The sequence below is a fragment of the Carya illinoinensis genome, chromosome 4 (assembly GCF_018687715.1).
Source record: "Carya illinoinensis cultivar Pawnee chromosome 4, C.illinoinensisPawnee_v1, whole genome shotgun sequence".
NCBI classification, from domain to species: domain Eukaryota; kingdom Viridiplantae; phylum Streptophyta; class Magnoliopsida; order Fagales; family Juglandaceae; genus Carya; species Carya illinoinensis.
This window is the reverse complement of record NC_056755.1, coordinates 16963577-17035665: the sequence shown is the minus strand read 5'-3', so window position 1 is coordinate 17035665 and position 72089 is coordinate 16963577. Positions and strand designations below refer to the sequence as shown.

The 72089-nt window shown below is 37.4% G+C and overlaps 2 protein-coding genes and 1 pseudogene across 3 annotated transcripts; 1 reads left to right on the top strand and 2 right to left on the bottom strand.

The window, feature by feature from the left end:
• The first annotated feature begins 7980 nt into the window (after nt 1-7980).
• LOC122306986 lies at nt 7981-9550 on the top strand (annotated as a pseudogene).
• Nucleotides 9551-51752: 42202 nt separating this feature from the next.
• LOC122307792 (G-type lectin S-receptor-like serine/threonine-protein kinase At2g19130) lies at nt 51753-54484 on the bottom strand. The gene has a single exon (XM_043120887.1). The coding sequence runs from the start codon at nt 54349-54351 to the stop codon at nt 51868-51870; it is 2484 nt and encodes an 827-aa protein (XP_042976821.1). The 5' UTR covers nt 54352-54484; the 3' UTR covers nt 51753-51867.
• Nucleotides 54485-56126: 1642 nt separating this feature from the next.
• Nucleotides 56127-59821, bottom strand: LOC122306817 (5' exonuclease Apollo). 2 transcript variants are annotated; one of them, XM_043119335.1, is made up of 5 exons: nt 59383-59821; nt 58619-58827; nt 58247-58354; nt 57142-57876; nt 56127-56577 (listed from the first exon to the last, which is right to left on the bottom strand). In XM_043119335.1, the coding sequence occupies exons 1-4, from the start codon at nt 59672-59674 to the stop codon at nt 57166-57168; spliced, it is 1320 nt and encodes a 439-aa protein (XP_042975269.1). In that variant the 5' UTR covers nt 59675-59821; the 3' UTR covers nt 56127-56577; nt 57142-57165. The 2 variants fall into 2 exon arrangements, with proteins under 2 accessions (XP_042975269.1, XP_042975268.1); XM_043119334.1 differs by lacking the exon at nt 56127-56577 and having other exon boundaries at nt 56871-57876.
• Nucleotides 59822-72089: the final 12268 nt, after the last annotated feature.

Here is a 72089-nt window from a genome sequence, read left to right as displayed (position 1 = left end):
CAATTCATTTCCTCAAATCCAAATACATCATACAAGCCAATTAAGCATACTCATACAATCCACCAAACCAACATATGCTATACCCCTTTATTACCTAAGATCAATATATAGTCCATTTAAGTATCCATAATACCATCTATACATAATACCCTCAATGTACGTCCTCTCCCAAATGCATACCATCCTTTCCCTTGCTATCCAAACCAGTACACCCAATACATGAAATCCACCTATACCATTTATACATCTACACCACGCATTTATAAATCTCTATGAGTCTCCTTGGTGGTTCACAGTGGTGGCTGGCACAACTGTGCATGATGGAGAAAGGAGAGGGGCTAAAAGCTTTGGTGGAGGGGGAAAATAGGGGCTATTCATGGTGGCTAGTTGCGGCTTGAGGAAGGGGGTGGAGCATGGGGGTGACCTTGATGTGGTGCTCGGTGGTGGCACACTATGGAGGCACACAGATCTACCCAGATCTGAGAGGGAGAGAGACCCATTGGAAGGAAGGGGATTGCCGCCATACATATGTGGTCAGTGTGGGAAACGGTGGTGTTGAGGTCGACGAAGCTGGGCCCAGTGGGCGGCACATGACGACGATATAAGTTTCTAATGAAAGCACACAGAGAGAGAGAGAGAGAGAGAGAGAGAGAGAGAGAGAGAGAGAGAGAGAGAGAGAGAGAGAGAGAGAGAGAGAGAGAGAAGGACCTATAGTGGGGAAGTCACCGGTGACGACTTGCTCGTAGTACTGGTGAGAGTAGTACATAAGTTTACACCAATAAATGTATATTATTACATTCCAGGTTATAGTCCAACAAATGAAGAAGCATATATATATATATAGAATCAAACATCAATTTATTTGTTGATCTCAACTAATACGATATGGTTTCATTACGTAAAGAAGATATTGAACTAGAAGTAATTGAAGGCGGCTTGTCAAAAGAACATGAGTCAACTAAAGTTTCTAGTGAGGATGAGTGCGACTAGTCAAGCAAAATTGATAGTGAATAATAGTTGTTTGTATATAAATATCGTTGTTATAAAAATAAGAATATTTTTGTGAATAATAATTTATTACAGTTTTAAACAACTATGCCTCCCAAGTGTGAAGCAATTTGTTTGCCATATCTATCCATTATTGACTCTCCCAATTGGTTTGCTTGCCACGAATGGTGGGCTAACATCACCCAAACTAGAACAAGATATGTTATATAGAAACTTGAGTTTATGTGATGATTTAAGTAATAGTGTTCTAAAAATAAAATAATTTTTTATATTTTATTCTTTAATTACAATATGCTTGTTGTAAGCCATCGCTAAGGTTGAGGTGAACCCTAGAGGTTTCTGCATAGAGAAAATGCAGAAAGCAGAGAAACTTAAAGTTGATATGCTTAATGATCACACCAATGGCTCTAAGGATTTGACAGCTTGGCTTGCTTCTTATGTTGGTACCCTTACTTAGACATATGCACTCATGGCTATATCGTTCTAGGCTAAGGTTCTCCATGATGTGAAAAATCATATCAAAACTTGTTGCTTGCTTATAAGTTAGTTAAAAAATAATTTTATTCAATTATTGCTTAATTTATAGTTAGTTTATTTTTGGACTAATTGTTCCTAATTCTTTCAAGGATGAGTTTGAACTTAATTTTGGCTGGTGAGACAATCAAGTAATGGTTGATGAGCTGATGAACAATGCATTTTAGAGGTACAAAGGTAGATGCCATGCACACTATCAAAAGTTTAATAGTACAACAGAGGTGCGTTAGAACCAATTCCAAAACACGCTCCCAAATGAATGAGAGAAGTTTTGTGATATGTTTGAAGATCCAACATATCAAGTAATTTCATTACTATATTTCTTTATGCTATATGTTTGATGCATTAAACAAATATAGAAATAATATTGTTTCTTTTCTTGTAGCAACGGAGTATTGTCAATAAAGCAAACAGAGCAAGTAGAGCAAATTTAGCGATACACTATCATGCAGGTTTTAAAAATTTTTATCGACTGTAAAAAAAAAATTAATAACGTTATACTAGTCCCTATTAAATATTAACATATCAACATTTGTAATTGAAGTTGTAATATAGATTTATATTTTGCAGGAATAAGATAGTCCTACTAACTATAATCTGACCCAATTGTATGTTAAATCGTATACAAATCGTGATAATGTTTGGACCAGTCTCAGAGCATAAACAAATTATATAAATTTAATTTTTTATTTGTATTGCCTAATAATATTTATGTTATTTATACTATCTCTAATGGTTTTTCTTTTCTTTTCTTTTCTTTTTTCTTTTTGTAAAAGAATATGGTTTCATTCAGGAAAATACTATTGTTGCATCTAATGAATCCTCTATTAACGATGTTGAGATCTTTTCTCAAGTTCTTGAACTCCGTTCTGGATATCTGAGAGGTTTAGGATGTTGCGTGAAGTCTTATTTAACCTCATCCTTTCTCAAAGCAAATAAAATAACAACGCTCGGGACATAGAGAAAACAAGGTTCGAGATCGAACAGTTGAGATCTCTAGCAACGAGATTAGGCTCAATTACATTAAGTAGTGGATATGGAGGCACGATTACAACAAAACATGTAGAGAGAGATGGAAATTCAATCTAAAAAAAATGTTCGAACATATGCAGTTAATGATGTCCTAGAACTTTATGCCACGACTAATTTAGAACTTATTTTCTTACTTTATGTCTTTTGACTTAATGAAACATTTGAATAATTGTGATGTTTTAATTATAATATTTAAATGCAGTTTTCTTATTTAAAATTTTTATTTTACTGTATCCATGATTACCATTCAAACGGAACATATTCAGTTCAAATAGTAATTACTAATTATTATCATTCGAACATATTTTTCGCAGCCATTCAAACAAGCAATCCAAAACCATTTGAATGAAATTGTAAATTGTCACTCCGATTCGAATGGATTAATAATATGTTTGAACACTCTGCATCTTTGATCATTCAAACATGTAGTATTATGTTCGAACCAATTTATCATCATTATAGAATGAACAACAAACCATTTGAACAAAGATTGTCGGACTAAATGTTCGAATAGATTTTTTAAGTTGAATGGTTTTTTAGGGTCATTCAATTGGATTCATTATGTTTGAACACTAACCAAAATGTTCGAACACTTGCTTCATTCAAACAAAATCAAATAAATTTATGTCGTTTGAATTAAGTTTTCATAATGTCCGAACAATTATCTGATAGTTCGAACTAGATTAATTCTGTTCAAACACTATTTTGGTACAAAACCATTTTGTCCCCTAAAAAGGCTTCGTTCAATTGGTCGGCCATATTTCATCCCTAAAAATATTTTTTTGGGACGAAAAAAAATTTTGTCTCCAAAAAATTTTCAAGACGGATTTTTTGAGACAAAATAAAGACGAAAAGTTTGCAATTTCTTGTGTGTCACTTAACCATGTAATAGTGTTGTCAAAATAATCGTTTTACACATTTTATCATGCCTTTGATCCTCACAAAATCTTGCAAGTCACATGCATTGTTTTAGCGAATCGATATTCATTTGTTGTTGCTGTTCGTGGCCTGCATTAGAGCCTCCACATTGGCTTCATCAAAGCCATCTTTAAATTTTGATGAAAAGTACAAGTTTTCCATAATTCTAAAATCTTCCTATCCATAATCCCACATTGGATTAGCCATTAGATTCATCAAAATAATAATATAATATTATTTTTTAATAATATTTTTTTTTTCATATTTTGCAATTAAACCTACTATATGTACATTAATAATTTAATTTGATATTTAAATTATTGATTTCCATTTAATTTGAAGGCAGTATATATTGTGCCTTTTATTAACTTATATGGACCTACACACACACACACACATATATATATATATGTGTGTGTGTCAATATTGAAGGCAGAGACAATTGTGCCTTTTATTAACTTATATGGATATATTTATATTGAATGCAATATCACAAATAATTACATGGAGCTAAATATCGTATACAGCTGCAACATCTTCTTAAAAGCAAGACAAATTCAGCTTCTTAAAAGCTACACATCCCTACAAATTCAGCTTCTTAAAAGCTACATATCTCTACAAACTATACTATTAAGTTAAAAAATACAGCTGCAACATTTGGAGCTAATAAAACCTACACAAATTCAGCTTCTTAAGTTAAAAAATACAGCCTCAAAACAGAAAAATTCGGCCACATAATAGCGTACAAAATCAGCCTTACTAAATGACATCCATAAACAACTTGCATTATCATTTTAATGTCCACTTTACAGATCCAAAAGACAAGTTTAAAAATACAACTTCCATTCACCAAATACTTCCAGCAAGTTGCATGGCTGGTAAAATGTCTTAAATGTAATGGTAACACTACTATTGAAAATAATTATTAAGGCAGACCACCACCCAGACCCCCAGCCCTATAGGTTAAAAAAATTAACACTAAATTTAACTGCTCCAACCCAGGCAAGACTAATTGTTTATTCATATCCATCACCTCTCTCTCTCTCTCTCTCTCTCTCTCTCTCTCTCTCTCTCATTCATAAAACCTTTTCTTGGATACTAAGCTTCTGAAGATGAAAAACTATACATCTAAACCAAACTAAAATTTGGTTTCAATAGGAACTAGGATAATAGTTATGGTGTTGGTGGTTATTCAACTATGTTAATTTTTGTATCAGATATTAAAATCTTCTGTATGGACAACTTTTTGTTGGGCTAACATTGTAATTATGATCGAGGAAGCATATTTTATCTATTCAATAAGGTTAAACTAAAAAACAAACAGATAGGAGAATGGTAGATACACACAACCCCACTAGATTTCATTGACAATTTCATCCTACATACTCTTTGGAGATGTACATGGTACATGTAAGTTATCATGGATGCAATTTTACAATACAATTCAAATGGACTATAAATCCAACCAAGGGGTGAATAAACACAAACTGCCAATGATCAGAAAGAGGCCAATTAGTTGATTATGTAGATATAACAAAACTAGCGGGAAAAATATCAGAGTGAAACCAGGAATTATATAACAATAATACAGATCATAATGTTAATGAATCAATAAAGTTAACAATCCCAATGGCCCAGATCAAGAAGTCAAATCATAAGGGTTAACAATGCAACGTAACCCCCAGATGCACTACTTTATTGCACTACTTATCCATCCTCATAAAATACATTAACCTTTACCTGATGTGGATGGCAAGAGATCCAAGACAAACATCACAAATTTTAAAAAATTCAGAGATCCTCGAATAGAGAGCAAAAGCCCCAATCGGGGCTCACCGTAAATCAGTAAGATGAAACCAACTAGGGTTGCATGAAAAACAAATCCAACGAACCTGAAGATGAACTTCAACGCACGAATCTGTCCGGTCCTTGCGCTATACAAAACCCAAGATGAACCTGTTCCAAGAATTGAAGGAACGAAGAAGGATAAATAGCTTGAAAATGAGAGAAAGAGAGAAAGGGGAAGAGAAAACTTACGGCCAGCCTTGGAGAAGAAGCTCGTCTAAAAATTGGTCCAGATCAGAGTGATTCTTGTGAAGAATCCAAGTGCTGTTTCGGTGGATTGAAGAATCCGAGTGCTGTTTCATGGTAGAAATGAAAAAGAGAGAGGGGGAGAGAAAACGCAGGGAGGAAAATGAAGAGGGAAAGGAAAAAGCTGTTCGGTAATGAGAATTAAAACCGAGTAAAATAATAAGAAGATGAGTGTGCAGTAGCCCTTCATATTTGAAGGAAACTATAAATTCACTGTAGGTCAAAACTTGCCATTTACTGGTTTGACTAATCCAATGCAGTGACTTTTTACACATATTCATCATTTTATGCATTTGCATTGGCTTTTGATGAAGCCAATGCCAATGCTCTTAGAGGGCCACTCATTCCATGTTCTTTTAGAGTTTGGAAACATCTACAGGTGAATTATTACTAAATTTGCAATAACTTACTTTTTACACATGAATATTCAAAATTGCCAGTCACACAGGTATATTGAAAATGAATATTAAAAGTATAATACAAAAAGTATATGAACTATAAATTCTACGTTAGGATATACTAAGTTGATTACATGCAATGTTTGCACCCCCAATTTAATCTAATGAGTAATGCTAGATGTAAGTTTAAGATATTCATATCTCGTGTAAACATTTAAAAAAAGTAAGGCAATGTACTATAAAAATAAAATAAAATTTTTAAATAGATCACATTTTTTCAAAAGACTTACACGCCCATATCTTGGATTTGTGCCGATCTTTTTTCTAAATTAATAAGCTTTTTAATATAGGGGGTAAATAGAAAGTCTCGTATGTGGGCTAGGATATAAAATGAGATTAGAATTATATAAGGAAAATGTAGTTTGCCTTACAGGTGGGCAGTGGGGGCCCACCCCCCGCTACCCCGCCCCTGTCCGTCCCGCCTCAGCATGGGTGGACGGGGTACCCTGCACCGCACATGCCGAGGCGGGGTCCCCTGCCCTGCATGAAACACACTAAGCAGGGGCGGGGGGCAGGCAGGGCTCAACCCCGCCCCTTTTTTCCCCCGGCCCGCACTTTCTTTTATATTTATAAACATATATATTTTACAAATTGTATATATATAAATATATTACAAATTGTATATATATATATATATATATATATTACAATTTGTTAGACTTGTTCACAAGAGTCACAAGAGAGTGAGACTTGTTCACAAGATTGTAAATGGCATAGGCACCCTAGGCCACCTTATATAGAACTCCAAGACTATACACGAGTCTTATTAGTTTTTAAATTATTATTATATATATACATTTTAATTTACGATTTAATTATATAATAATTTTGGTCTAAAAAAATATTTTTAGACCCAAAATTTTGTTTTAAGTGAAGTGGGCGGGGGGCGGGGCGGATGGGGTGTTCGCCCCGCCCCCGCCTCTCTGGGGCGGGGTGCGGGATGAAATTCCATCCCCCCGCATATGCGGGGGCGGGGTGCGGGGAAGGGGTGCCCCTGCCCCCGCATATGAGGGTAGCACCCCTAGTTTGCCTTCTGGATTTAACCGCGAGTGTATTTTATTTTATTTCTCTCTCTCTCTCTCTCTCTCTCTCTCGCTCTCTCTCTTTTATTTTTTAATATTTAAGAAAGTGATTACTAATAAATTTGTGTGTATATATATTAAAATTTTTAAAGATATTTAAAAAATATTTTTAAAAAAGTAATGCTGGATGGGTTGTGCAAGCTCCATACATTCTTTTTAAAAAAGAGTAAAGTCTATTATTAAAAAATTAATTTTTTTTAATATGGATCTCATATTTTTTTATTTTTTCTAAAGAAGTGCAATGTTTGCACACTTTATAACTACACATATAATTTCTTTTGTACAAATTTATTATTCATGCAAATTTTTCATATTGAAAAAAGAAACAATGAAAATATGATTCAATTTCACGTCGGGCAAGTTTGGCAAGTAGAATGAGACACAAAATTCTCATATCATTTTATCATTATAATTTTTCATATTTTTACACAAAATATAATAAATAATTCAACTTTTTCAAATCTCAATTTAATTTTTTCAAATCTTAAAATAATAATAATATTAAAAAATAATTTTTTAAACTTTTATTTAAAATTAAAAAGTTCTCCTCTCACTATCCAAACCTACTCTAAATTATTGATTCTAAAAGCTAGCTCATGGTACACAAAAACTATTTATTTCCAACTCATTATTTTAAACGAAATGATTATTTTTAATTAAAATAAATTTATTTTCGTCGTAAATTATAAAAATAAAAATTATTTATATATACTCATTTCTTTTTTGTAATAACAATTTTATACGGGTGTTTCACTTCCTTTTTTTTTTTTTTTCAACCAAAAATAGGTTTAGAAAACACTTGACTGGATACTCCTAAAATTTAATGGACAGCCATCCAAACCGTTGTCAAATCACAGTTATAAGCCCTACGGACCCAACTAAGCAATTACACCGATCACACCCTTTTCACCTACAAAACCAAGACCGAGTTATACCTCCTCCTACCTGTCCCTCCCTCACCTGAACCTTCCAAACCACCTGAAGCCCTGCCCATTCCTGATTCCTCAACTTCAAAGCTCAAATATAGCCCCAAAATCTATCACTTTTGTCGATAACAGGCAAACCGTGACAGACATAAAATCCAACAAGTCCTTGCCTTTCTTTTCTTCCAAAAACATCCAAACAAAACGAATCTCGTTTCCTTTCTTGCTCTTCAATCGCCGGTTTAAACCGAACCATATCCTTATTTAATACCATCTCTGTAACGCTTCGAAACCCTCCTTAATTTTATCCACGGTCTACAGATCGAACACAATGAACAGCGTTTCAAGAAACAGGTTCTTGCTTTGTTTTCGACCCGTTGTCGACATGGAAGTCGTCCTAGAATCCAAAGGTATCGTCGACCGGTCGGCTTGTAAGGAGAAGACCATCAAGGAAATGTTGACTCCAAAGAGAACCTTTTCTCGAGTGCTTCAATCCGTTATTTGTGAAGCAATATTGGTTAGTCTCTGAAATCATCAATTCCAATATAGGGTATACAGTAGAGATTTTTTTATGGTTTTTTAGGTCCATTCTTTACATGACCTTCAATATCATGATCTCTTTACTTACAGGCTAAGAGAGCTCGTGACAGGAAAGTTCGTCGTCAAGATTCCTGTCAATCGATCCACCATAGTCTTAAGTCAAGGAACTCCGAAAGTTGTCACAATTTTAGGTACGAAAATTCAGGGAATCGTGTATCCGTGGATGATGGTATTGATCAAGAAGTTAGAACCAACTCTGGGTTGTCACACTCAAGATCTTCGTGTGGCTCAATTACATCCTGTTCAGGTTCCACTTCAGAAGAAGATAAATCACCCAGAGCTTTGCCTGGCATAACAAAACAAGTTGATTGCAGCAATGATCAAGACATTGTAGAGAAGCCAAAGGAGGAGGTTGATAACATGGGTACTCGTTGTAGTTTCGAATCTGGCATATGCTTGCTTGTCATTAGCCTTATGATCACAATCTTGTGGGGAAGGCTTTTCGCTATTTTTTTCATGTTAATTTGGCTGTACTTTATGCCTGGTCGGCACGTGGGTTATGGCAGAAAAGAAAATGTGATCAAATTAGCAGAAACTGAGTCCAGTGATCGAGTACCGAAAAAAGGTCATAATCGAAGGGCTGCTTGAAAGGAAACACCACCACAGAAGGCATTAACCATTGTGGGGGTGAAAATTCTCTTTCGTACGTGCTTTGACGTGTCTTTTCCGGTGGCTCTCTGGTTACCAAATTAAAGCATCTCAGAAAGCAAGTCGCTAATACAGCTGTTTCTTCTGATGTGCTCTTATCACACTACTTTGGGAGATGAACAGACATCCTGTTCGTATACTTTCCTGCCGGTTTTTTTCTCTTTTGTTTTATTTTTCTTTGTTTTTCCTTTTATTGGGTTATTTTGTTTAATTATAAAATATGGTTATAAATGAAATATAAGAAACTTTCGACTTAGATTTATCAAATTTACCTAAGGGGAGGGGAAAGAGGAGAGGGGATAGAGGAAAAGATGTATGAGGGCATTTTCTAAGAGGAGAAAGAGAATCTATTTACCAAACCTTGGTTTAACACCATGAGTGTTGCTTCATTGCAGGTTGAATGTCCTTAATTCCTCTGGAGGAAGGATAAAGTTTGTTAAAGACTTAAATTAACATTGATCTAAAAGTTTTTAAGTCGGTTAGATATTAATTTGTTTAAGTTTTTAACTCTCCTATGATAATATTCTATTACGCTTTTGAATTTAACGCAATGGTCTACTCTAGTCATATGCTTTTTGGTGGCTTTAATATTAATGACTTAATATTATGTTCATATATAGTATCAAAGTATTTTAATCCAGTTTATAGGTTGTTCATTCTGTGGTTGTGATTTAAATTTGTAGAGTAGTTCTTACTTTGATATTAATTGTTAAAGATATTTAAAAGTTTTAAAATTGTTTAATACTAATTTAGTTAAACTTTTAGTTAAACTTTTAAACCTCGAATTATAGCCAAAAAAAAAAAATGTATATATTAAAAAAAATTAAAAAAATAAAAATAAAATAAATATCAGAAAAGAGGAGGGACCCTTGCCCTTGGTGGGTCTTTGTTTATGTTTCCTTTGTAAATGCCTTTTGATTTGGATAAGGTTAGGCACGTACACTGCCAAACCAAGTACCTTCCAATATTGTCTTTAATCGGTTTCCTATGAGAAGGGATTTTGTATTCTGCTTTACAATTCAGTTTTAAGTTTTGCTCTCTGCTTAATTCAAAGTTTGCCATGACCAGCAATGTTTGAACGAACCTGACATTGAACACTTTGGTTTCATTCACCACCAATCTGTGTTTATCTGTTGAGAAACACATTTGGCGTGCCAATTTGCCTAAAAATACGCCCTACTTTGGCACAAGCGCAAGATTTAAGACACGAGTTGGTTGTTCCCATCCGATTCATTCCTTCCCCTGAAAAATTACATTTAAAAACAGGATTTGATGCGACATTTGTAACACAAGTATATAATCTGAAGGCCGGCCATTGGCTTGTACTGATATCATCACAATATGGAAATGTGGGCTCTCACACTTGTTCATTTCTTGTTATTTTAGAATTATAAATAAAAGAAAGCCTTTTGATTTTCGAACTTTAGCCTTCGTGCGTGCTTTTCCAATGTTTATCCGATACATTCAGATTTCCTCATTTGGAAGGTAAACTATCATTTGAATTGCTATTCTGCAGCAATTGGGCACAGGAATATAATTGAAATAGGGCAACTTTATTTGTGTAAAGATACTCAATATAGTGGCACCTGCCCATCAAAAAGAGCATACGAAAATATCTATATAAAAAAAAAAAGTACATATAATATTATATAAAAAACAAAAAACGAGAAAAGATTGTATGAAAGATCTACCAATTTAAAAATCATGGAAGGTGGCAAAAAGCAATGGTTCAAACACAAAGTAAAAGATAGGTATTAAAGGGACCTGTCTGTTTTCAATCAATTAAATATGAGGGTATGTCAAATGGGATTGCGGGTAGTGAAAGCAAACGACCCTGCAAAGCTCTTTAATGCAAAGTGTAAATATGTTCACGTTTATGAGACAAGACAAGATCTTTACAAGTCCCCCCAGCGATTAGAGATAATTTCTCTAATTTCTAGGTAATAATAATGGGAAGCTCTTTTGATTTGATTTAATTTTTTTTATGTCAGTATTTTTGGGAGTATGAAAAAACTACATAATTAATAGGGTATATCTTATGAGTCGTGCTATAGAGCAGTCATTGTAGCAGTGTACACATTACACACACTATGTGACTACTTCTGCTGCTTTCTTTCTTTTTTTCAAGCAAAACGTGTTTTGCAATGCGGGTTTTACTTTCTTTACCCATTCGAATTTTGCATCCATCCCATCTTGAAACCTACCCTCTTCTCTTGCCAGGAACCCGCGTCTCTTCCCAACGCCACCCGTGACTCATGTACTAGCATGCAATCCAACTCTCTTAAAACAGAGATGCTTAGATTTTCTCAACTCGTGTCTATTTAGTTTTGTAACCAATAGATTAATAGTAGGTAATGAAGTTCATTGAAGTTGAAAGAGCATATAATTCAAAATTCTCATATGGAAATAATGACATTGATTGAACTTGATCTCCATGGTGAAACATAATTTGTGAGAATTCTGTCACTAATGACATCTACTCCACACATCAACCAGTAATAATAAATTTTCAACCCTCCAGCATATCTGCATCCCACCTCTCTACTAATGCTATACGATCACCAAATTCAAATTATAGCCAAAAACCCTAAATTATTATCAATTTGGGGCAAATTACAAAAATCAAGAAATCAGTAGGAAGAAATCACAGAGAAGTCGGGGATGGGGTGGGTTGGGGCAAATCACAAACAAAATCCCTAGATTATTATCAATTTGGGAAAAATTACAGAGATATTCAAAGAAAAAAAACCAAGAAATCATTGCGAGGGGGAGCTGCTAAAGAAGGGTTGTGGGATTGAGGGGGCAACCACGTCGTCATCGTGAGACTGAGGACGTTGAAGGCTTGAGCCGCCATCGTGAGACCAAGGGAGCAACCGCATCGCCATCGTGAGACTAAGGACGTTGAAGGCTCATGAGTGAAGGGAGAGGGAGCCGCAGAAAAAGAGTCGTGGGACTGAGGGGGCAACACGAGATTGAAGGGGTTGAAGGCTATGAAGAGAGGGGGAGCTGCAAAAAGGTTGCTGGATTGAGGAGTTTTGAAGGGATGGTGTCAGTTTAGGGTAGAGCCGGTTCACTTGATAGTGAACCCAGTTTATATGTAATGAGTGCAATAATTGATTCCAAATAGTGGCTGCTCTCAAGATTTCTTCATATCTTATATACATCAATCTTACCTGAATCTGAACCATTAAAAGGGCATTTGCTTATTAGTAATTGTTTTGTCTCGTGAATAACACAGCAACTTTAGTTTTTTTTTTTTTTTTTTTTTTTTTTTTTTTTTTTTTTATAACAAGAACTTTATTCAAATAAGCAAATATCAAAATATTACACAGCTAAATCTGCCCACATAGCTTGGGAGATACATTATAGAATTGAATCCCACCAAATAACTATATCATTAAGATTCCATGCATATCGGGTCAAAGAATGAGCCACTCCATTTGCTTCTCTCCCTTTATGTTGCACTTTCCATAATGGAAATCTATAAAGTATTGACTTGATATCTTGAACAAGAGTACCACACAAAGTTGAAGAGTAATCCTCTTTTTGCAGTTCCTGAACAATAAGCAAGGCATCTGTTTCAATTTGTAACTCTGATATGCCTAAAGGAATGCACAATTGCAAACCCCTTAACATAGCAATTAACTCAATTTCCATTGGATCATCAAGTGCATCTTCTGGTTTACTAGCTGCAAACAAGACCTATCCTCAATCATCTCTTAAAACCACTCCAATACCTAACCTGCATTGATCACTGAAGAGGGCTCCATCCACATTAAGTTTTAGCATGCCCGAAGGGTGTGGTTTCCATCTACATTTATACCTTAGTCCAACTTTCAACGCTTCTGCGGTTGCCTTATGCTCCTGATATAAAGATAATGCATGCTCTATGACTTGGTTTGGTGTCAAAAATTATTCTTCATAAATCCACTGATTATGCCTATACCAGAAACCCCATGCCATAAGAAAGAGCTTCTCCAACTCACCCTCAAATTTTCTTCTTATAATAGAAAGAACAAGTTGTGAAAAATCCTCTTTCTGAGTAGATGTTTTGAGAGATGGAAACAGTTGCAGCCAACAATCAATAATTAAAGGGCAGTAAACTAGTGCATGGTTAACATCTTCCATTTCTTCTTGACACCAAATGCAACTGTCATCAATTAACTTTCGACTTTTCAAATTTCTAAGAGTAGGAAGTATATTCTTGCACACCCTCCATACAAAAATTTTAATTCTGTGAGGTACATGAAGTTTCCTAATGTTCTTCCATATCAATTTCTGATCTGCAGCTGTTGAACTCTCAGCATCCTGTCTGTTTTGCTCCAATTTAGTGAAAAAAGTGTATGCACTTTTGACACTATATATTCCACTCTTCTCATGTTCCCACACAAGTGTGTCTGCCACATGTTCAGAAGGGATTCTGATACTAAGCACCTCAGTAGCCTCTTGAATTGGTAGCAGACTTCTGACCTTGTCAATGTCCCTGCTTCTTTGATCATCATGCATAAGGTAAGCCACTAGATAATCACTTAGATGTCCTAAGTCAGATAGAGCAAGTATGAGCTTATGATTTGGCAGCCAATAATCAGACCAAATTTTTATTGACAAGCCATTTCCAACACGCCACCTGCATCCATGAAGTAAACTGTTCTTTGCTTCCCAAATACCTCTCCAAACATAGGAAGGAGCACTCCCTAAAGAAGAGTTTTGAAAACTAGATGAAGGGAAATATCTTGCCTTAAAAACCTTATGGAGGAGTGAGTTTTCATTTGACAAAATCCTCCACCCCTGTTTTGCAAGGAGAGTTTTGTTGAAAATATGTAGATTTCAAAAACCCATCCCACCTTCAAGTTTTGGACTGCACATTTTGTGTTAACTCACCCAACACAGCTTCCTTTTTTCTTTCCTTTGTCCCCACAAAAAATTTTCCATCATACCCTTTAACTCAGAACATAGGGACTTAGGTAGTTTAAAGCAGCTCATTGTGTAGGTAGGAATTGAAAGGGCCATTGCCTTCAACATAATTTCTTTCCCTCTTTGAGATAGTAGTTTTTCTTTCCATCCTTGCAACTTAGACCAAACTCTGTGCTTCAAAGCTAAGAAAGCTTGATATTTCCCTCTTCCAACCATAGGAGGAAGGCCTAAGTACTTTTCATATTGTTGGTAATGTTGAACACCCCAAAACTGCATAATTTCCTCCCTTTGAGAAGATGGTATATTGTGACTGAACACCATAGAGGTTTTTTCTCGGTTGATCTTTTGACCTGAAACTTGCTCATATATGGCCAACCTATGTTGAAGTGTTAAACAAGTTTGCAAGTTTGCTTTAGAGAATATCACACTATCATCTGCAAATAACAGATGGTTCAACTTAGGGTCCCCTTTACATACCGGAATACCTTCAATTTGTTGATAAGTATTTGCCTGATCTAACAAAGAAATAAGGCCTTCTGTGCATAGCAGGAAAAAATAGGGTGAAATAGGATCCCATTGCCTCAATCCACGAGAAGGAACAATGTGACCTTTTGGCTCTCCATTCACTAAAATTGAAAATGATACAGACTTTACACAAAGCATGATCAGTTTCATCCATTTCTCACTAAAGCCCATCTTCTTCATCACTTCTTCAAGAAAAGACCATTCAATTTTGTCATAAGTCTTACTCTTATCCAACTTCAAAGACATAAACCCATCTCTTCCACTTCTTTTCCTTCTTAGAAAATGTACCACCTCATAAGCAACTAACACATTGTCAGTTATTAATCTTCTAGGAACAAAAGCTGTTTGAGAGGGAGAAATGATAGAGGGCAGTATATTTAGATAATCACTAACAAGAGATTCATGAAAAGGCTTGTTTACTGTGTGCATTTGAACGGTAGGGCTTGGGAAGAAAGATTTGAATATGAAATTTTATATTTTGAATTTATTGTTTATATTAAAATTTAGATTTGGATTTATGCCGAAACTAAAAAGATTTTAAATTTTTCAAAATCTTAGATTTGAAATCATGGTTGATTTGATATCAGATTTAAATAGAAACTCTTCAATTTATATTCTACCTTGGGTTATTATAATGCTAGATACAAGCTTCGTGCTTGTAAGTTTTGCATAAATATTTTGAAAAAAAGTTAAACCCATTAAAAAAATAAAGTAAATATTTTAGTGAGTTTTTCTTGTTTTGCAAGACTGCACATAAATAATAGATTTGCGAATATTATTTTCGTTTTAATTAAAGTATTTTATCTTAAACAATTTAAGTTCTATCCATTAAGTTCTGGAAAAAGTTATAGTTATAGCTGGAGTGCTTTGTTGTTACTGTCAAAGGAGGAGAAAGCGACGAGCAAATCGCACTTTGAAAACTTCAGATTTTTGCAAGCTGCACTAATTCTAGTGGGCTTTAGGTGGCAGTGCAGCTGCCCAAAACCATTCTAGTGGGCTTTAGGAGGACAAACACAGCAAACGAGGATGATTACTCCCAGAGACGCTCGTTCCCTCTGTTAAGAAATAGAAACTGAAGAAAAGATAAAAGGAAATTGGAGGAAATCGACTTTCTCCACTTTGAATAACAAACTTGGCTATTACATAAATAGCCTTACAGGGCAAACTGAAATAAGTAAACTGAAACAAACGGAAAAACAGCCCATGTATAACAATTCCTACAATGTGGTAAGAAGACCAAATCATCAGACACTACAAGAAATATGTTATTTAGCCACGATTTTCCTTCCAATGACAACCGCTAGTGGGAAATAGATGGCTTATGCCACAAAAAGGCAACAACGAAATAAATAATGTTTATTGTCACGAGATTCCGTGCGGCGACTCATAAACCGTGCCTATAAGTGGCCTTTAACGACGACATTTTTGTCATGTTAAAAGTTGACCGGGAATTAATTAGAGCAGTGGCCATTAATCAAAAGTCCTTCACACGGTCAGTGTATTGCTTGTTGGGAAACCATATACGAGCCAAGCCCCAACATGTGATTTCGCCTCACCTTCGACTACTCTCAGACAAACTTGATCATCGACGGTTGTTTCCTTGCGTCGGCTCCCTTCGACGTCCACTCGCTAGCTACAGTTGCCGCCCTGTTTGACCTCACTGCCGCTAGTTGGTGCCACTCACGAGTAGGGCGTTGATTTCTCTTCTCAAGATCGAGCATCTCTCCCTCTCCCACTTGGTAAATCTCTTGTCTATTGGTGCCTCGTAAGAAATGTGTGTATCTCTGGTGATTGAGCCCGGTTTCATTCTCTGGAAAATTTTCATTGTATTTGTTTAGCTACGAATATATGTTCAAAGGGGTGAGGTTTGATGCAAAATCCAAAATTAGATTTCCTGTCTTGGAGGTAGACCTATGCGCATGCTAGAAACTTTGAAATACAAGTCTAATTTTACACGTAATTAATTAGGTAAATTAATGGTTATTCCTTGGTTATGCACTCCATGTAAACACCTGCTGCCGATTGCCTTCTTGAGGTCTTCACTCTGCGAAGGCCAGTTTTTTTTTTTTTTTTTTTTTCCAAATTACCATTAATTCCGTGATACAGAATAGGTAAACTTCATTAATTAGGAAATTAATGAATGAAAGGGGGCTAGCATCATGTATAGATATAAAGATTTCCCTGAGCAGTTGAGACTGATGCAAGTCCAGGATGATCAAGAGGATTTCTCCTTGTCTTTTTCATTAGATCTGTAGTATGTTGATCCAAATTAACAAACATGTTTAGAGTAAGTGCATTAACATGAAGTTATTACATATACATACATATATGCCTATATATGTATATGTAATAACTGTACCAAGTTTGGTACAGTTAAGGACTACTGGCATAGTTTTTGTGCCGTAGTGCCTCAGCTCAGGATTCCACTGCATGTTTTTTTCATGGCCAAGAAAAAAAATCATTTCAATAAATGTCGACCGAGATCTTAATTAAGAACTTGAATCATAAAGCATGAAATTCAAAAATTGGTCCATGAAAAATTTTGCATTTTGGATTTTAAATGGGAAACCTTCTTAGATATTATGGCTTATCTGGCTTTTTCTTATGAGTGAGAATGCCAGCAAGAAAACAGGGTAGACCCTGTTTGTAACTCAAAGTTAACATGTGGTTATAATGCTCCTGCCTTGTGTTCACCCAACTATGTATTTAATTAAAATGTTTTGTCAATCGCATAAAATTTTGTGGTCCTATGAAAAATTGTAATTGTACAATTACATAGTACTAATTACCAGCAATTTCCCATAGTCAATATTTATACTGTGCTGCCAGCAACCTGAACATGCTCACTAATGTTTAAAGAGTGGGAGGCACATAATCCTATAAGAATTTATGTGTTAGAAAACATCATCTGAAATGATGATGAGACCACAATATTGTTTAATTTATGATTTTAGTTGAAAGCTGGTTGTGTAAATTTAGACAGTATCAAGTGTTATGAAACATAACACTTTCATGCTGTGGGAGGTGTATTTCCATGCTATAAGGTTTCAGCATGCATGTCTTTCCAATAGCTCCATCACCAATTGTGACACACTTGATGAATCTTGCCATATTGCATATGAAAAGCCCCTCTTGGCACACTTTTAATCAAAAGGAAGCTGAATAACCAAATGGTTATCCCAGCTGTGCTTCCTGATCTTTGCTGATCTTTACCTCTACATGCATGAGTTAAATACCCAATATATATTTCTTATCTTACTCTCTCTCTCTCTCTCTCTCTCTCTCTCTCAAGAGCCAAAAATAAACAACATAATAGAAAATCTGAGAAATGGAAAGAAAGCAGGAAGGAGGGTATTCATAAGTGGAGGTGTTGTTCGAATATAATTTGTATAGAAAAGGTGGGGGGAGGTGTGGTGATATCATAAAATATGTTTATAGCCTAGCACCCAATTAGGTGTGGTGATATCATAAAACATGCTTCTTCTAACTAATAAAGATACCATTAGATTTTTGTAAAACTTCAAGACCAAGGAAATACCTCATCTTACCAAGATCTGTCATATCAAACTCATGTTTCATAGAATGTTTAAACTCTGCAAACATTAATTCATCATTTCCAGTAACAATTAGATCATCAACATACAAACTTACGATCAATACTTCACCTTCCTTGTTAGTCTTGATGAACAAAGTATGTTCATAGTCACACTTTTCAAAAACTTCTCATGAATAGGCTTCTATACGACTATACCAAGAATGGGGTGCTTGTTTAAGCCCATAAAGTGCATTCTTTAACTTATAGAGCTTTTGCTCATTTCCCTTTTGCACACAACCACAAGGCTGCTCCACAAAAACCTTTTCATTCAACTCACCATATAAGAATGCAGATTTCACATCTAACTAATAAATAGACCATCCTCTTTAAGCGACAAGTGCGACTACCAACAAGATTGTCTCCATGCGTGCCACAGGTGCAAAAACTTCTGTATAGTCTACCCCATACCGCTGTGTGTAAGCCTTCACTACAAGCTGAGCTTTGTGATTGTCTACTTCTCCTTTTTTATTAAACTTAGTCTTATAAACCCACTTCACTCCAATTGTCTTTCCTCCCTTAGGTAATTCTATCAATTCCTATGTGCCATTCTTCCTTGTTGCTTCAATTTCAACATCCATGGTTGTCCTCCATTTCTCACTTTTCATAGCTTCTTCAAAAGAAATAGGACCAGCAGTTGCAAACATGGCAAGCTGGGCTTCATTTTCTTCCTTTGAAACTCCTTTCCCTGTTCATAATTTCTTATCTAGGCAAGTGGTCTCCTATTTCTTGCTGCATTTGGATTAGGAAAGTTGTATTGAATTGAAGAATCAGTTTTTGTAGCTTCTACACTTCATTTTCTTCTGCTTCTTCTTCTATATTAGCATCAAAATTTGATCCACTTCCTTCTTCACTCACAGTTGCTTCTTCCTCACAATCACCCCATTCCAAATCACACACAATGACTTCTTCAAACTTCTTATCCCAATCCCAATTCTTATCTTCTTCAAATACAATATCCCTACTTATTATGATCCTTTGGAAAATTAGATCATAAAGTTTGTAAGCCTTCGAGTCTTCTCTAACTCCCAACAGAACACAACTTAAGCTCTTATCATCAAGCTTGGTTCTTTTAATGTCAAGCACATGAACATGAGAAATGCATCCAAGAACTCTAAAATATTCAACTCAAGGCTTGATTTTAGCCCAAGCTTCTTTTGGAGTCTTATTTTGTACTACCAATGTTGGACTTCAATTCAAAGCATGCATCGTCCAATTTACTGCTTCAGGCCAGAAAGTTTTGGGAATTTTCTTTGTTGAAAGCATACTATGAACCATATTCATAATAGTTCTATTCTTTCATTCCGCAACTCTCTTCTGTTGTGGTGTCTATGCAACTGTCAATTGTCATCGTATGCCATTTACATCATAAAAATTAACAAATTCCTGTGATGTAAAATCTCATCCTCGATCAATGCATAAACCTCTAATAAATGAGCTTGTTTCCTTCTCAACATGAATTTTAAAACTTTTGAAAACATCAAAGGCTTCTGATTTATCTACCAAAAAGGAAACCCATGTTTTTCTACTAAAACCATTAGTGGAAGTAAGCAAATACCTTTTCTTGCTATTAGAGATGGGCTTAATTGGTCAACAAATGTTAGAATGCACTAATTGAAGAATTTTTGCAGCCCTCCAAGTGCTCTTCTTTGGAATTGAGTCCCTTTGTTGTTATCCTACCAAACAATCCTTGCATAGCTTCGAGGGAGGCTTAAACTGTGGTAAGCCATTCACCATCTGTCTCTGTTGAAGAGTTTTTAAACCCTTAAAGCTCAAATATTCATATCTACAATGCCAAAGCTACACAATATCTTCTGTAATTTTGTTGAAACAAGTAGATGCTATAGACTGAGCTATAGCATGCAGTACAAAAATTCGATTTGAAGCCATTTTTGTATCCATGATCAAGCATTTCTTTGAATGAAACACCTTACACTTTCCATGTTGAAATAGAACAGTAAGCCATTTTTGTTGCAATTGTCCAATGCTTAGCAAATTATTCTTCAGCTCGGGCACATAAATACTCCTGTGATGATTTGTGCTATTCCATTCACTTGTAGCCTTACATTACCCTTTTCTAGTACGACCATGCTTGTGTTGTTGCCCAGCCTCACAGAATCTCTAAAAGTTCCATCAAAATTTGAGAAGTACTCCTTCTTTCCACATAGGTAGCTACTGCATCCCTAGTCAAGGAACCACGTATCTTCTCTACTGGCCTTGTTCATATCCACATATGCCATCAACAACATCTATTATTGATTCTCTACATAGTTTGCCTCTATCTCCTTGCTTGGGCATTCTCATGCAAAATTTCCTAGCTTGTGACAAATATAGCACTCCATTGTGGCCTTATTAAAGGATTTCCTACTGCACGCCCTTCCTCTTCCTCTATAGTTTCCACAACCCCTTCCTCTGGAGTGGTCTCCATGAGTAATCTTCAAAGCCTATTCTTCTTCAATATGAGAACACATACGCTGTTCATGCACAGGCAGACTACTTTGTAGCTCATTAATGGTTTAAGTGTCTATATCTTTAGACTCCTCAATGGAACACACAACATAATCAAACTTGGGAGTCATGGATCTCAAAATCTTTTCAACAACAGCAGTACTTACCTTGTCTTCACCATTGGCTTTCATCTTGTTGGTTATGGTAAGAGTTTGAGCAAAATATTCATTCACAGATTCTCCTATTTTCATGTGAAGAATTTCAAACTCCTTCCAAAGAGCTTGCAAGTTTCCATGCTTCATTGGTGTTGTAGCTTGATATTTCTGCTTCATAGAATCCCAGATATCCTTTGCAGTGTTCTCATTGAGGATTGTCTCCAGGATTGATCGATTTAATGCCTAAACGAGATAGTTCTTTGCTTTCAAATCTTTCAACTATTGATCTTCAATGTGCTTCCTCTATTCCTCTGTGAGAACAGCACCTACTGCTGCTGTAGGAACTCCATTCTCCACCAAGTCTCAATACTCCTTTGAATGCAAGAAGTTTTCCTTGAGCATTGCCCAATGATCATAGTACCCATCAAATTTTAGAACTGCTGGCTACACAAACGAACTCTCCATCGTCATAGTTCAAGTATAACACACATAGAAGACTGCTGCTTCTAATTAATCAAGCCCCTGTGATGGGGCTCTGATACCAAATGTTAGGAACTAGAAACTGAAGAAAATATAAAGGAAATTGGAGGAAATCCACTTTCTCTACTTTGAATAACAATCTTGGCTATTATATAGCCTTACAAAGTAAATTGAAATAAGTAAACTAAAACAAACAGAAAAACAACCCACGTATAACAACTCCTACAATGTGGTAAGAAGACCAAATCAACTAATAACAAACATCCCAAAATAAAAGGAACTTACTGATGTAGTGGTAACTAACCACTTAACCAGTAAGCTAAAACAAACCTAACACCCTCACCCACTAGGATACTAGCTCTCGAGGTTGCTTGCCAAGAGGATTGCTCATTTTTGAAAAGTACTCACTTTAGAGTATGCTAGCCAAGATGAGTGCCACTCCTGAGGATGCTCACCAAGAGGAGTGCTTTTCCACAAAGAAACCAAGCGTTAAGAGCCACCTTTTCCACTATAGAGGAGCAATTAATATTTTCTCTTATGTATCAAGAGTCAAGGGGATAATTACCTAAGTTTCATGCAACCGTTTGGAAGCTTATAAATACAACCCAAGCCCCCAAGGGGTTGGTTTGATGAGTTCTCATATGCTTTTTTATTTGCCTCTATGGTGATCAATAGAAGGACTAACTTAGGTGTTGTTTGGATAGTGAGTTGAGATGAAAGTTAAAAGTTGAATAAAATATCATTAGAATATTATTATTATTTTAGAGTTTGAATAAGTTGAATTTTTTATTATATTTTGTGTAGAAATTTGATAAAATTGTAATAATGAGATGGGAGGAGATGAAGTATTTTTACTATCCAAATTAGATATTAGCGTTAGGTCCCCTTGCTTGTCAAATTGTTGCTACAGCTTCGGGTGCTCCTTCTGTCTCGACTTGACCCATAGGTCATAAATGAGCAAGCGGCATAAGTCATGTTGGACGTGATAGGTGACGGGACGCATCAGGGGAGACGCCTATATAAGGCCCTTTATCTATTGGATTCTCCATCCTTTCCTTCTTTCTTCACCTAGGGTCCAGCTCCCCATTCCTCTCTCGGATGAGTTTGCTCGACCTAACTAGATTTCCCCCTTTTGATTTCCTTCTAGGCTGTTACGATTCGAGCTGCGTAGCATCTCCATTTGAGAGGCTTTTCTATCTCAGCACCTGCCTCACGGTGCCTGTTTTCTCATGAAATTTCAATGCAGTAGGTGTAATGGGTTGCATTCAGCTCGTAGACTCGCCCTTGTTTCGGATGGGAGTTGTCATGACAGAGGGTTTGCTTGGTCTTCTTCACGCTTGTGGCGAGAGTGATGACCCCACGCCAGGGGGCATGGTCTCCCAGGCTCTCCTACTATCCCAATCCTCATTTCTTGAAAGCACCTTGGCATACCCCTCAGATCGTGACTCTACCTATGGCTTTCTGTGATTTGTCCCTTCCCTGCAGGTTTTTTTCTGAGCAGGCTGTACTTTTTCAATTTGAGAACAGTTGATGAATAAAAATGTTCTTCCATTTACACTTTCCAGTTTTGTCCCTTTCTGTATTATTTGCTTGTACTTTGTGTATACTCCTTGTGGGAGACATTAGGTTGGCTATTCATTGAAGCTTCATTCTTTTCTTTTCGCCTTGATAAATTAACAATTTTTCAGGCTACACCCTACTGAGCATAATGGCTTCTTCTCTCTTGTCATCTTTGCGAGGACTGGATACTTGTCTGAGTTCCCTTGTATGACGTTTTGCTCAAGTGAGGCCTTTGCGGGAGTCTCTCAAATTCCCTGCGGAGGTCACATGGTATGTAAGATTGGGAGCATCCCATTGACCCTAGTGCATGGTGAGAGGGGGTGAGTGGCGTGTAAGCTTGCACTCGCCCAGATTCTTTATGGAGGTGGCGCTGTATGGAGGACCGAGCACACCTCATTGACCCTTGTGCATGGCAAGAGGGGGCGAGGGGCGCGTAAGCTTGCACTCGCCTAGATTCTTTGTGAAGGCCGCGTAGTATGCAGGATCAGGTGCACCTCGTTGACCCTTGCGCATGGCGAGAGGGTGCGTAAGCCTACACTTGCCCAGATTCTTTTTAGATGTGCTACAAAATCAAAGCCTAGATATACGTATTATTTTATTTGACAATTACCAACTTGCCTTGTTGGTTCTACGTGTTGATTTTTTGGGGTCTATGCTCATTTTTTGGTCATGCGACGTCTTCTGCGGTTGAGACATGTAGTCTTGGGGCTATCTCTCACTCCACCGGGGGAAGGGTAGAGGCGCCTCAGGTCACATCCTCCCTTTTTAGCCCCTCAGGGAGGTCGTCATTCCTTTGTCGCGATGGGATGGGGTCAATGTTTGCGAAGTCTCAGGGCTAGCCCCGCTCTCCTCTGTAAGGGAGGTCGGTCTAACCTAGGGTTAGTCTCCCTATTGACCCTTACGGGGAAGTAGTTTGTTCGGACAATTTGTGATTGTACTCGCTTTCATCAGTTGATGCCGCAGGAAATGGGAGTGAGGGCCAGGCTGGCACTGCGCCCACTCTTCACTGTGGCAAGATGGGGTATGTTCGGGCAACCTCAAGGCTGGACACGTTCTCCCCCGCGGAAGGATTGAGATGGCCTCTGGCTCATCCGACCCTTTGTCAGATCTGCCAGTCCACGATGAAGGTAATGTGTGTCAGCTACACCCGCTCTCCATCGTGGGAGAGATTAAGCAGCCCTTAGGTATTACACTCATCCCTTTTTGTGCTCCACAGGAAGGTAATAATCAGAGAGCCACGAGGCCGCCCGCTCTTCACTGTGATGAGGACAAGGTAAAATTTGAGTCGTCTTGGGGCTGGACCAGCTTTCCTCTGTGGGGAAGGTTGGGATAGCCCGGGGCTATTCCCACTAGCTGACCCACATGTGGAGGTAGTCTGTTCAGGTATTTTGTGACTGTACACACTCCCACCCATTGACATTGCAGGAAGGTAAGTAAGGACTGGGCTGGCACCATGTCCAATCTCGGTCATGTCAGAATGGGTATATTCGGGCAACCTCAAGGTTGGACCGGCTCTCCCCAGCGGGACGGTTGATGGCTTATCTCACCCTTTGGTATTCTGAGAGGAGATCGTCTGTTTGAGCAGTCCTTGACTGGACCCGCTCTTGTCTATCAACATCCACAACATAGGTAATGTGTGTTGGTATACGACTAGGACTAGCCCATTTCCCGCCGAGGGAGATGAGAGATAAAACAACCCTTAGGCATTACACTCCTCCATTTGGTGCCCTGCGGGGGGGTTGGTCATGGACAGCTGAGGGGCTGTCCACTTCTTCACTATAATGGGGATGGGGTCATGTTCGAGCAGCCTCAAGGTTGGACTCGCTCTCCTCCATAGGGAAGGTTGGGATAGCCCAAAGCCATTCCTACCTGCTATCTCACACGTGGAGGTAGTTTGTTTAGGCAGTTTGAGCCTGTACCCTCCCCCATTCATTGACATTGTGAGAAGGTATGTCGTGCAAGAATAGGGATCTCTTTCTTGAACGTGCCAATCCCTGAAATAGTCACTTTTTCTCATTAATAATAATTATACATGCAACTGCGGGGTTGATAACAACAACAATAATAATAATAACACATGTGTATCGCGGGGCTTTTATTGATAGAACATTCGTAAGTGTTAGGCATTCCACATATGTTGTAGTTTACTCCCCTAAGAGTCCCCCAACTAGTAAGTCCCGTGACTGTTGCTGGCTACTACCACATATAGGCCTTCCTACTGTGGCCTAAGCTTGCCCTCATCCCTTGTGGTGGTTCCCGTTTGCTTCAGCATGAGGTCCCCGACTTTGAATGATCTCGGACACACCCTTCGATTGAAGCAGTGCTCTACCCTCTTTCTATATGTTGCCATTGTTAGTTCTGCCTCTTCTCGGACTTCTCCTATCAGGTCGAGCTACTCTTCGATGTGTCGGTTGTTTGAACTGAAATATTACATATTTTATATATCTAAAACTAATGTATTTTAATTTCCTCATGAAATTATTATTGGTTTTAGATAGAAATATGGTTAATAGGCATGAATTTGAGTTGTGATTTAAATTGGTTAATATCATAGTTTATACTTTATTTTATAACCAATGTTTTAATTTTATAATAATTTTTCACATGCACAACACATTTTTAATATTCTAATCTTTCATTTTTTTTTTTAATTTTTTTAAGTGTGTTATTTCTTCTTCTTATTATTTTAAATAAAACTGATATATCTCTGATTTATGGGCATAGCACTTTCAATGGGAAGTACATCAAGGAAATGGATTATGCTTGAAATAAAGAAAAGAAAAATGGTCAATTTGGTTCATCCACTAAGAAGTTGAATATTCTTTTTATGGCAAGACCAACAAGAGCACATGACACTATCAAGATAAGTACCCGCTGGTTTATTTCACAAGGGACAAAGAAACATGGGACCACCAATCCATGAAGATCAAGAAAAATGAAAAATGACAAGAGAAATGGAAAAGGACGACAACTTCTTATTTTTACATATATAAATAAATATATATATACTAGTAGAATTAAAACGTCCAAGGGACGTTTGCCTAGTGGAGGCAAAATATAAATGTAAAACTTTCCCATGAAAGTAAATAATAGTAATCAGCAACACGTTCAGCAATCAGCAACACCGCTATGCACCGCTCAACAGCAGGTAAGAGAGGGGTGAAATGCCTTAAAATAAAGAATAGAAGAAATAAGTACATTTCATTCAGTATACTGAAGCAACTGAGGTTATTCATGTGAATCAACCTGTTTAGAAGGAGACCAGCAGCACTGTCATGATTGTTGATATCTTGATCCCGTGGAATTTTTCCAAATAACAAGCAAAGATTTTACAAGTGAACTGTAACTAACAAAATTTGTAAAATGAGAAGCTTCAGTTGGGATTTAGAGAACATTCATGGAGAAGATGAATAAAATTATTAGATCTAAAATACCATCTCTTAAATACAATTAGTATTTCAGATTCATATTACGGTTTTGTAAGAAATTGTGTATTATTAAAGGAGAAATAAAATGGAACACATAGAAGATCTAACAGAAAATAGAAACATAAATATGAATATTTGTGAAGTATTATTTTATTATCACAAAGCAAAATTACAGAAATTTGAGGCTCTTTGCCTCAATCTTTAAACACTCTTTCTCTTCAAAAATCTGCATGCCTTTCCTATCTAAAGGAGTAGCCACTCGAAAAGAAGAGTTAAGCAAAGATTTTAAAACTCTGTTCTCTCGCTTTAGTGCTTCTATCTTCATGTTGGACTCCATAAGATAAAAATATTCTCGTGGAGTTTGTCAACCCCACCATATATTATAGTCGCTGAGAATATGCGACAAGGGTTGATGAGTATCGGGTACCGAGACTTACAAACTCGTAGATAATTTCATTATCTGACTTATTAGTCAGATCATTATTGGATTGCATTATAGCACCTACGGAAGAAGCAGAAACAATTGGTGAACGAGGTACAAAATACCTCATATATTGGTAATGAGAAGATTGCTAAGCCATTGCAAAGTGAGAAAGTAGAAAGAGATTATAGAGTAAGAATGCAGACTAAATTTAGAAAAGTGAAGAAGATGAGATGTGAAAGAAGATGAGCTGAATAATTCTTTTATAGAGAAAATTATGACAAAGTATCACTCTATTGCTTCATAACATCTTTCGTGAAGCATCTCTCTACAAGAGACAAGAGATGTAGCATCATAGCTACGGCGCTTGATAGATATAGAAGAGCTATGTAGTATCATAGGTGCGGCGCTTGACAGTTACAGAAGAGCGATGTAGTATCATAGCTGCGGCGCTTGACAGCTACATAAGACCTATAAAAATCTTACGGATCAGAGTTGTCTGGTCTAAAACAGAGGGTCACCGTTTTTGTTGAAAAAGATAGAGAGAAAGAGGTTAACGGCTTAATTTTGATGAATTCTTTACTGAGTATGTTATTTAGAAGAACACTTAAAGTATATCATTTATGTTTTTCTAAAGCAATCGAGTGTTTACCACTGAAACCGAAGATGTTAGACATGGGTACAGCTGAAAAAATCCCGGGAGGTCGAATTCGCATCATTTTCCATCAGAAAACCCTCCAAACAGAGCAAAAAAGAGAAAACCAAAGAAGACAACGGCCAAAATCTCTTCTACAGAGCTTTATCAACAAAAACGGAAACCCACATGCAAATTCTATGAGATAGGGCAAAAAAAAGTAGAGAAAATAAGTGAGAGGAAAGAGAAGGTGAGGAGCGAAATGATAGGAGTCGGGGTGCGTCAATGGAGAACAGTTTTTTCGTGAAGGGAATGTGGGAGGTTTGTGTACGTGATAATACACACAAGGGAACCCACATGCAATGTATTTGTGATGGAAAATAAAAAAAATGAGTAGTGGGGGCAATTATTGAATTATTTCAATCTCCAACCAGCACGTTTCCTAATCGAGTGAGGTCCACTCAATTATTCGAATCCCAAACACAGAGTCCAAATCCTATACTCTGAATTATATTTTATTGACCGAAAACGTGTTTGATTAAATCTAATTTTAATTTATATATTAGGCAATGATGTACCTAACACGTCGCACCTTTTGATTTATATTCCCTTTAATATAAATTGCTAATATATAAAATAGTTTATGGTGGAGTGCATATTAATTAATGATGTATCCCGCATGATGTCAGCTAATAATTCCATTAAAAAAATAAATTAATAATTTAAAATAATGAATTTGAGATTATTTTATTGAATAAAAAGAAAAAAATCGAACACAAAAAACTGTTAATTTATTAAAAGGGCAATATATATATTTATATATTATATTGGCTAAGTCAGGTGTACTCATGGTTTGCTTTGAATTATTGCAATGGGCCTCTCAAACCTCAGGAGTCAAGAACCAAACGACGTGCGGAATTGTTGGCCAAGTTGATGCAAAAAAATGGTTTTATTGGTCTTGATCACCGTGATGCTGTTGTCACTGCAGCCATTGCTTAGACTGATCGATGAATCCAAGGGGGGCCAGGGGGCGGTGGGAGTGGGGATGATTAAGAGATTAGAGTAAGTGTAATCCCTGCATTTGTTCACGTATTTTTTTAAAAAACAGTATCCCCATGAATATATAATTAATTGAGGCAAAGACTAATTAGTCTTTCATGATAAAATAATACAATATTTAACTCTAAATGTTTAATGGGTAGATGCATGGTAGGAGCACTGACAAAGTGGAGGAGACCTCAAGTCAATATACACGTGGAAAGCTTATATAATTGGAGCTAGTAATAATGTATTCCTCAAAATATATATATATATATATATATATATATATATGGTCCTTAGCGGCTGATTAAGAACTTGAGGATCTGAGGTGACGTCGGCATCTTAGGGAAATTTCCTCAAAAAATATTTTAAGCATATAATTTTTTAATATAATTTTTATTTTAAAATTTGAAAAATTTTATATTATTTTTTTTTGTTTTGTTTGAAAGTTTAAAAAAATTATAATGATTAAGTAATAAATAGGTAAAAAATTGAAAATTTAAAATTAAATAGTACTTTTATATATGTGAACGATCCTTACAAATGAAATTATTATATCCTAAAAACCTTTTGATTGGGAAACCCCGAGATTAGTGTTAACGTTTAAATATTATGGTATTTAATCCTATTTTCCTATATGTCCAATTAAATCAAGATTCAAGACCAATCTGTAAGTAATGATGATGACGAGCTAGACGTTGCAAATAGAGATGATAACCATGACAATAGTGTTTGACAGCTAGCTATAGCTAATATGAATGAAGTAATAGTGTTTGTCATGTAGTAATAGCAGTGGAATCGAGGTTAACAACAACCAAGGCATCAACTCATTATAGTGATTAGGCAATTTTTAAATAACAAAAAAAAGTGTTGGTTCATTTTATTTATGAATGCAATTAATCAATTCACCCATATAATTGAATCCACCACTCTAGCGACTCTCACTCACTAACCCACTCAAAATCACTATCAATCAATCATTCAATTACAATATTAATTTTTTTTTTTAAAAGAGCATAGGGCACTTAATTCATGAGCTAGAGAAACCCTAGCTAGCCTTGAATCATGGGTCCACGCTGCATGGCGTAGAAAAATTTTGGTGAGAGTGAGAGGAGGTCTAATCAAATCATGAAAAAGAAACACAGCATGAGTTAAGTGATAAACATAATTTCCCATCAGATATATAACATGAACATGATGATGTATAATATTGAGGTGGTTTTATTTATTTGTGATATTTTTGCAATATTCGATGATCATCATTGGTGCCAAACAACATCATTTGACTGGTGTGCTTTTGTTAAATTCGATCACCTTACAATCTTGATTAATTTTATAAGATTCTTTCTTTCGGTTCTTTTTCATCAAACATGATTAATTAATGGACTCTCTTTTTGTGATGACCCGTTTTTGAGAGTATTTTCGCTGAAATAATTGTTTTTATTTTAATTAATATATTAGTTTATTATTTTAATTTATTTGCGTTTTAAAATTTGTTTTTAATTTACTTGATGTTGTGTTTTATTTCTTTTAGTTGTTTTGTGGTTTTTAATCTCTTTTCGGCGGTTTGTTTTGCCTTCCCGGAGTGAGGATTGGACCTCATTTCTTTTTACATCTCTTTTTCCTTTTTTCCTCTTTTTCCTTTTTCCTTTTTCTTTTTTTCTTTTTTCTTTTTTCTTCTTCTTTCTTTTTTTCTTTTTCTTTTTCTTTTTTCTTCTTCCTCTCCTCCCTCCCGCGTCGGACGCGATTCTCTCTCTCTCTACCCATTCTCCGTCCGTTTCTCTCTCCGCCCAGAACCACCGCCGCCGGCCACCGTGCGACACACCACCCCCACCAAAAGCTTCCCCTCCCTCCGGCGCAACCCCCCACCAAATCCCAGCCCCATCCGGCCAGCCGTTTGGCCGGAAAACACCCTTGAAGCACCCACGGTTTTCACCTCGATCCGCCGCCGTCGCTCCACCTCCGGCCACCATTTCTTCACCACTTCATCACCGGTCCCTTGCCGTCCTAACCCACCCATTTCCGGCCTCCAACGACCACCGGAACAGCTCCTACGAGCTTAGTTTCCGTTTTGGGTAATCCGGCCATTTCCGGCCATTCCGCCGCCACCCACGGCCGTCCGTCACTTTCTATAGCTTCACAACCACCTCTAGACCATACCCTATCAATCTCGTGTCCTAGTTTGTCCCCGTTCAAAAGTGGGTTTTTCGGACCCACGGCCACAGTGAATTTTCACTGTGACGTTGCTGTTTTTCCGCCGTTTGCAACGCCGTGAGCTTTCTAAAAATACCGTATAGCGCTGTAAGTATTTTCCAAACCCTATTTTCAGATTTTAATATATATTGCTCATTCAATTGATTTATTTATTTAATTATATATTTTATTTAATTGTTGTTGGTTGTTGATTCCGGACTGAGTCCGAGGAGTTTCGGGGGTCGGATGGATTGAGGACGGAGTGTTTGTTTGGTTGGTTGTGTTTGGTTGTTTGATTTTGTCGTGTGGCGTGCGTTGCATTTTATTTGTGTGCGTTGCATATCGCGTGCATGTGCATCATGTTTATCGGCGTTTTGGCGTTTGGGTGCGTGTTTCTCACGAGCCCAAGCCGTGATGGGTTATTATCACGGTGGAGCTCCTCTGGTCACTCGGGAGCGGTCAATACTGAGTGACATCCCCTGAGTAGTCGTCTGGGTGCTGACGAGTTCGGTACTAGAGGATGGGTCTGGCCCGGTACGTGCTGAGCACGAGTCCAGGCATCGCTCTATTCACCGATTCTGAGGCCCTGCGCGATGACGGAGTAGTATTAGAGGATGGGTCTGGCCCGGTACGTGCTGAGCACGAGTCCAGGCATCGCTCTACTCACTGACTCCGGGAGCGGAAATTAGAGGATGGGTCTGGCCCGGTACGTGCTGAGCACGAGTCCAGGCATCGCTCTATTCACCGATCCCGTGGCCCTTCGCTGGCGAGGGCTAGAGGATGGCCTGGCCCGGTACGTGCATGGCACGAGTCTGGGCATCGCTCGTTTAGGTGTCGCACGCATAGCCGTTCTCTACGGTGTGGCACTGAGCCAGGGTGTGCGGATGATCCCTAGGGGAGATCATGGTGCATACGGAGCGGGTTGTGGTATGGTTTTTCTGTTATGATCCATTTTCTGGGAAAATGGTGGTTTGGGCCATTATCTGGGATAATGGCGAGGTTTGGCTTTATGGAGGTTGGTGGGCCTTTTGGGTTTTGGCGTGCGTGTTAAAATATATGTGTAGCGGGGCATGTGTTTGTTTGATCTTGTTTTCTTGTTGTTTGGGTTGTATGTATTTTCATCTGGTAGTGTTTGGGTCATACTTACCTGCGGAACCTTTCTTGGTTCCGTAGCTTTTGGTGCAGAGTTCGAGGAAGAGGAGGAGGAGGCTGAGCCCGAGGATGCGGCTCCACCGGGTTGCTGATGCTGTGCTTTTATCTGTATTGGTGTTTTTGTAATATTTTATTTAAGTATGTTTTAAACAGTTTGTATTATATTAAGAAAAATTCTGGTACTTATTTATTGACTTGCTTCTCGCTGCTTTTGTCTTGTGCACTTTGTCGCTCTTGCACACACTTGGCACACGTCGTTAGGATGGTGGTCCGGGTTGTCACCATCCGGACGTCTCGATTTCCCCGTGTTCGGGCGTGGGGATTTTGGGGCGTCACAGGTGGTATCAGAGCGGTTTGGCTCTGGGTAAAACCACATGTCCCGTAGGTAGTACCAGAATGTTTTAAAGTTGTGTTTTAAAAAAATTATGTTAAGTATAGTTGTTTCCTTTGTTTTATTTGTTTGAGCTTGTTTGCCTGTTTTTATTTATTTGGTTATGTTTTTTTCTTGCATGCTGGTTTCTTTCGTTTCTTGCCATGTGGTTTTGTGTTTTGGTTTTATGTTGTTGGTTTTTATTTGTTTTTCTTCAAGGGGGTCAAAGGTTGTGTTGTGGCAGGATGGCGGTATAATCGATGATACTATTATTAGGTATGAACATTTAGTATAATAGGTTTGAATTTTTAGCGATGTGGTTTGCTTGTATGATGTTGAGGTTTGAAGGGAATGTCATGGTTTGGGCAATCTTTGTAAGGTGGGAACTCACGTAGCAATGAGGAGAGGAATTAGTTTTAAGTCGCTTAAGATGATTGAGGTCAAGGTTTTGTAGAACTTTTGTAACGAGGCTATAGGATAGGAGAGTGTAGGTTCAACGAACTTTAAGGATGTGTTTAAGGGAATTTTATGTAAGGTTTGCGACCAGATTTATGCAAAATGGTAGTTAGCCATCGGATATCCACTTTTCAGGAGTTAGTGGATGTGGCCACCCTTATAGAGCGAGAGAATAATCTGAGTATGGGCTCCCCTCCAGGACATAAGAGGCGGAGTTTTTCTGGTGATTGAAGTAGCTCGGGTTTGCCTCAGAAATTTATTCAGCGGACCGGAACTCGACTGCAAGCGTCCTCAAGTGTTCGTATGGAAGGACGAGTGCCAATTTGCGGAAGTTGTAATAGAGCTCATGAGGGCGAGTGTCGGCTAAGTGGTGGACCCTAGTGTTACCGATGCGGCCAAGTGGGACATATTGCTCATGAGTGCTCCGTTAGAGTTCAAGGAAGCCATGGAGCTCGTCGCAATGATAGAACTCACCAGAGACTTTTAGGTCGGGCTCGAATGTACGCAGTGACTCTTGGTACAGTGGGAGGCGAGGCTGCGGAGACTCAGAATGCTGGAGTCATGGCAGGTAGGGGTCTAATCTAATCTTTAGTGGTGAACGCCTTGTGTGGTTTGTTTTTATTATCGAGGCTTAGAGAGAGTGACATGATCTGGGTGATCTTTTAGGGAAGTAGAATAATTGAGTTCTTTGGTTCCGTGGAGTTTATGAAATGGTCTATAACGTAGTAGGTTGTAAGTTCAACAATTTCGATGTTAGATTTTATGAAGTTTTAGCAAAGTTTTAAAGTTTGGAGCCTTATTGATTTAGGAAAATAAGTTTATGGTAATTAAGGTGTTAGGTTCGACAAGCTTTGGGGGGAAATAATTCAATTTCGAGTTTTAGATTTCGTGATTTGGATGAGTAATTTGGTGGCAATAGGGGCTTTAGATTTTACAAGCTCTTAAGGTGAATGATTTGGATTAAAGCCACCAATCTTGAGAATTTCATAAAATGATTTATTATTTATTAATGTTTTGGAATTTGAAAGATTTGGGAGTCGATTTTTCTTTTATAGGATGTAAGTTTCATTGATATTAGAAGTTCCGGAAGATGATTCTTATTTGATTTAAGGTTTTAGAATTGTAGAGTTGAATGACTGATTGATAATAAGAATTGAGTTCTTAGTTTTACAGACTTAGTGCTGTAGCTTGATCTACTCTAGTGAGTGATTAGTTGGTAACCATTAAAATGGAGTTGATTAGAGTTGAGTTATAGATATGAAAATTTTTCTAGAGTAGATTTCTTTGAGAATGGAAGGTAATGATCTAGCTCATATACTTCTTTGAGGATTGTAGATATTGACTTAGTTCAGAAAATGACTATTGTTAACTCAAGGTTGTAGTAATCGATTTTAGGAAATGATTATTGTCGGTTCGGAAGAAATAGATCCATTGAGGTTTTGGAAGCAATAGTTTAATTGTTGGTATCGAATTCGATTGAAATTGAGACCTCATATTCCGGAGACGTTTGGGAACGGATTATTAGCAGGTTTAAGGTCATTTTCGGTATAAAGCTTTAAGCGATAGCTATTTACTGATGTTAAGGGTATAAGTTAAGCAAATATAAGAATGATTCATGTTGATTTGTGGATATAAGTCGAAATGATAGAAATAGTAGTAATGGACTATTTGTGTGTTGGAATGACTATTGGTTTCGGCTAAGGACGTATGAGATCGACACATGATAGTGGTGAATCGATTGGAGTGTTCAGTCTAGGCGTGTTACTCAATGGAATGTAGGTTGGCAATAATTGTTATAGCTCGAGGTTATAGTGATAAGTTTTAGGATTGATTCATATCGAGTTGAGGATATTAGATGATGCAGGTTTTGGGAAATGATTTTCGTTTATTTTGACGATATAGGTACGGATGTTGGAAATGGAAATAATGGATCACTTATACGTTAGAATGATTATTGATCTTAGCTAAGGGTACTTGAGATCCATTTATAGTGGTGGTGAGGGTGTATGGATTTCAGAGAGTACAAATTCTAGTCTCTTTTTGGCTTGAGAGAAGTGGCTTTGGTGAGTACTGAAGTGGATTAGATGTGATAGTATTAAATTCAATAGATCATAACTTCGAGTTCTTGGTGAGTTGATCGGAGTGTAGAGTTGAAGTGGGTTACCAATTGGAGTGATGGTTGGCATTAATTATTGAGACTATCTCTAAGAATTAATTGTGACTTGAGGTCACATAGGAATTTAAATTTTGAGGCTATACTTTCCTTTGGAGTTTGAGTGTCCAGTGGAGAGAGTTATAGACATTTTATTTAACTTGAGAGATTGTTGGGTCGCAATGTGTAGTGGATAATAAAATCTGGAAAGTGGAAGCTGGGGAATCAACGGTGATTAGCCTAAGCAGGTACGTGAGGTAATAAGCAGTAGGAGTTAGGAGGGTAGTGCAATAGTTTTGATGGATTGGAGATATGTACAGCATGGCCTATCTTGAGATTTAATTTTGTATGCAACTAAAGGAAATAGTCGTGCTACTACTAGGGTTATGAGAATGGAAGTAGGTAAGTGAGTTTTCAAGAAGGGTTCATTAAGGATATGGTGAATTCAATCGTGGTTCGTAGGTGTTTAGTCATCTCTAAATTTAGACTATATTCAGAATTTAGGGGATGATTTTGATTTGATTAAGGTAGCTAGAGATAATTGAGAGATAGGAGTGTTGATTCATGATTTTGGGAGATTTTATTTTCTATCAAAGTGTGGTAAAGGATTTTCTTGCTTCCAGGTGTTAGAGTTAGCTTGTACTCAAGGGTGTTAATTTACGAGGATATAGTCTTTTTACATTATGGCGAGTTATCAGAGTGAGCACGGAAGCGTGATATTTTGGAGATAATTAGGTGTTTAAATCTTGTGCTGATTTTGGAAAAATATTGATGACTTGAAGTTTTAGTAAGAAGTTAATCATTTGGTTGTATAAGTTATGTTGGTTGATGGTATGACTTTCTCAAATATACTCTGAGTTGTATATTGTTTTCTGTTTGGCGCTGATGTTTGATCTCACAAATTTCGAGGACGAAATTGTTTTTAAGGAGGGAAGGATGTGATGACCCGTTTTTGAGAGTATTTTCGCTGAAATAATTGTTTTTATTTTAATTAATATATTAGTTTATTATTTTAATTTATTTGCGTTTTAAAATTTGTTTTTAATTTACTTGATGTTGTGTTTTATTTCTTTTAGTTGTTTTGTGGTTTTTAATCTCTTTTCGGCGGTTTGTTTTGCCTTCCCGGAGTGAGGATTGAACCTCATTTCTTTTTACATCTCTTTTTCCTTTTTTCCTCTTTTTCCTTTTTCCTTTTTCTTTTTTTCTTTTTTCTTTTTTCTTCTTCTTTCTTTTTTTCTTTTTCTTTTTCTTTTTTCTTCTTCCTCTCCTCCCTCCCGCGTCGGACGCGATTCTCTCTCTCTCTACCCATTCTCCGTCCGTTTCTCTCTCCGCCCAGAACCACCGCCGCCGGCCACCGTGCGGCACACCACCCCCACCAAAAGCTTCCCCTCCCTCCGGCGCAACCCCCCACCAAATCCCAGCCCCATCCGGCCAGCCGTTTGGCCGGAAAACACCCTTGAAGCACCCACGGTTTTCACCTCGATCCGCCGCCGTCGCTCCACCTCCGGCCACCATTTCTTCACCACTTCATCACCGGTCCCTTGCCGTCCTAACCCACCCATTTCCGGCCTCCAACGACCACCGGAACAGCTCCTACGAGCTTAGTTTCCGTTTTGGGTAATCCGGCCATTTCCGGCCATTCTGCCGCCACCCACGGCCGTCCGTCACTTTCTATAGCTTCACAACCACCTCTAGACCATACCCTATCAATCTCGTGTCCTAGTTTGTCCCCGTTCAAAAGTGGGTTTTTCGGACCCACGGCCACAGTGAATTTTCACTGTGACGTTGCTGTTTTTCCGCCGTTTGCAACGCCGTGAGCTTTCTAAAAATACCGTATAGCGCTGTAAGTATTTTCCAAACCCTATTTTCAGATTTTAATATATATTGCTCATTCAATTGATTTATTTATTTAATTATATATTTTATTTAATTGTTGTTGGTTGTTGATTCCGGACTGAGTCCGAGGAGTTTCGGGGGTCGGATGGATTGAGGACGGAGTGTTTGTTTGGTTGGTTGTGTTTGGTTGTTTGATTTTGCCGTGTGGCGTGCGTTGCATTTTATTTGTGTGCATTGCATATCGCGTGCATGTGCATCATGTTTATCGGCGTTTTGGCGTTTGGGTGCGTGTGTCTCACGAGCCCAAGCCGTGATGGGTTATTATCACGGTGGAGCTCCTCTGGTCACTCGGGAGCGGTCAATACTGAGTGACATCCCCTGAGTAGTCGTCTGGGTGCTGACGAGTTCGGTACTAGAGGATGGGTCTGGCCCGGTACGTGCTGAGCACGAGTCCAGGCATCGCTCTATTCACCGATTCTGAGGCCCTGCGCGATGACGGAGTAGTATTAGAGGATGGGTCTGGCCCGGTACGTGCTGAGCACGAGTCCAGGCATCGCTCTACTCACTGACTCCGGGAGCGGAAATTAGAGGATGGGTCTGGCCCGGTACGTGCTGAGCACGAGTCCAGGCATCGCTCTATTCACCGATCCCGTGGCCCTTCGCTGGCGAGGGCTAGAGGATGGCCCGGCCCGGTACGTGCATGGCACGAGTCTGGGCATCGCTCGTTTAGGTGTCGCACGCATAGCCGTTCTCTACGGTGTGGCACTGAGCCAGGGTGTGCGGATGATCCCTAGGGGAGATCATGGTGCATACGGAGCGGGTTGTGGTATGGTTTTTCTGTTATGATCCATTTTCTGGGAAAATGGTGGTTTGGGCCATTATCTGGGATAATGGCGAGGTTTGGCTTTATGGAGGTTGGTGGGCCTTTTGGGTTTTGGCGTGCGTGTTAAAATATATGTGTAGCGGGGCGTGTGTTTGTTTGATCTTGTTTTCTTGTTGTTTGGGTTGTATGTATTTTCATCTGGTAGTGTTTGGGTCATACTTACCTGCGGAACCTTTCTTGGTTCCGTAGCTTTTGGTGCAGAGTTCGAGGAAGAGGAGGAGGAGGCTGAGCCCGAGGATGCGGCTCCACCGGGTTGCTGATGCTGTGCTTTTATCTGTATTGGTGTTTTTGTAATATTTTATTTAAGTATGTTTTAAACAGTTTGTATTATATTAAGAAAAATTCTGGTACTTATTTATTGACTTGCTTCTCGCTGCTTTTGTCTTGTGCACTTTGTCGCTCTTGCACACACTTGGCACACGTCGTTAGGATGGTGGTCCGGGTTGTCACCATCCGGACGTCTCGATTTCCCCGTGTTCGGGCGTGGGGATTTGGGGGCGTCACACTTTTTATAAGTTATTCGTTTCGATCAATAACCATGCATTATCTTTGCGATCCACCAAAGATAATCTCTACATTAAATAAAGTTATCAAAAGATCTCCTGACAAAATATAAAGCATGAAACTAATCCTGCCGCTAACCTTGTCTTTAGAAGAAGACGTTAAAGAGGTGCATTATTTTCCAGTTTTTTAAAATAATGCATGTTGACGTTCTATTATCTCTTCTATTTTTTTTTAAAAGGTATTTATCTATAAAAAGATCTAAATTCACAAATTGATATAATTTTATATAATACGATAAATCTATTTTATAATAAAAATAACTTTATAATCTAATCCGCCTCATAAAACTACGTTAAATTTACATTTGTGAGATTTGTTGCGGCTAAAGTATTTATAGTTTTTAAGATAAATGATAGTTGCAGTTTTGAGTGTGTAAACACCGCACAATTATTTTAAAAAAATGAATAAATATGAGATCTATATAAAAAAAATTAATTTTTTAATAATAGATCATAATCTTCTTCAAAACGATTACACGACACTTACGCATTTCACGAATGTACGCAGGATTACTCGATTTTTAAATAAGTTTTGAAACAGTGATTTGATCTGCTATAGGTATCTTATCACCATCATTAAGAAAGTGAAAAGAATGAAAATGGGGTCGCGGTTATTTTCTTTGTGAAAAGCATTTGCCTTTGATAATGATTTTGCACCTTCTACAAGATGTTGACCCCACCAAACTTTGACATTATTAACCAACTCCATTGAATAATTGAGACTTCTGGTTTATGCATTTTCCCCCCACTCACATTGGATTTAGCATCCGGTTTATTATAAGTTGATTGTAATGATCCAATGAAATCATATATGTATATATGTTGATTTGATTAATGCTTTTTGAAAAACATATAGCTCATTGATATGAAATTTGAATTAATTAGCAGATAAATTGTCATCTTCATTGAAATGATTGAAATCTAATTTGTGTGAAAAGAAGATGATAGAATAATTAATGCACGTACACGCACACATATGCACGTGTGTATATATAGATATATTAAAAGTAAGAGTTATTGAATTATTAAATTATTAAAAAGTAACAGTCTCATCTCATCTCTTTGCCCCATATTCTCTCTTCTTCTCTTTCTTCTTCAAAGCTCTCTCTCTCTCTCTCTCTCTCTCTCTCTCTCTCTCTCTCTCTCTCTCTCTCTCTCTCTCTCTCTCTCTCTCTCTCTCTCTCTCTCTCTCTCTCTCTCTCTCTCTCTCTCTCTCTCTCTCTCTCTCTCTCTCTCTCTCCGTGTGTTTTTGAAGCATCTTAGAGGGCATCGATGGACTCCAGCCCACGCCACCCCCGACCCCACCACCACTGCAACACCAACACCAACAACAACACCCCTCTCCGGTGACGACGCCGAGGGAATCTGAGCCACGATTTTCTCTCGGTAACCTCTCTCTTCTCCCTCAAGGCATGGTTCTCTGTTACAGTCGACGGTTTGAGAAGAAAGGTTGAGTCTTGGAGGTTTCGGGAAGGAACAAGACAATGAAACGATATGAGGTTGTATCAAACAATTAGAGGCCTCAAATGAATCAGCAAATAAAAAAAAGGATGAAGATTTCAAAAATCTACAGAAAATTTTGTTTCCTGGAAAAAAATTAAAGAAAAAACCTCTTCTTTCTTCTCTTCAGGCTTGAGAGTCTCTTTTTCTTGAGGCTTCTTCTCTTCCTCAGCGTTTGGTTTGGGGATCGGAGAGATAAGATTGACCTGCCTATGGCTTTTCCTCTGAAATCTCTCTCTACGCTCTGTGGAGGCTATATACGGTGAAGAAGAGGAACTGATAGAATTAATCTGGACCGTTAAAATGGCAAGAATCCGTAAAACTGTAGGATGGAAACCCAACGAAGATCAGGTTAGCTTAACATCAATGGATGAGAAGTTGAAAAGCAAAAAGACATGGAGTTAAAATTACCACAATCTTCAAGCCAATCGGAGTAATATTTTCCTTCTTCTGTAAATAAAAATCACAGATCATCAAATCTATAAACAAAATAATACATAAATTCAAAAACGGAGAGAGAGAGAGAGAGAGAGAGAGAGAGAGAGAGAGAGAGAGAGAGAGAGAGAGAGAGAGAGAGAGAGAGAGAGAGAGGTTCAGCAAGTTGGAAAGCGGAGACAAAGAGATAAGAGAGAAGAGAGAGACGAATGAAAAAATATCACTGACACAACCTCACTAAAGACCAAAACATCCTTATATAAACGGACACAAAAGAAGAAAACAAAAGGTTAAAAAAGTAACTATGCAATAAATACAAAAGAAAAAAAATGGAATGTGTGAATTCACTGTTCATTCCTGTAGAAGCGCGATAGGCGCTTATTATTATAGAGAGATATATATGTTTTAACATGAAGGGGAAAGAATTTATTTCTTATAGATAAATGGACATGGACGCTTGGCCAAAAAGCAATCAGACAAAAGTGTTTCAATTTTTTAGCTTTTCACAGCACATTACCCCGTAGCATTTTGAAGCAAGAACCGAATGGGGCAGCTTATTTTCTAGCATTTTGGGAACCTCACACACACGTAAAACAGCAGATGTCTTGATGAAAAGGCAAAAGACACGCTACAAATTGTTTTACTGCTTTTGGACGGAATCAACGGAGGTTACAGATCTTGTCTTGGTTCAACGCGCAACAACTGTCCGAATGCACTGTTCTCTTTGTCAGGTTTGGGATACAGAGCAAGCGCGCTTTTTCTCACATGGAAATATGGGCACATGGATGCACGGTTATATCCTTTGGTCTTTAATGCAGACGCTCGATTATAAAAAGAAGGAAGCAAAGTCTCTGAGGAAAAACAATCAGAACTAGAATAGGAGTCTTTTTTTTCAGTTGATTTAGTTTTCTTCTTTCTTTTATTTTTGAGAGAGCTCAGGTAGGGAGAGGGAGACAGCACAGTGGAGTGACACCACTGTTGCGGTCTCCCATACCTCCTCTGCCTGTAGCCTCATCTTTAACTCTTATTAATTTCAGTTTACTTATTTAACTTATGTCATTTATCTTTCTTGCATTTTATTAAGGTTAGATGTGAAGTTTAATGATTTAGATATGATTTCCAATCAACAATAGAGTTTATATTGTGAGTTTGATCGATTGAATGATGTTATTATTAGAAACTTTGACTATCTATATATTTTTCTTGATCCATTGTGATTTTCGAATACATTTGATGTTTGAAGAATTCATATGATATTCAAATGGATTTGTGAATGTTTTAATCATCAATTGTTTATGTTTAATTTTTAGTGATTAATTTTCTTGATCTTAATAGCTAAATCTTCCAATTAAACGGAATCATTATTCTAGTTTAACTGAAATAGATTGATTGAAGACAATATTCAAAATTATTATACGGATCCTCTAAACCTTAGTCGTTCTTTGAAACCGTAAGTATTTTTCATAACTCTTTATTTTATCATTTTAGTGTTATTATGCTACTTTCAAAATCTTTACATCAATAATTTTATCTTCCATTCATTGTACATACCATTACTTTTATTTTCTCTTTGTAAATATTTTTCACAATTTTATGAGTTTGATTTGAAGCACACTTTTCTTGAGGAGACGATCTAGAAATTTTATTCCTAATTATTACGCGACATCCTCTTGCACTTAGATAGCTTTTGTGCTGATCGTTTTGGAGCGAGTCAAGTTTTTGACACCATTGCCGGGAAAAGTTGATTGTCTTAAATTTAAACTCATATTTTTATATTTATTTTCACTTTTGTTATTAAAAAAAAAAAACTGAACGGAACGTCACATGCTAAAGGTTGGGGGCAAAAACAGAGTGGAAGAGGGAGATCTTTTTTTATTATTCTTTTTCATTTTTTTTATGAGATTTTATTTCGGTCTTAGTTTTCTTCAGGGTGTCGGCTTCATTTCTTCCTCTTCATTTTATTCTTCGTTTTACTTTTTTTTTTTTTTGGTTCTCGGACAACTCTCTTTCTCGTTTTCATTTTATTTTCTCTTGAACTTTTCTTTCGGCTTTTCTATTCTTTCTGCGAGCGTCGTCTTCTTCATTTTGTTCTTGGGTTTTATTTTTACTCTTGAGTTCTAGTGAGTTAATTTTTGAGTTATTTTCCTCTGCAATTTTTGCACATTTCGGAGGTTATTGTTTTGCACTCTAAGGTTTATGAAGTGATACCGACATGCGATAACTCAATGATCGCAAGTGTCTGCTTTGGCAAAGTAGTTATCTTGCCTGTTATCCCATTTGTTTGGCGGTATTTCTTTAGGGATATTGAGTCTATGAAAACCTGCTTTTGAATAAGTCATTTCTTTTTTGTTTTTATTCAATTAATTTTTAAACCAGAAAAAAGGAAAAAAAAAAAAGATGATTAGCGTGTGTGCATGTGAGAAACAATATTTTGCCTTAATGCGATATGCACTAATATACACATGATTGACACACACTCAACTTCTAGCATTTTGTAAAATTTGAGCATCTTGGTGGAGTAGTTGAGTGAAATTATTTTGTGAAAATTTATTTTCAATCTTAAGCATATCGCATGATTTATGATGCATCATATTTTGTTGATAAGTGAATTTAAACACCGGGATGCTATATTTATTAATACGAGAATTGGTATGATTTATATAAAATGAATGACAAATTTTGAAAGAACATTTTGCACATGCTTGCACTTGTAGTGTTTCTCATTAATATTCATTGATTTAATACAGGAGAAGTAAATTGTAAGACTACCGAGACTTTTTCAAATGAAAAAAAAAAAGAAAAGAAAAAAGAATACGAAAAAAAGATTTGAAAAAAAAGGAAGAAAAAAGAGAAGAAAAGAATCATAAATAAAGGGTTAGAAACAGTTACCTAAAACTTTAGGGGTTAAATCTTCAACCTTTAAACAGAGTTGGCGTGAAAATTGTAGTCTCTTGGGCTTTGAAGTAGTTAGAATCATAAATGATTAATTTTAAGGTTGAAAATCTTATGATAAATCATGGTTATTAATGAGGAACACACAATTGTTTAGCCACACACACATTCAAGTTCTGAGACTTTTGCCTCAATTCTATGTGAAAAAAAAAATGTTGAGAATGTCTTTGTGGATATAGCACCTTGTGTTGAGTAGTCATGGGTCCTATTTTGTGATAATTCAGAATTATATTTGATTATTTTTTTTTGAATTTCGAGGTTTATGCATTATTCATCTAAATTAATTTTCACTATTTTGTTCAAGGATTAGCAAAAAACTAGTTTGGGGTGTCGTTGGAGCGCTACTCGCAGTGGTGTACTCGATAAGTAGGGATATCAACCTCAATTGGTGGCATGGATTTGTGACCATACACCAAGGAGAACAAGGTTTCCCTTGTTGGCGTCCTCACGGTTGTCCTATAAGCCCCACAAAACAACTGGAAGTTCTTCCGCCTAGGCTCCTTTCTGATTGCTCAATTTTTTCTTCAATATTCACAGCAAGGTCTTATTGGTTGCTTCCACTTGACCATTTGATTGGGGGTGACCTGGGGAGGAGTATCGAAATTTAATTCCCAAGTCTTAGCACCAATCTCGATAATGGTCGAAGTCGAATTGCCTCCTATTGTCTGATATAATGCTACGAGGCACTCCAAACCTGCAGTGATGCTCTTCCATAGGAAGTGGGTGATGTTACTAGTTGAAATTGTCGCCAACACTTCGGCCTCGATCCACTTGGTAAGGTAATCCACCACTACCACTACAAACTTTACGCTGCCTTTTCCCAGAGGGAGGGGGCCCACTAAGTTGACCCCTCACTAGGTGAATGACCAGGGTAAGGTTATTGGTACTAACTCCCTTGGCAAGCGATTGATGATTCTCATATACTCCTGGCATTTCCTACACTTTCGCACATACTCCTCAGCATCTTTTAGAGCGTGTGGCCAGTAGTAACCATCTCGCATTGCCTTTCCTGCTAGTATCCTTCCCCCAGCGTAGTCATCGCATATCCCCTTGTGTATTTCAGCCAGCAGTTGTCAGGCCTGCTCGCTTGAGATGCATCTTAATAGGGGCGCACTCTATCCTCTGCGGTATAGCACTCCGTCAATCATGGTATATTTTGCCACTTGATTTCTCACTTTCCTCTCCCCTTCCCTACTGTTGGGAACTACGCCATCATTCAAATACCACAAGATGTCTTGTGCCCACTCGGGCGCGCCCAGTTCTACTTCAAGTGGCTCGATCCCCACGGCTAGCACCTCAACGGTCCTAAGGATGGTTGATTCTGGTATTGGTGCGGCTTCCTGCTCAGATGCTATCCTTGCCAATCTGTCTGCCTTATCGTTCTCGGCTTCCTGCTCGATCCCCTGTACCTGGAAGTGTTGAAAGCGAGCGCGTTCAATCTATATCAATGTCAGATACTTTTTGAATTTTTCACTCTTTGCTATGAATTCTCCTTACACCTAGTTAACTAGTACCTAGGAATCTGCTTTGACCTTCACTTCCTAGGTGCCCAGGGACTTTGTTATAATCATGCCAAGGAAGAGCACCTTATACTCTGTCTCGCTGCTTGTAGTCTTGAACGTCAATTTGATGGCATAGTCATGCTCTTTGCCCTTGTTTGTGATAATATGCACCCCAACTCCCCCTAGCTCGACAAGAGGCAACGAAAACTTGTCAGGGCTTCACAGGTGGTGCATATCCTTCCTTGCTGACGAAGCCAGTGCATTCCACGACAAAATTGTCCAAGACCTGTCCTTTTAGGTAGTTGCGTGGAGCGTACTCGATGTCAAATTCACTCAATTCCACAACCCAGTTAGTGAGGCAACCTGAGGCGTTTGGGTGTTGTAAGGCCTTCCTTAGAGGGGCTTCTATGATGACCTTGATCGGGTGCACCTGGAAGTATGGTCGGAGCTTGCAGATGGTTATTATTAGTGTGAAAGCAAGCTACTCAATGCGAGGGTACATAACTTTCGCTCCTCTATATGCTCGACTGACATAGTAGACCGGTCTTTGGATTTCGTCGTTGTCCCGCACCAAAGCTAAAGAGACTACTTGTGGGGAAACATATAGATACAGGATTAAAATTTCTCCACACTGGGGCTGACTAAGCAATGGAGGATTGGTCAAATACTGCTTAAGCAACACGAACACTGTGTCACACTCTTCATTCCAATCTTGAGCCTTTTGCAGCACTCTAAAGAAAGGCAAGCACTTGTCTGTTGATCATGACACGAACTGGTTGAGGGTCGCCAATCAACCAATGAATTTTTGCACTTCGCTTATGATCTAGTGGGGAGACATGTCCAAGACAGCGTTTACTTTCTTGGGGTTGGCCTCGATTCCTCTCTCCGATACTACAAACTTGAGAAATTTTCCTAATTCCACCCCAAACGTGCATTTGGCTGGATTTACCTTCATTTTGTACCATGTCAAGACTGTAAAGGCTTCTCGAAGATTGCTTAAGTGCTGCATCGAGTCCTCGCTCTTGACTAGCAAATCGTCCTAGCAAATCGTCCACATATATCTCCATATTCCTCTTGATCTGGGCTTTAAAATGTCGATTGACCAGTTGTTGGCAAGTGGCCCCCACACTCTTCAGACCAAACTGCATGGCGGAATAACAGTATAGTCCCCGATTGGTGTTGAATGACTTCTTCTCTTCGTCACTGGGACTCATACGAATATGATTGTACCCCGAGCAGACATCCATAAAGCTTAGCATACGATGGCCAGCTGTTGAATCCACAATGAGGTCAATGCAGGGGAATGGGAAACTATCCTTGGGGCATGTTTTGTTTAGATCCATGAAGTCCACACACATTCTCCACTTGTCGTTGGGCTTTTTCACCAGCACCATGTTGGACAACCACTTCGGGTAATGTGCTTCTTGTATAAATCTCATCACAGGCAGCCAATTAACTTCTACTGTAATGGTGGTATTTTTCTTCGCACTGGAGTTTCTACACTTCTACCATAAGCTCCTAGCTTTGGGGTCTACGCTTAAGTGATTATGTTGCATGATGGCTGGATCTATCCCCAGAATATCCTCGTGACTCCATGCAAAGATGTCTCAGTGCTCTATAAGTAGTTGTTGTAGCGCTTCTCTCATGTTAGTGGTCATTTTGGTGTCGATCCTAGCAGTTGCTCCCATTCAGCTATGGTCCAGCAGGATCATTTCCCAAGGGTTGTTTGCCTCTGCCTTCTTCAATATATGTTCATCTCTTGTTTCACTTTCTGCAGGGATGCATTCTAGAATCGGTGGGGGATCTGTAAACGCCTCCCTTCCTAGCGGCTCAACTCAAACTCCCTCTCAACTGTTCTCCAGTTTTTTGCTTGTCTCGCACTGCATCATCGCCCGTGTTCTTTCTTGTCTTCTCTCTTTCGTAGTCATCCCCTTGGTGCTTACTAGCTTCAGTGTTCTATCCGTCCTCTGAGCCTTCCAAGGATGGGTTCTAGTGAGCGTACGAAGAACACATTTGACTTTTTTAGTTTTTCGAATCCTACAAACGGAGCCAAATATTAATGATGTGTTTCATACACCTTTGGGCCAGGTCCTCGGTGACTCGGGTCTTCAAGCTATTAATGCACACAGTGAAATACTCCAGGGTCCAGCGATTGAGGGGGTGGCCGAATAGAGCCTTTGATGCTTAATTTAGCGAGAGATTTTAGAGGGAAGAAAATCTTATGGAGAGTCTAGTGAGTTCCAACCTATAATCCGATGCTTGGAAGGCCGCTCTTATACCTGCATTTGGGGTTAGCGAGCCATGCCCTACGACTGAGCTGGAAGATACCCCTTGACAGTGCTCATTTAATATGACGTGGCTCCCTGGCATGGATAATTAAGCAGCATGGCCACCATAGTAGAGGGAGTGCTTGGACGTAGAGTTTCATCAAGGTGGCGTGTTCTGTGCTCTATGTCTAGAAAATGGGAGGTCCGGTCCTCTAAGTGCTAGCCGACTTGACCCGTCAGCTCGGCCCATGCTATACCGGACCAAGGGCTTCCCAGGTGGGTTAACGAGGGTCCAAACAAGCTTCAGCCTATTCCTAGATAGTGTTGCCATGAATTGGGCTGGGCTAGCACCTTTAAGGAAAATCCCCCTAACATTATGCATATGGTCAATTATACCGCCTAATTATTATTATCTATGGCGAATCAATTTTCCCATAGTTTGTATACCAATTATATCTGTGGTAAATTTTGTTATAGATCCTGTCAAGTCTTACAAAAGTCAAGTTTGTTGCCCTTATATTTATTGCAACAATTATCCATCATGGATCATTGATGCTAAGATTCATCTTGTTGAGTGAATCTTAAAAATAAAATAGAGCATCCCTGAAAGATCGCCCTAAAGTAATAAATTTATCAATTACCTCACAATAAAAGTTCCATTGATTTTATGGGATTATTTAGAAATGAGATAAGTATACTAGAAGACCGTAATCTCTCAAAAGCAATGCATCTGAAGTTGCATAATTGAAATTATGAAAATGCTAATGCAAGGTACAATGAAAATTGTGAGGAGCTTGATGAATCTAAAATTATACAACTAAAATTGTGTAGAGAAAAAGACTACTAAAGAGGATATGTTTGAAATGAAATATATCATATTTATGCCTCAAATGTACTCCTGCAGTAGCAATATCAAGTGTGAAAGTTCACAAGATATTCTCAACTAATATCTTGTCTTTTATTTGCTGAACAAAATTGTGAGCTTTTAATGAAAAATCACCAGTCCCGCCCAACCTGTTCTTCCTCATTACCTGAAGCGAATTAAACCTCATTTTATAATAATATAGGAAATAATGGTTATGGATGTGGACATGGTAGAAAAAAACACTATTGGAATCATGGGAAGCATACTCAAAATTTCTCAAAGAAAAATGCTCTATGCTACTAGAAGTGGAACCATGATATGAAGAAATAGACTTGAAACAAAGGCTTGAAATAAGGCTATAAAGAAATAGGTGTGGCATGAATAGGCATTAGTCACATACCTGTCATATGCTCAAACATTTGGTGAATCTATATCAAATATCCAAAAAGGAAAAAGGAAAAAGAGAATTGAATTTTGCCAATCACAATGATTCAAAAGATCATATAAACTGTAATCGCATTATGTTTAAATTGTTATCTTTTAATACATCTTGTTAAACTTTCTTTGGTATTAATAATGTTTTATACATACTTTTGTTTATAAGCATATCTAAGTTCTATTGGTGCATTGATTAATTTCAAAACTAGCGATGAAGATCAGTGCATAGAAGATAGTTTCATAATACACAATAATTAAGTATAAGAAATACTTTCAATATTTAACTTTAAATAAAGCCAACGTCTATACAATATTCGGTTCATCTAACCTAAATGAAGGCTTTGGAATAGCTAATATCATGTCATTAAAAGAAACAAAATTTGGTATTGTTGATACTTTGTATTCTTCAAAATCTAGAAAAAATTTACTAAATTTTAAAGAGATTTGTCATAATGGTTATCATGTTGAAACTATCAATGAAGGCAGTAATGAATATCTTCTATATTATTTCTATGATTTCGAGTCAGAAACTCATATTGGAAAAATTGCTAACTTTTTCTTTGAGATTATATTATATAACTATTGAATCAAATATTGTGATGCATCAGAAGTGCTATGATTTAAAATATTTTTATGCTTTTTCATGATTAAATTGATCATCTGAAATCAATTTTGATAAGTCGAGTAATTTTCATATGGAAGTCCATTAAAAAATTAAAAGATCTTTTCACTATAAAGTCTTTCCATCATGAGGGGGAGAAAAAATTACCTGAAGCACCAAAACAAATAAGATAAAACAACTCGACATTATCTTAATTATCATATAAATTTATGTAAACTGAAAGTGCAAATGATCATTCATTGTAAATTAATTGACAAGTGCAAGAAGATAAAAGGGTCTCATATTCTAGCGGCTAATATCCGTGCGAGGATTGAAGTCTCTGTAAGACTATTAAGAAATTTAGTAGTAAAATGAACATAAAACAACCTAAAAGTGTCAAGACCTATTGATACAATGGATAAAACATCGCAAAAGAGAAAAACATAAAGAAAAGAAATCGGTACTGCTGAAGAGATCGTACTCACAAAACTTACAATAAGAACTACAAGATCCATCCAAACTTTTTATATAAAATTATTCTCGAATAAAATCTCCTAAAGAGGAGACTTCTAAAAAGTAATCCCCTTGAAGATGAAACTTCTAAAGAGTATCTCCCGAAGAGTTATATTTTGAAGATGAAATTATTCCTAAAATAACGAGATCTCTATACCTTATGTAAATAAGATAGAGTTATTTGATAGAAATAAAAATTATTACTGACAACATATTTTCATTTGATCCCACCAGAAGTGATGATGAAAAATAAACAAAGAAATCATTAATATCGACGTAGAAATATTGGTCAAAATAGAAAGAAACAATTCATGCAAAATTAATATCATCATTAAAATGTTTTACATATATATATATGTGTGTGTGTATATATATATAGACCTGTAGTCGAAACACCTAAGGGGTGATGCATGTTGAATATTATAAGGTACTTGTACAAAGGAAATGGAGATGTGGAACATAAATCACAACTTGGTTTCTCGCAGAAACCATATATTAATATGCTCCTGAAGTTGATGAAATTATATTAAGATTTTTATTAGCTTGATGATTACAAAGAGTTTGGGTATGCATGATTAACTACATATTTATATAGATCACTAGATATAAAACGCATGAATGGTCATCTAAGAGGGAGTGTTATAAATATATACATTTGGTGGATGACCATGTAGACTACACATTTTTGTGTTAATTGTAGGTGTCATTTGGTTAGCATAATAAACTATGGGTTTGTTGTGCATTTGAAGGTTTATTGTACACATGATTTTGTTGTGCATATAATGGTTTGTTATACATGTGACTTGGTTGATACAATAAACGATAATGGAGCTAAAAATAGTGTCTTGATGATCATTTGTAATACAAAAGAAAATAAAGAGAAGTGAATGATATGAAGTTTTTAAATAGTCAAGGATATTACAATCTTTCAATCTATAACAAATGATTCCTTTTTCATAAAATATATATAGAAATGTGGAGAATGTTCCAATAAGATTAAAAACAATTATTAATAAGCGGAATTTATTTTTTATTTTTTACATAAATTTGTGTTTAATATATGTTATTTTATTTACAAAACTTTTTTATATACCTAAAACACTATCGAAGTGGGTCTACTATGATGGAAAAATTAATTTTTTATGAGTAATTTAGATTAAAAAACTACAGTAGCAAGAGATGGGAAACACCAACAAATTACATCCCTAAATAACCATTACTGTGCATAAAATAAAAACAATCGAAAAATAGATTCTAATAACGATTATAGTCCCATAACATCTCAACTAGTAGCCCAGAAAGGACCATCATAATTAAAGGCAGTTTTGTCGGCCGAAGAAAAATCTATCAACACAGCTAGCTAGGATGTGTACTAGTCCATTTCGTATTTAGACCTGGCTGCCGTTCTCCCGCAATATTTTTTGGGCTGTGAAGGGTACATACTATAAGAGTACTATTTATAACTTCTAAATTTCTAATTATAAATAATTTCAAATTATAAGACCTGGCTGTCGTACAATTTTTTAAAATAATAAAAAAGGTTTATTGTTAAAAAATTAAGTTTTTTTTTAAATCTTATATTTATCTTTTTTAAAAAAAAATTATATAATATTTAGGAAAAATTTTACTCATCATTTAAATTATTATTATTTTTTTATCATATCATAATATAATATTAGATGATTTGAAATTATTAATTATATTTTATTTTTAAACTTATCATGACATATTATAAGATATGAGATAATGTGATCATAATAAAAATTGAAATGAAAAATAGATTTTCTCAACATTTATACATATTATAAATATCTTCTTTAGACTCTGGGAGAAAGAAGCGTATGAATGCGTTTGGATATTAAATTGAATTCTTTATAAATAGAAGTGAGTTAAATTAATAAAATAAGTTATATGAAGTCAATCTAAGATGAATTTATATATGTTTAAATGTTAAAATAAATTTAAAAATATTTATGAAAATTTAAAAAAGATTAAAATTTCAAAAAATAAAAAAGTGTTAAAAGTTAAAAAAAATTATAAATTTTACATGTACAGAGATTTTAAATTGAAATAAATTTAATAATTAAATATTTAAATATTAAATTCAACTTAAAATTATACTTACTTAATAATCAAACTAGCCTAATCCTGACATAAAAATAAAATAAAAAAAAAACAAAACAAAACAATGAGACACAAGGAGTCTGTAAGCCCCACGTTGTTGGCGGTTCATGGACCCCCACACGCTTTCAAAATTTGAGGTGTTTTGTGGCGAGGTGGGGTTTAGAGTTGGACGCCACGAGACTCCCGATGGGAGGATGCCTGTAGGGCGGTGCTTTAATGCGTATGATCTGAGGTTGAAAGTCTCGAAATGAAGACAAAAAGTTTTTTATTAAAAAAAAATATCAAAACAGTATAATTTGGTCGGATAGCCAACCGGCGAGCGGTTGAAGCAGCTGGCGTCCAAAGGAGACTGAGATCCGTCCTTATAAATGAATCTAACTTATTTCATAAAATTAATTTTGATATGAAATTAATTTTAAGAGAGATGTTTATTTTAATCTTATAAACATATCCAAAACTTTATCAACAGATAATATGAAATTTATTTCATATAACAGTTACCTTACGATACAAAGTAAAAATTGCAGAATACGAATTGCAACTTAACCACGTATTTAAGAGCTCACGAAGTTGTCATTCGGCCTGCGCTTCAGACTTTGAGCTTGCTGATGACTTGGCAGTCTTCGACTGAGGAGAAGAAGTTGAGGTATTGCTCCGTGCTTGTGAATTTTGGCTTGAGGATGATTCAGTGAAGAAAATTATGTCCTCCTGGTTGTCCACAAACACTTGGAGAGATCTTGGAGTTGGGGCCAGGTTAACATCCAAAACTCCCTCAAGGATCTGAACTACCTGACCCATTGATGGCCTACTAGTTTCATCATCTTGGATGCACCAAGAAGCAACCCTACAAACCCTTGTGACCTCTTCTACACCAGCATTTCCCTCCAACCTGGGGTCTAGAAGGCTAAAGATATCACCCCCATCAGTCATAAGGTTTGTAGCCCAAGATGGGAAGAATTTAGTTTTGCCATCAGGAGATGGCTCAGCGTTCCTCCTTCCGGAGACAAATTCAAAAAGCATCATTCCATAGCTGTAAACATCAGCCTTGGCTGTGATGGCCACCCCTGAGATCCACTCCGGAGCAAGATAACCTCTGGTGCCTCTCATGGTTGTCAGGACTCGGCTGAACTCCCGCCCGACCAGCTTTGCCAGGCCAAAATCTGCCACTTTTGGACAAAACTCAGCATCAAGAAGAATGTTTTCGGGCTTTATGTCGCAGTGTATGATGCACTCTCTGCACTTCTCATGGAGATAAGCCAATCCTCTGGCTGTTCCCAGAGCAATGAGGTATCTTGTTTTCCAGTCCAAAACCTCAGGATTCTTTCCATGGAAAAGATGAGATTCTAAAGATCCATTTGGCATGAAATCATACACCAGCAACTTTTTAGTCCCCTCGGAGCAGAACCCACGAAGCCGGACTAGATTTACATGTTGGATTGTCCCAATTGTGCTGACTTCTGTGCGGAATTGCTTCTCTCCTTGGCTGATGCTTTCAAGTTTCTTCACTGCTATCAATTTTGAATCAAGTAATGTCCCTTTGAAAACTGAACCAAAACCCCCACCTCCCAACTTCTCCGAGAAATTCTTGGTGGCATTTTGCAAGTCCTTGTACCCAAATGCCACCAAAGAACCTTCTATTGATTTCGCTATTCCGACAGCTCTCTTCCTTCGCCTAAGGATTACAAACACAAGAAGACCAAAGAGAATTGCTACCCCTGCTACTGAACCCAGAACAGCACCGACAATTGTTCCCTCATTATTTTCATGACTTGAAACCTCTGAAGCTGCCAGTCTGAGATGTAGAATCCTTGCATTATGATCACCTGTTGTGAGTTGCTTCAGATTCAACAGATCCCCGATCCAAATTGAACAGTTATTAGTCTCGTAGGCATAAGCAGTGCAAGAGCAGTTATTCAAGCAGCTTGATTCACATTCTGCTGCAGTTCCAACCAAAACAGATTGTTGTCTTTCAGGTAATGCCATGTTGATCATTGGAAAGAACTTGTCCTGCCGTCCATTAGCAAGACTGGTATTCTCACACTGCAAGGGCGTTTTCCGCACGCAACCACCAGAATAATCCTTCAAGTTCCACTCATACTGCGATTTGTGGCCAAACCCTTTCAAACAACTACAAGAGGATTCGCTTCCTCCGTTGCAGATACCGAAAGCCCCGCAAATAGCATAAACCTCACATGGTGTTTTCGGTTGACTCCAAAACAAGTTCCAACCGCTAACTATCCATGTCTGTTGTTTAATTTGACCTGAAATGTCCATCACGAACCGAGATATGATGGAACTGTTGTAAACAGAATAGGTGAAGTAACTATTATTTGTGTTGTTAACATATTCGAAGTTGTAGATATAATTGAGCCTCATTTCAGGAACGTAACTAAAAATCTTCCCATTCCAAGGTCCAGTATCATAGTATGGAATAGACCTATTCCACAGAATGAAATATGAACTGGTATTTGCTTGAAGCTCAAGAGAGAAGAGTCCCGGCGCAGGATCATTTTCATTCTTCCATGAAGTGAGACGTTGGTTTTCCTTGGTAATGTTGTTGTATCCAAGCTTACCACGAGGAAGCCATGTATCAGTTGGATGATCAAAACTTTCCCATAAATGTTTTGAGGAATTAGACCCATCTCTAAGAACAAGATTTCCTTCATCTAGAAGAACAGCTTCTACAGCACTTGAGGTGTTGGAGCTCAAGTTTGTGGACCAAACTGGGATTTGAGACTCGTTGAGGAGAACCAAATTACCATCTGAGATTCTTAATACAGAAGAACTTGTATCAGAGATAGGCTTATCTCTGTTTGCGACCCAAACTACGGTCTGTTTTGGGACTTTGCCGTACCAAATGCCTATATAGGATTTCGAAGAGTTACCTGGTGTGAAGAAACCCAACACAAAGTACTCAAGTGCAGAGACAATGGTTTGGTTTCCAGAGAGAGATTGGTTTGCAGAGATGGTGCCAGCTCCAAGGGAGAGATGAGTGGTGACAGAGAAGCCGAGGAACAGAAGAGAAAGCATGAGCCATGGATTCCTCTTGGCATCCATGGCTGCAAATAAATTTTGCAGACAAGGTAAAGATATTTTGAGGAATAAGAATTTTGCAGAAGAAGAAGAAGAACGGGTTTAGATGCTCAAATGGCCAGACATGCTAGAGCAGGTTTAATAGCAGCTGTTGTCCACCGATACGTCAACCAACCTTCTCGAGCAAGACCCCTATGCCCTTCGGCTCATAAGGCTTGCTTTCATGGTTGAGGATCTCTAATGAACATCTCATTGTTTGCTAGTTCGGGATATTTGTGGAATTGACAATTTGCATATATTTTTCAGAAAAAATAAAATAAAATTACCCAAAATAACATATTGATATTTCTAATTAAAAGTAATATTATATGTACTTATAATTTTATTTATTATTTTCATAAGAATTTAATTTATTATTTTACTTATAAAATTCATTTTCTCAAATTTTAAAAAATTTTAAATATTATAATTTTTTTATATCAATAAATAACATATAGACAAATAAATTTTTTATAAATATTATTTTAAAAACATATAACATTTTTCCCTTCGAATAATCCAGAGGAGACTGGGGCCCCACGAGAGCTCCCCCGCCTTGCATCATTCTCCACTGCCCACTGGGCGACAAGTCAAAGAACACGCTTTCAAATTTTCAATTCCCTCCCAACCTCGGAGTTAGCATCAAGTTTGTGGACTTCAACGTCTAGAATCATTATTAGTCATCTCTGCTATGTCAAACCTCCATCAAAATTGCATCGACGATTATTTAGATCCGTCGTTGTCACGAGCCAGTAATAACATATAAAATTGAGGTAGAAAGACCTTAGATGCGAGCACTTATTTTATGGGTGGAATGAATCTTTGACCTTATCCCCCAAAGACTTCACAAGTCACAAAGGCCATTTTCCCCTCCAAAGTTGCCCCATTTTTAGGCTCACGGAGCTTCACTTGGTATAAATCCAGACTTGCCATATGTATCTTAAGACTGAGTCGTGAATACAAAAATCACAGGCATCATTCAACGGTAATGAAAGGTTGTGTCGCCTTTTTCTAATGAAAGAAGTCAGTCACAACCGCATAAATTTGCAGCAGACTTGGGAATACGGTCTGCAATATCTGGCTGAGAAACGACAGAAATATAAGCACGCCGCGTTGGAATTCAAGCACATAATTTTCACTCGGAAAAAGTGTCGTGTGCCCTTTGAGCTTTGAGCAATTGGGTTCAATGAGGTTTACAGGGAAACTAATTTTGAACTGTAACACGTTATTTGGCATTGAATGTTCAAAGTTACCCAACCTCGTACTACGGAAAATTCCAAACCGTCTAGAATTCCACCCATCATGCAATCTATCCTCCCTCTGAATGTTACAAGGTCCTGTATTGAGTCTATTGACCATGGCTTGGAATGCTGAAAGATGACACCCATTCAAAATTTTCAACTAGAAAAATCATCGGTCGCCACTACGAGCTTGCTTTATTTTCTGTCCACCGGCCATTTCTTTTCGTCCGTCAAAAGTGTTGAAACAATTCCAGATGGGTAGGCCCAGTTGGAGCGAATACATGTGGAAAGAGAATTCCGCTGTGAGACCAAAAGTTCTGAGGGTCTTTGTGTGCAGAGTTGCTTCCATCGGCCTGTTTTCCCGTCCATGAAAAGTTTTGAAAGAACACTGAAACCATGTATACAGTATAGCGTATACCCCATCAGACCACTGTTGTGAAACCAACTATGACAAACAAAGTAATAGTAAATACAAGCAAACAATCACACGATACAAAATTAACGTTTTGGCCAAGTATCTACATTTACAGAGTTGCAGATGATTTTATTATGCTAGGAAATCACAAATACACTTTGAGACAAAATCTCACTATTCAAAACATTCAAAACCCGCATTAAGTACATATTTATAGTGTCACAAGACAGAAATCCTAATTTCACTCTTCTATTTTATTCGCTTGAGCAGCATGTCGAGCACGCATCGAACAAACTCTTTATTTGAGCTTCACTCAAATGGAGTGTCGAGTATGCGTCGAGCAAACTATCTGTCCAAGCTTCGCTCGAGTGAACTTTTGCTTCGACTTGTCGGGTCGAGTCATCAATTTGGGCCGACACCAACAAAAGCAGGCTCCACAAACCAAACAACCATCACTACTGTCTACCCGAATGGCTGAAACTAACTTACCGCAAGTTTGATTGTTGAAGCCTTAAGTGAATAAAACTAACAGTACGAGAGTTTCGGGCATCATCCCTGAAAACCAACAAAAAGAAGATATAAAGAAATTTATAATCAAAACAGATAATTAACTGTGCAGTCATCTCATAATGTCTATCTAGGATGTAAGATGCCTATAATTAAGACTCTTTCTAACCACATTATGGGTACTTACAGTGGCATTAAACATGCAGAATCATGTCTGTCAAATTGTTATTGAAAGCCTGTCAAACTTCTCAATTCAATAATCAAAATTATAAGAATTTACTTATAAAAATAATAATAACCCAGATAATACAATGGACAAAGAAGTAGCTAAAAATATCATGGAAAAAGAATAGTTTCGTGTTTATACAAATACATTTCTTCATTAATCAACAAGTTATCAGCATTGTACTTTCTCAGACAATTTTGATCAGAAATGCAATGGGCCATGAAATAGTTTCTTCTTATCTTGCCCTACAATGTTACACAGAATGCAATGAAAATAATAAAATGGATATGAGGGAGAGAAAGAACAAAAATATCCTTTCCCACACCCCAAGTTTCAGGGGAATTTCGAACTCTAGTTGAATTGCATCCAACCTTTGGATACACCACCTTTTCACTGCCAACAATGAACAATCAATCAGGACAGTCATTTTCCACTAACTTTGCCCCGCACTGTCTTCGTCTCAACGCACGCATCCTGCTCAAATGAATACCCGAATATTTAACCTTCACAGTTCTTCCTCTTTTCCACTCTGACTCAGCAGAAACACCCTTGCTAAAGGAAGTCCTGGTCCAGACAGCTGGAACTTTTTCAACTCTCACTTTTCTCCTATGTTTGTGATGTAACATTTGAGCTGGTTGGTTGGCTCCACAAAGACGGCCAAAATAGTACAGAGGATCAACATAGCAAGTAGATGAAGAGACAATGCCTTTCATGCTGGTCGGCTGGATAAGTTTTACAAAATCCTCCAGCTCTGCAAAGCATGAGTGATCCGAGTATGGAACAGAATAAATGTACTCATGAAATCTTTCCACATAACCTAGACCTCCATTTTGCTTATCAGTGCAGTTCCCACTGTTTCCACTCCATTCGCTTTTGTTGTAACGAGAAGTCAAAAGAGAACCAAAAAGTTTGTCACCTCTGTCAAGAGGTTTCACCACCCATGGAAGACCAGATGGCATGATACCAATGGTTGGGCGCATTGCATTCAGTCCCTCTAAAGTTTCAATGCTAAAACTGTAACGAGGAACTGCTCGCACTCTGGTAAGAGATGTATTGGTGGTAAATATGTCATGGAACCCAAGAAGGTGCATAGTTTGCAAGCGTTCTGGCCACACCCAAATCTTGTATTAAGAAAACAATAAAATAGAGTGAAAAAATGAATAGCTAACAAATCAGAAGAAAAAATATTAAGGATACAGTTTCCAACATATATATGTAGATACTTGCATAGGGGAAAAGGTAAATAAGAATATCGGCATACTTTTAACTTTGAAGTCATATGATCAATGACGCAGCTCAAATGTTATAGAAAACATAAAGGCTACAACATGGATGATAAAATGTTATATTATTTTCTGCAGTCATTTTCAAAGTGGAAGTTCCTTCTAGGTGCATATGAATCATGGTCCATCATGCACTTTACAGAGACCATAATGGTAATCCATAAATAGAAATCTAGAATCTCCTCCTGAAAAAAGGGAATGAACAGACCTTTATTTTAAGTGCACGAGAAATGTGAAGCAAAAGATCTTCTTTCCCCAAAGAATCAATCCCAATAATGAAGTCATGTTCAGGATGGGAGTCAATGATACTGACAACCTGTAAGGAGCCATCAAATGATTAACTAGCAAAACAAGAATTTTTTTATTACTATGATATGTTTTTGGATAAATTGATATGATATCTGATTAAAAAAAAAGAACAAGAAGAAGAGGAAGAAGATAATTTTACTACATAAAAATAAACTACTTGCATCTACAGATCAGCATCATTGTTCACTTACACGCAGCTGCAAAGTGCATAAGACTTTACGAAACGATCTAGGCTAAACTAATGAACCTCTTAGAGAGACCGCGAGTGCACCTGCTGAGCAGCAACTTCTCGAGACGGAAAAGCGTATGATGGATTGCAGTATGTGTTATCCAAGTAAAGAATGTCGACCACGTCATCCTTGAGAGCATTGAGGAGCATGGTCCTCCCTATATCTGCCCTCTTACTAGTTGCTTCCCAACGGAAATCACCGGTGTAAAGCAAACAACCAAAATCTCCACGGAACAAGAACATAACTGCCCCTGTTGAATAAGGATATAGAAATGAACAATCCTAAAACCATTTTCAAATTAGGTTCAACATTATAACCAGGTGCCCTGTTCAAAACAAAATCAATTTTCCAAATGAACTATTTAGCAACCAAATCGCATCCCCGAAAAAGGATAGTCATTTACATGTGCACAAATTACAAGCATCATCCAACAATAAGAAGAATCCGCACACATAGGCACGCATGCACGCACAAATACACATCAGCCTACAATCTACGCGCGCGCGCACTTGCCACAGAGACACACCAATTAATAATCAGTAAGAATGAACTACTACTATGTATTGTTAAAACTTAACAAGAACTCATTTTTTCTTTACATGTAGCTAATCTATAAAGCAAAGAAATCCAATAACCTCATAAATCTAATTATAAATTTAAGTAATCTAATTATAAATTTAAGTACTCGAAAGAAGGGGTTCTATTCTTTAAAAACCTGAACCAAGCAGGTGGTGAGTAATTAAACCAAGACATCAACTATAATCTTACTTCTGTTCATTTTTACTCTTTCTATAGTGAAACTTACCAGGACAATGGTGAGCGTCGATGGCCAGGACCTGGACGACGGACTGCGTACCGGGGGAGGTTGGGACGAGAGAGAGGGAATGCCATACGCCGACATCGAGGACACGAAGCAACGAGAGGTTGAAGTCCCGGAACCTGAAGGGGAAGAGCTTGGCGGTGAGGCGGGAGCAGAAGATTGGGCCCTTTGACCAGGTGGAGGACAGGCCTTGGGTGTGGTCGGAGTGGAGGTGAGTCAAGAAGTAGGCCTGGCTGTAGCCCGTCCACCGATCCACAGAGATAAGGCCCTTGTCCATTGCATGCGACGGCGGCGTTTCTTAGGCTGTGGAGGACCGTCACCGCAGGGATGTGGACGGAGAGAGAGGAGCACAGAGAGTTTCTGTTATTTTAAAGTAGAGAAAGATGGTTGTTTTTGAAATTTCGACTTCGTAAAACTGAAACGCTTGAAATTATTACGTGGTGGCGGGAATTAAAGGTTTAAAATATATTTTTTTGGGTGATGCTACGCCCCCACGGGCCCACAGCAGAGGAATATCACCGGGATGTCTCGGTGCAATTTTTTTTTTCCAAATATTTCTTTAAATCTCTTAAATATTTAAAAAAAACACAAATTAATTAAAAAAATACTTTTTTAGCTATTAAATAAAAATATAAACAAAAAAAAATTCTAAAATAACGATTCTGTAATCCAATTGGTAGATTCGTTAAATGAGATTGTGAATCGCTTTTTTTTTTCTTTTAAAAAAACAAAAACAAAATACCTATTATACTGCTCAATTTTTACCGCTCCATTTTACTGTTTAGTGATTTTTTTATATTTAATAATTAAGGAATTAATTTTTAGTGTCTTGATATATTTTTTTATATTTTTTAAAAATATTTTAAAATGATAAAAAAAATTAAATAAAAAAAACACTACTTTTACACTAATGGTCACTTAAAGGGTAAACTGCATAAAATAAAAATATTCCAATCATTTGTTACAGAATTGGCAAAGGAAATCTCCACGCCCTTTTTCCCCGAATCTTCAATGACCAGTAAAACTCATTGGAAAGACACATGACAATGAGTACTCATGAGGCTTCTGTGCTAACAAGGTTAGGCAAGATGACTCAAATCTAAAAATTCTTGACATGAGGACTCGAGTCATACTGTGCGTGTGATGCTTGGTGATTGGCAAAAACATTAGCTAAACCTATATTTTAAAAAGTCCCAAGGTCAAGCCACATCTAAACCTATATTTTATAAAGACTCTTTAATGATATAATTATAGGTCAATTAGAACCTTTATACAAAACAAGAATTTATTCTTCTTAAATATTATGGAATCACATATACCATCCACCCTTCACTTATTAATCAATATGAGGTATCACCTCATCACATGAAAGTAATGACTAACGAGTAAGTTGGGCAGTGTTTGTTGTACACATGCCAATAAAGAAATGACGAGAAGGGATGTTAGGGGTCGAGAAGGTGCTGGAGTGAAGGGGAAAGGTGCTGGAAGGTGGTTGTGGTGCTATGTTGTATGCAGAAGAGGAAGGAAGCAACAGTAGCCGTTGGTGTTTAGTTGCTATATATTAAAGGAAAGAGGAAACAATGTCGTGTTGTAATTGGGAAGGGAATAAATAGAACGTTGTCATTTTAGCTTAATGAGTTGTGATATAAATAATTGGAATGTTGCCGTTTTGTAATAAATTGGGTTTTGGAACGTTTTAATACGATATAGAAAGTATAAATACAGTGTTTGGAGGGAAATCCCTCAACTTTGATCATTCAACACAATTGTCGTCTTCCTCTCAATTCTTTCTTCTCTCTCTATATATTCTCTACCCCTACTAGAGATTGACTATCTCGAATCAGTCAAGCTTAGATCCATTACAATTGGTATCAATTAACCATGTCAAAAGGAACACGTTCGTATGCATAGATAGTTGATTCAATGAATCACTTACGGCAATAGCAGGATCAACAACAAAAGAAAATTGAGGATGCAATTGGGTTGTTGTTGAAGCAACAGGAAGCTACGAAGGTTGAAAGATAGACACAAGACAAGAAGTTTCATGACTTATTACAACAGATTTCATAGATTTCTTGTAACGTTTCTAGAGATCATAACGAACCTCCAGCTATGCAGCAAAATGTTGATATGCGTGAAGGCTCCAGGGAGATTCCTCATCGTGAGAGTTATGACAGAGGATTTATTAAAGGACTTAAGTTGGAGTTTCCTTGGTTTTCTGGCAGAACTCCTTCAGCTTGGATTTCTTATGCTAATCAATATTTTATGTACCATCAGGTTCCTCATATTCAACGAGTCTTTGTCACTTCTTTTCACTTGGATGAGACGGCACTGACCTAGTTTGAGGATGGCAGTGAGGCAAGAGCATTTCACTCTTGAGAGGACTTTGTTTTAGCTCTTCAAATTCGGTTTGGTTCTTTTCCATATGAGGATCCTATGGAGGATCTAACTCACCTGAAACAGGTCAATACAGTTATGGAATATAAAGTAGAATTTGAGATTCTTTCAAATAGAATCAGAGGTATATCTGAGAAAAACAAACTTAGTTTTTTTCTGATTGGATTGGGTGATGATATCAGATTTCCTATGAAATTACTTAAACCTATAACTCTAAATGATGCATTTGGCCTAGCTAAAATTCAAGAGCAATATGTATTAAGCCTTCGAAAGTCTTGGAGAGGATCATTTACTAATTCTGGTAAATTTAGTCTAGAGTCTAGTTTGTTGAAATCTGGACAAACTGCTTCTATTTTAGTAGCACCAAAGGCACAACCTCTAGCCAAAGTTCCTTTTCAAAAACTCTCTAATTCACAAATGCAAGAAAGGCGTAAGAAGGTCCTTTGCTACTTTTGTGATGAGAAATTGCGTCAAGGCCATAGGTGCCTTAAGTTAAAGTTGTTTTTATTAGAAGGAATGGAATTTATTGCAGACATGGGAAATGAGGTTGGCATTGATTCAACTGGTGAAGTTACAAGAATGGATATTGAGGATGAGATTGAGATAGCTTCTATTTCATTACAAACTATTGTAAGGGCCTCAAGGCATAGAAATATGAGACTTGTGGGTCAGTTGGGTAAGAAAAGAGTAGTCATCTTAATAGACACTAGTAGTACTCGCAAACTTTGTGAATACTGCCATGGCATCTCAATGCAAGTTGGTGGTACAATTGAAGCAATCTCTTCAAGTCAAAGCAGCCAATGGTCAAGTCATTGAAAGTAGTGGGAAGTGTACTGCAGTGCCTCTGCAGATACAAGGGGTACCTTTTCTGGTGGATTTTTTTACCTTGTCCTTAGGGGGTTGTCATGCTGTCTTCGGTGTGCAATGGTTATCATCAATCAGGCCCGTGTTATGGGACTTTATGGAATTACAAATGAAGTTCCCATATGAGGGGAAGTGAATTTGTTTTCAGGGCTTGACAGCTTCTCAAACTGAGTTGATTGGTGATAAGGAATTTCTGAAAAACCTCTAGTTGTGGGAAGAAGAGTTTATTATTGCAATTAGTTTCTTTTGTAGTAAGTGAGTTTGATTCCTTGGGGAATGAGAAGGTTGTACAGATTTTGAATGCATTTCATAGAGTATTTGATGAGCCAAAAGGGTTACCACCCAACAGGTCACATAATCACTAGATTCATTTGAAGCAAGAAGCTACATATGTTGGTGTGAGACCTTATCGTTATCCATACTATAAAAAACCAGAAATTAAAAAAATTGTTAAGGAGTTATTGAACTCAGGAGTAATTAGGCCAAGTCAGTCACCATTCTCCTCTCCTATTTTGCTAGTCAGGAAGTCTAATGGCACATGAAAAATGTGCATTGACTATAAGGTCCTAAATGAAGCTACAATCAAGGATAAATACCCTATTCCTGTTGTTGATGAACTCTTAGATGAAATTTTGGGTTCAACTATTTTTTTCAAGTTGGATCTTAGAGTTGGCTACCACCAAATTCGTATGAGGAGTGAGGATGTGCACAAAATTGCATTCAGAACTCATGAAGGGTATTATGAGTTCCTTGTCATGTTATTTGGACTTACAAATACCCCTTCAACATTCCAAGGCCTTATGAATGAGGTTTTCAGGCCTTTTCTTCGACAATTTGTCATAGTATTCTTTGATGACATACTTGTTTATAGCAAGGATATGTCATTTCATTTGTTGCATTTAACTGTTGTGCTACAGACTCTTCAATAGCCTCAATTATATGCTAAACAGTCGAACTGCAAGTTTGCTTTCTATGAAATAGAGTATTTGGGCCATTTGATCTCTAAGGATGGGGTAAGGGCAAATCCTAAGAAGCTGGATTTCATGGTTACTTGGCCAATTCCCAAAAACCTTAAGTCATTAAGAGGTTTACTGGGGTTGACAGGTTATTACAGGAAATTCATAAGGGGTTATGGCCAGATTGCGGCACCTTTAACTGCATTGAAAAAGGATGCCTCACTTGGACTGATACTACTACTCAATCCTTTAATGAGTTGAAATTTGCAGTTACTAACCCTCCTTATTTTGCCCCTACCAGATTTCTCTAAAGTATTTGTGATAGAGTGTGATCCATGTGACAAGGGAGTTGGCGCAGTTTTAATGTAGGACTAGAAGCCTTTTGCTTTTCTTAGCCAAGCATTAAAGGGAAAAACTTGGCTTTATCCATTTATGAGAAGAATCTTCTAGCCTTATTGCTAGCTATCAAAAAGTGGAGACCATACTTTTTGGGGAGTGTATTTGTGGTCAGAACTAACCATCATAGTCGGAAATATTTGTTGGAGCAGAAAATTGGCACAATTTCTCAGCAAAAGTGGCTTTCTAAGCTATTTGGTTATGAGTTTACCATTGAGTACAAGAGAGACGTGGAGAACAAGGTGGCGGATGCCTTGTCCAGAAAAGGTAAAGAGGAAGAACTTAGTGAGTTCGCTGCCTTATCATTTCCTACTCCAACTTGGTTAGTAGATTTGAAGATGGCTTATGAAGAAGATTAGTTTGTGCAGCAGTTGATTTCTACTTTATAGCTTGATGCAACTTCCAACCCTTCTTTCAGTTTAAGACATAGGATCTTGTTTAGAAAAGGCAAGATTTATATACTTGATTGTCTACCATTGAAGTTGAAGATTTTGAATTATATTCATGCCAGTCCAACTACTAGCCATTCTGGTTTTCATAAGTGTCTACACAGAGCTCGAGTGGATTTTTATTGGCCTAGTTTGAAGGCTAATGTGAAGAAGTTTATTCATGAATGTGAAGTGTGCCAAAGAAATAAGGTGCAGAATGTACTTCCAGCAGGTTTTTTTTTTTATAGCCCTTGCCAATACATGAGCAAGTGTGGACTGATCTCTCAATAGATTTTGTTGAAGGCTTGCCTATTTCAAAAGGCTATTCAATCATCATGGTGGTAGTAGATCGATTGTCAAAATATGCTCACTTTATGCCCTTGAAGCATCCCATTTACAACTGCTACAGTAGCTTCACTCTTTCTGAACAATGTCTTTAAGTTGCATGGTATGCCAAAGACCATTGTTTCAGATAGGGGTTCCACTTTTACTAGCTCATTTTGGAATGAGCTATTTCGATTGCAAGGGGTTAATTTGTCTTATTCTTCTGTCTATCAAGCTCAAAGTGATGGTCAAACCGAAGATGTGAATAAGTGTTTGGAACACTTTCTAAGATCATTCACAGGAGATAAGCCCAAATTATGGGTTGATTGGTTGTCATTGAGTGAGTGGTGGTACAACTCCCCCTTTCACTCTTTCACAAGATTGACTCCATTTGAGGTTGTTTATGGAATCCCTCCCACTTGACTTCAATTTTACATTCCTAGTATTACCAGTACTCTAGCAATAGATAATCTTTTGAAGACTAGAGATTAGATCATGGCCGCATTGAAGGGGGGAAAACTATTGCTCAGGACAGAATGAAGTTCCATTTTGATAGGCATCGCACTGAAAGAGAATTTTCAGTGGGGGATTGGGTCTATCTTAGGTTCTAGCCTTATAGACAGCATTCTCTGGCAGTGGGAAGAAACTTAAAACTATCATCTTAGTTTTTTGGACCATTTTAGATTACTCATAGAGTGGGTCAGGTGGTTTATAGATTGAATTTACCTTCAAATTCTCTTGTGCATCATGTTTTCCATGTCTTATGCTTAAAGAAGAAGCTTGGGGACAATGTTATTCTTTTGTCTACTTTGCCACCAACTGATTTGCAGGGGGAATTCAGACCTCAACCTGAGAAGATCTTGCAGCATAGAAGTGTTAAAAATAATAATAGAGCTGAGGTTGAGGTGTTAGTTCAATGGAAAGGTGCTAGAGTGGATGATTGCATGTGGGAATCTTACAGGAAGCTTCAGCAGCAATTTCCTCACCTTGTGGGCAAGGTGCTCTAAAGGGGGAAGATATGTTAGGGATTGAGAAGGTGTTGGAAGGTGGTTGTGGCTGTGTTGTATGCAGAAGAGAAAGGAAGCAACAGTAGCTGTTGGTGTTCAGTTGCTATTAAAGGAAAGAGGTTCAGTTGCTATTAAAGGAAAGAGGAAATGATGTCTTGTTGTAATTGGGAAGGGAATAAATAGAAAGTTGTCATTTTAGCTTAATGAGTTGTCATATAAATAATTGGAATGTTGTCGTTTTGTAATAAACTGGGTTTTGGAATGTTGTAATACGATATAGAAAGTATAAATACAGTGTTTGGAGGGAAATCCCTCAACTTTGATTATTCAACACAATTGTCTTCTTCCTCTCAATTCTTTCTTCTCTCTTTCTCTCTAGTCAAGCTTGGGTCCATTACAAGGGAGGAGCTTCTCTTACAATAAAGTGGTTCAAGACTTTTAGAGAGGTTAGAGAGATAGTTTTGAAATAGTTTATAAAGTATTGTGGGGGCTAAAATTGTGGGGGCTCAAACCTCCATTCCAGTAACAAATTACCATCAAGCATGTGAGGACATAGTAAGGATGACCTTAGCCATAATCAAGGGATAGACCTTCTTAAACATGGCACAATCTCCAAGTGTTTGATGACCTTGATTTCCATAAAACACAAATCAAATTCACTCCTTCAGTGGAACTACCCCACACCTTCTTCGAGGTGCGAGAAGAGTTGGACCTTTTTGTGGTGGCTTGAGTGAATGAAATTCTTTGCCAAATAGGAGAACCCAAACCCAAACCCAAACATGCATAAGAGATGCCAACCTGATAAAGAGGAAGAAAAGGGATGAAGAGTGACTTAGCAGCATATAAGGGGGAGTATAGTTACACATATAGGGCCATAAAGAAATATGAGACTTGGGCAGTAATTTGCAAGGTATCGAAGGAAACTCCAAACAATCAACAAAAAGGCAGTAGAACTTAATCATTGCCACCTTGAACTTTGTTATTGCTACATTTCGTTTCTTCTCATTGGGAAATGTACATCGACATTACATTATTTCCATATGAACTTAAAATATGCATTGTTTATTACCGATATAATGGAGTAATAGAAAATAAAACTAGGAATGTTAAAACATCCACTGCAATGCAACCTGTTTTGAGATTTTATTACTCTAAGATCCCCCGCTTTTCAAACAATCTATATTACTCCATTGTTTCCCTGAGCAAACAGGGCAAAATAAGGCATTCACACAAGATAAGACAAATGAAAGAAACACAAAAAACTCATTCAAATCAAGATTTGAAAGAGGAAAAATAATCAAATTACTAATTAAACTCCCTTATACATTAGACTGGAGATCAAACCATAAAAACCTTCAACAAGACCCGAGAGAGAGAGAGAGAGAGAGAGAGAGAGAGAGAGAGAGAGTATTACCTATGTTTAAATTCCCTCTGACTGTTACTAGATAATACGCCAAACATATCAGTCTAAGCTCCTCCATTCATTAAATAGCTTAGCATCTTTTATACCATCTGTAGATGAATCAGTCTGGGCTTTTTTCTCATCGGTGTATGACTGAATTAAGTGAACATGAATAATGCAAAATAAAAACTAGGTAATATTCTCTATATGAAAACAGAATACCCATATAGTGTTGGGAATTTGGACCTCCCAAATTCACCCCCTCTAGGATCTACCCTTTGCAGGAATAACAAGAAAAATAGAGAAATAATAACAACACAAGAAATTTACGTGGAAACTCCAAAACAGGAGAAAAACCACCAGACCCAGAGAAGAAAATTTACTATGTGAAAAATTGTTACAATCACACAATTTTTCTCCTCACCACACCCACAAAGCTACTCCACTAGTAAATCTTTAACTTTACACATCTTTCCTTTTTACAAAAGGCTAATAGAGGAATTTAACTAAAGTAAAAAGTTATTAGATAAGCTTTCAACTGGTGCACTTAAACTAAGAGGCTAAGCCTCTTATTTATAATGCATGGCTTGTGCCAATTTTATTAATCCCACCGATGTGGGACTAACAAAATGCAATACTCAACAATCTCCACCTTGCGACTTTGACTGGTCCCACAGCTAAGCTCCACCTCAATGAAGATCTTCATAGCTTCCGCTATCATGCTTCACCATAAAAGCATATCCATTCAGAATAAACCAATTCCAAGCATTTCACTTCGGCCCATGTCGAAAACAACCTTACTGAAAATTATGGTGTAACTTCCACGTTTGGCTCTCCTGGAAGTTCATCAGCTATCGACATGAATTTCCACCACACACCCTGCATCAATGCCAAACCAATGCCTGTGTGCAAACTTGTGGACCCGCTAACATTAACACATCCTCTATCATGGCAACTTTGGGAATTAGCGGCATGCCATGAGGATGTACATGTCTCATTTTAAAGATCAAAATCTTCCATGGAGAGAGACACAATATTATCATCAATATCAGTATCTCCATTTACTGACTTGGAGCCACTTGCCGAACCTGCTCCAGCTCTTGGACAATTTTTCTTGACGTGCCCAGATTGTCCACACCCCCAGTAGACTACTTTCTTCTTCATGGAGTTCTTCATCTTCCCATTTTCAGCTGATACCATCACTAAGTTCTCAAGTGAAACATTACTTCCACTACTTAGTCTTCTCTCTTCAGAAAAGATTTTACTGGTAACCTCTGAAAAAATTATTTTCTCATTCCCATGTATCAAAATAAGTTTCATGTGCTCATAGGAAGATGGAAGAGACCAGATGAGTCTCAAGGCTTGATCCTCATCATCAATTTTAACTCCAATAGCTTCTAGCTCAGCGACAATACCATTGAGAATGCTTAAATGATCTGAAATAGTTGTACCTTTACTCATTCGCAGTGTATGAAACTGCTCCTTCAGGTACACACGATTTGAGACGCCCTTCGTCTGATACAACTCTTCAAGTTTTTCCCAGAGTTCCATTGCCGTAGATATTCCATGCACATTTGCAAGAACATTTTTGTCCAGGCACAGACGTATCGCACTTGCTGTTCTCAAATCCAGATCCTCCCAATTTTCGTCGCTCATTTTAGATCTGCTCCTTTCACCAGTCACACTAGTACCAGTGCTGACTTCAGGTGTTGGTCTGCCCTTCAATGCCTTGTGTAATCCTGATTGAATCAAGACATCCTTGACTTGTACTTGCCACAAGCCAAAATTGATTCTCCCATTAAATTTCTCCACCTCAAATTTGACAAGATTTGAAGGCATACTTACTAATATTGCTTTGATGAATTTACTGTAGAAATGAATAGTACCTCACTAAGTCAGTTCCCAGGAAAGATTGGAGGGTCACAATGGACATACTTAAAATTTCCAATCTCCTAGACAGAACTTCCTTAGACTGTACGTATCCACACTACCACACCAAAGCTCCACCCTACAAAAAGAGCCTAGTGGCTCTGATACCAATTGTTGGGAATTTGGACCTCCCAAATTCACCCCCCCTAGGATCTACCCTTTGCAGGAATAACAAGAAAAATAGAGAAATAATAACAACACAAGAAATTTACGTGGAAACTCCAAAACAGGAGAAAAACCACCAGACCCAGAGAAGAAAATTTACTATGTGAAAAATTGTTACAATCACACAATTTTTCTCCTCACCACACCCACAAAGCTACCCCACTAGTAAATCTTTAACTTTACATCTCTTTCCTTTTTACAAAAGGCTAATAGAGGAATTTAACTAAAGTCAAAAGTTACTAGATAAGCTTTCAACTGGTGCACTTAAACTAAGAAGCTAAGCCTCTTATTTATAATGCAGGGCCTGTGCCAATTTTATTAATCCCACCGATGTGGGACTAACAAAGTGCAATACTCAACATATAGAACTAGGTATTTTACCTAGGTTTCATATTCTCTATATGAAAACTAGGTAATATTCTCGTCGGTGTATTTTTTCTCGTCTTTTATACCATCCTTGATTATAACCCAATATGAAACAGAACAAGAACACTGATTTACAATCATGCATACCCCCAAGAAAATAAATGGTTTAGAAATACCCAAGAAAAAATAACAACCACTCGTTTTCAGTTTCAGAAAACAGAATGCAGAAAGTGAAACAAAGAAATAATATGGTTGACAAAGAGATCTTACCTCTCTCTAGCCAAATTGCAAAACCACGAACCTTGTTCTACAAGAGAAAAACGCATTATTATGCTCCTCCTCCAGCAATCCCAAAAATAAAAAATAAAAGATAAAAAACTTACAAATCTAATTTATAATTTAATAAACAAAACAATTGACTTAGCTGATCAGCGGCTAAAAGAGAACTTGTTTCTTTTCTAAACCCCCATAGATGTGCATAAAGAAGAGGAGAGAACTTTGCCTCCACAAATGGAGGGTGGTAGACGTTAGCTGTGCTGTGTTGTTTGGTTTCCGCCGCGGTGTGTTTAGGGGGGGGCAGATTACTTTGTCTTTCAAAAGTCATGTACAATTACTCCAATCCCAATTTTACAGAGATTCTTGTTAATTGTTGCATCCCAGTTGATCTTTTGTGCTTTCTTTGGAGGTGCTACCCAGCAACAATCTTGGCTTGTGGGTGTAGCAGTTGCTACATTTGTTCTATTCTTGAAGGCCAATATTTTGAGGTCATGCAAAACATGTTTTCATTACATCACCAGTCTACCGGGATGCAGAAATTTTCCATAAAAGCAAAGGAATTCCTTCTCGTACAAATCTTCCAAGCTACTACTGCTGTCTCTTCCAATTCCTCATTATCCATAGACTCGGTAAGAGTTTCTAGTACTTCCAAGAAAGTCTTATTTTGATGATCCTGCATTTATGTATCCTTTTTTAGCATTGCCTTTAAATATCTTTTGCTGAACTATAACCCCACAAAGCATGCTCAATTGTTTCTATATCATTGATGCACATGGGGCAGTTTTGATTTCCAACCACATTTTTCTTGAAAATGTTTATTTTGGTTGGGAGAGCGTCCAGGCAAGCTCCCCACAAATTTATTTTTTCAACACTAGGAATTCTCAGTTGCCATATCTTGGATCAACTCACTTTCTTGTTGAAGCAGCTTGAAGATTGGCCCTTTAGTTGATCTTGTAGTTCTCCTTGTAGATGGTAAGCACTTCTCACTGAGAATTTGCTATCTGTTTTGTGCATCTCCACACCAGTTTATCAAGACTGTTGCGAGGACTTTCTGGTATTTTGAATATTATCTCAGCTTTAGTATTCGAGAAGACTTCCTTTACCAGAGAAGTATTTCATTGTTTTGCATTTTTGTATATCAGGGCAGCAACCTTTTCCTCTTTATTTAAAATCCTCATTGCAGATTGGATCCTGAAAGTTACTAGAGAACCACTTACCTAAATCTTGACAGATTCTTCATTCTAAATGCTCCATATAATTCCTAGCTTCTTCAATAAGGTGTCCTGCTGCCAGAAAACTTCTCCATACAAACAATGAGTTACTTTCTAACCTAGCCTCAAGGAATTCAGCCTCAGAAAAGTATATGGATTTTAGCACCTTTGTAGCCAGTGAGTTAGGGCTATGCACTAATCTCTATTCTTGCTTGGCAAGCATTGCAAGTATTCTTAATTGAGTGTTGTTAGATACAATCCTAAGGTATACAAACAAATTGTTGAAACGTATTTAGACTTAATGGGCGGGTATAATATTTATCGGATCCAAAATATTAAAGCATAGAGATCTAAAGATCAGACTACGTCTTTGAATTATCAAAAATAGATACCAGCTTGTATTTTGCAAAACTAGATGCACCTCAAAATTGTGAGATCCCTTACGTATAAAATATACTTGGATTGAAATTATTTTTTAAAGATGTGAAACGTGATAGAGCCCACAGAAATTATGTTTGGAGAGAAAAAAAAATCTAATTATTAGATTATTTTATTTGATTTTTATGAAATTGTTTAATTTTGTCCTATTTTATATCACGAATATCAATACAAATCGTAGATGAAGTTTTATTTAGAGATGAAAAATTGTTTTGATTTGTAAAAGAATAAATCTAGTTAGAAATGTTAATTTGTATACAGCCAACACACAGTTGATGTGGAAGTTTCCCGCATCAACTATGTTAAAAAATGATTGATATTTTATTTTTTAAAATTATAATTGGTCCTACTGTAAGTATGTTCAGCAAAACTCTTTGTAAAAATATGTTTAGATTTAAGGTAGTTTTAAATAAAAATTGAGACTTTTTTTTCTAAAATTTTTAGTGCATATAACAAAGCCAAATGGGCAAAAAGAGCAACAAAAAGCTTTAGGGGTAAGGAGATCTTCACCCAAAAAGGAGACTCAAAGCTAG

Coding starts and splice junctions, on each gene's coding strand:
- LOC122307792 (XM_043120887.1), bottom strand. CDS start 54,351: ATGGATGCCAAGAGGAATCCATGGCTCATGCTTTCTCTTCTGTTCCTC.
- LOC122306817 (XM_043119335.1), bottom strand. CDS start 59,674: ATGGACAAGGGCCTTATCTCTGTGGATCGGTGGACGGGCTACAGCCAG. Junction 58,828..59,382: donor CGACGCTCACCATTGTCCTG/GTAAGTTTCACT, acceptor CTTATTCAACAG/GGGCAGTTATGTTCTTGTTC. Junction 58,355..58,618: donor GAGAAGTTGCTGCTCAGCAG/GTGCACTCGCGG, acceptor GGCTCCTTACAG/GTTGTCAGTATCATTGACTC.